At 53.5% G+C, this 69,778-nt stretch overlaps 5 protein-coding genes and 1 pseudogene across 6 annotated transcripts in view; 2 read left to right on the forward strand and 4 right to left on the reverse strand.

Moving 5' to 3' along the window:
- Positions 1 to 1,621, reverse strand: part of LOC119112475 (methyltransferase-like protein 7B) — a 6,049-nt gene extending 4,428 nt beyond the window's left edge. The window contains exon 1 of the mRNA XM_037236677.1: positions 1,559 to 1,621. The gene's annotated coding sequence lies outside the window, so the exon portion shown is untranslated. The remainder of the gene's footprint in view (positions 1 to 1,558) is intronic.
- A 9,320-nt stretch (positions 1,622 to 10,941) lies between these two features.
- LOC119112483 (alpha-1,3/1,6-mannosyltransferase ALG2-like) lies at positions 10,942 to 14,070 on the reverse strand (annotated as a pseudogene).
- A 3,304-nt stretch (positions 14,071 to 17,374) lies between these two features.
- LOC119112381 (twinfilin-1) lies at positions 17,375 to 24,293 on the forward strand. Its single transcript, XM_037236545.1, has 7 exons — positions 17,375 to 17,438; positions 18,336 to 18,498; positions 19,608 to 19,712; positions 20,151 to 20,283; positions 21,008 to 21,151; positions 22,140 to 22,261; positions 22,618 to 24,293. The coding sequence occupies exons 2-7, from the start codon at positions 18,355 to 18,357 to the stop codon at positions 22,771 to 22,773; spliced, it is 804 nt and encodes a 267-aa protein (XP_037092440.1). The 5' UTR covers positions 17,375 to 17,438; positions 18,336 to 18,354; the 3' UTR covers positions 22,774 to 24,293.
- Positions 24,294 to 24,963: 670 nt separating this feature from the next.
- Positions 24,964 to 27,340, reverse strand: LOC119112382 (transmembrane protein 230). Of its 2 annotated transcripts, none has more exons than XM_037236547.1 (4): positions 27,217 to 27,340; positions 25,929 to 26,024; positions 25,456 to 25,578; positions 24,964 to 25,186 (listed from the first exon to the last, which is right to left on the reverse strand). In XM_037236547.1, the coding sequence occupies exons 2-4, from the start codon at positions 26,022 to 26,024 to the stop codon at positions 25,049 to 25,051; spliced, it is 357 nt and encodes a 118-aa protein (XP_037092442.1). In that variant the 5' UTR covers positions 27,217 to 27,340; the 3' UTR covers positions 24,964 to 25,048. The 2 variants fall into 2 exon arrangements, with proteins under 2 accessions (XP_037092442.1, XP_037092443.1); XM_037236548.1 differs by having other exon boundaries at positions 25,929 to 26,056.
- Positions 27,341 to 52,828: 25,488 nt separating this feature from the next.
- Positions 52,829 to 55,787, forward strand: LOC119112486 (radical S-adenosyl methionine domain-containing protein 1, mitochondrial). The gene is made up of 4 exons (XM_037236683.1): positions 52,829 to 52,849; positions 53,965 to 54,138; positions 54,383 to 54,520; positions 55,515 to 55,787. Exons 1-4 carry the CDS (start codon positions 52,829 to 52,831, stop codon positions 55,785 to 55,787), a joined length of 606 nt encoding a protein of 201 aa, XP_037092578.1.
- A 4,447-nt stretch (positions 55,788 to 60,234) lies between these two features.
- On the reverse strand, positions 60,235 to 63,049 carry LOC119113072 (uncharacterized). The gene is made up of 5 exons (XM_037237393.1): positions 62,927 to 63,049; positions 62,101 to 62,156; positions 61,641 to 61,719; positions 61,089 to 61,217; positions 60,235 to 60,810 (listed from the first exon to the last, which is right to left on the reverse strand). Exons 1-5 carry the CDS (start codon positions 63,044 to 63,046, stop codon positions 60,601 to 60,603), a joined length of 594 nt encoding a protein of 197 aa, XP_037093288.1. The 5' UTR covers positions 63,047 to 63,049; the 3' UTR covers positions 60,235 to 60,600.
- Between the last annotated feature and the right edge of the window lie 6,729 nt (positions 63,050 to 69,778).

Below are 69,778 nucleotides of genomic sequence, written 5' to 3' on the forward strand. Positions count from 1 at the left end.
CGCTTTGGCGAAGCGATGACAAACCTCTTGCGGTTGCAGGCCGATGGTGGCGCTGCGTTAAAAAGCACGAAGATCACGAGGAAAAAATGAGCCAACGGGAATGCCTGTCTGTCAATAATGTGCTGACTGCGGATAAACGGAATGTACATTGAAAAGCACTGGATATTTACGGGATGGATTCATGCATTCTGTCATGCTTTCCTCATGGTTTCTGATTCCATGTCTTCTCAAGACGTCTTTAGACACGACTCACAGTTGTGCTGCGTTTACACGTGCATCTGTCATCCTCAGCACGTGCGCTTGTAGTAAGTAAAGCAAAGCAATCACGTAGGTATGTTCTCGAAGCATCTGAAATGCAAATCTTGAAAGATACATTCGCAGCACCGATATCCAAAAATCAGTTTTCGTTTGATTCGCGAAAGGTGATGGGCTTAGCTGCATACAATAACTTCGACGCGCGAAACCCTTTCTTGGCTGGAATTCAGCGTTTTGCACCTTAAAGTAGCCAAAAGATATAATGCTGTAATTGTTACAGCACCCATTCTACATCAAGCGGAACGAGGCGACATGTTTCCGCCGCATCGCCGCAGCCTGGACACGGTCTAAATGATAGCCGGGCGAAGCTCAAAAACCGCCCGCTTAATGGTAACTGCACGCTCCGGACCGGCTTCCCAGCTTACTCAATGGTAACTGCACGCTCCAGACCGGCTTCCCAGCTTACTCAATGGTAACTGCACGCTCCAGACCCGGCTTCCCAGCTTACTCAATGGTAACTTGCACGCTCCGGACGGCTTCCCAGTTTACATCTCCAATGCAAGCTCGACGGGTTGCGGTGGTGCATAAAAACCATTAATGCTAGGAACATCAGCTACCTCTGCCAACTATGGAACCACTATCAATATTTTGCCTCCTCTCCACCCCTTTCCACTCTTTCCTGCTCTCTCTAACTTCCACTCCCCTCTCTCTACAGCTGTTTCACCCTCACTCCCACTCTCACTCTCACCCTTACCCTCACTCTCACCCCAAGTCTCAGTCTTCACTCTCACTCTATAGGTTTTACTCGCATGACATACCCGCTCGCTTGCATACTCTCTCTCCTCTCTCTCTCTCTCTCTCTCTCTTTCTCTCTCTCTCTCTCTCTCTTCTCTCTCTCTCTCTCTCTCTCTTCTCTCTCTCTCTCTCTCTCTCTCTCTCTCTCTCTCTCTTCTCTCTTCTCTCCCTCTGTCTTCTCTTCTCTCTCTCTCCCTTCCTCTCTCTCCTTTCTTTCCTCTCTCTCTCTCTGTCTCTCTCTCTCTCTCTCTCTCTCTGTCTTTCCCTCTCTCTCTGTCTCCCTCTCTATTTCTATCTGTTCCCCTCTTCCCTTTCTCCCTCTGTCTTCTCTCTCCTCCCTCTCTCTCTTTCTCTCTACCTCTCTCTCTCTCTCTCTATCTCTCTCTCTCTTTCTCTCCCACCCGCTGTTTTTCTTTTCTGGTTCGCTTCCCCTCCCTTGCTCTCTCCTTCCTCCCTTCCTTCTTTCTCCCCTATTCCTCTGTTCTGTTCCTTCTTCCCTTCTTCTCACCTCGCTAGCAACGCTATCACTAGTTCCACTTGATCTCTCTTGCTCAGCTTAACACTTCCTCTTCCTTCAATGTTCTTGTTGTTCTCTGTCTTCTCTTTTTTCTCGTTCCTTTATCTGAATGAGGGACATGCCTACATGCAACGCATTTCTTTATGTGGAATCTTGCAAAAACACTCCGTTAGTGGAATTACGGCCAAGTTAAGCTGTCCTCCGAACAGAGGCTTGCGGCTGAAAGGCACTGCGCGCAGCTAATCCGATCAAGGGCGCCATGCACCCGCACTGCACGCTGATCCACCGCGCGCGCGCCGCACCCCAGGGACGGACAGCTCACCCGCTCAATCGATCGGCTGAGGGACCGGACGGCGGCCCGCCTCGGACAACGGCACACTGGCGCTATCACCTGAGCCGGCAAGGTTCAGCCCGCCGGCACGGGGCGCAGTCAGGCATGGCGGCCGGGGGGGCCGCGGCGGACGGCGAGCTGGGACACGCCTCCACAGGGCCGGCCGCGGCGGACGGTGGGCTGGGACACGCCTCCACAGGGCCAGCCGCGGTGGACGGTGGGCTGGGACACGCCTCCACAGGGCCAGCTGCGCCTCGTCCCAGACAGCCCCGTGCAGCTCACAAAGAGGCCCGCAGCCTGTATACTGGCACCGCTGACATGGTATGCAGGGCCGCACTGTGCATAGCAGAAGGGAGGGTCGGAGGGGAGGGGGGGGGGGGGGGCATGGGGGCACTCGGCGCGGTATACGCGGGCGCGCTAATCGCAGTATGTAAGGGGCACTTTTATCGCGATGGGACTGGACGCGCTCAAGCAAGCCTCAAGTCTTCGTGGACAATTACCAGAGCAAACAGGGGCAGTAGCCGGGCAAGGCATGCATGAGTTGCGTTCAGCAGAGTATGCAGCGAGCGGCAGGCACTTTAAGTGGCATACAGAAGCGTTGTCAGACATGGTATACAACGGAGCGACACAGCAATTGGAGTGGCTTACAGCAGCCCTGTCAGACGTGGTATACCGGGGCGCAGCCAGGCACCCATTCAAGCCAATGCGAGACAGTCAACTTCGTGTGTATGTAACTTATATCTCCCCTTCTCCCCCCCCCCCCGCCCTATCTCTGTAGCTTTCTTTTCTTGGTCTCAGTCTCAGTCTTAGTTTCAGTCTAGTTCTCAGTGTGCCTCCGCTCCTGCCTACTCACTGTTCCTCTGTCCCAGCCGCTGACCGCTGGCGTCGAGGGTGCGGCGCCAGGACATTTCGGCTATGACTGGGCCGGCGCCTTACTCTGAGCCGCGCACGCATCGACTCCAGTCACCAGTTGGTGTGGTTGTGGTGCAGTTCTTAAGACACCTCTTGTCGTTTAAATACGATACCAAATAAGAAACTTAACTCTCGTGGTTCACCTGGTATACAGGAGCAGGCGTGCGACACATTTTGTCGGTGCATATATGTTAACCTCTTGATACTGATCCTGGCTGCCCCAGAGCCACATGCAGCGCACTATGGGCCAAGCCGATAACCCAGCCGCGGCCGCCGCCTCTGACGGCCTGGCGCCGGCTGAGCTGCAGTCGGACCGCGCCCACCGTCTGCATCAGGCCGCGGCCTAAGCTGCTGGCTAAGCTGCATGGCCTCTCCCGATAACTCGGTGGGTTAGAGCGTCTGACTTCCGATTCCCGTCGGTCTTCCGAGTCTGCGGCCGGTAGTGACGATCACGATAAAGGTCAGATGACGTTTGAGGATAGGACGGACCGTGACGAACATTGTGACACGTTCATCTTCGCTCCCAAAATATGCCGCTCACCCGAAGGTTCGCTATCGGTCGGCGGAGACCAGGCTATCGGTCAGAGGAGACCGGGCTATCGGTCGGAGGAGACCGGGCTATCGGTCAGAGGAGACCGGGCTATCGGTCGGAGGAGACCGGGCTATCGGTCGGAGGAGACCGGGCTATCAGTCGGAGGAGACCAGGCTATCGGTCGGAGGAGACCGGGCTATCGGTCGGAGGAGACCGGGCTATCAGTCGGAGGAGACCAGGCTATCGGTCGGCGGAGACCAGGCTATCGGTCAGAGGAGACCGAGTTATCGGTCGGAGGAGACCGGGCTATCGGTCGGAGGAGACCGGGCTATCGGTCGGAGGAGACCGGGCTATCGGTCGGAGGAGACCGGGCATCGGCGGAGACCAGGCTAATCGGTCAGAGCGAGACCGGGCTCTCGGTCGGAGGAGGACCGGGCTATCGGTCGGAGGAGAACGGGCTATCAGTCGGAGGAGACCAGGCTATCGGTCGGAGGAGACCGGGCTATCGGTCGGAGGAGACCAGGCTATCGGAGACCAGGTATCGGTCGGAGGAGACCGGGCTATCGGTCGGAGGAGACCAGGCTATCGGTCGGAGAAGACCGGGCATCGGTCGGAGGAGACCAGGCTATCGGTCAGAGGAGACCGGGCCATCGGTCGGAGGAGACCAGGCTATCGGTCGGAGGAGACCGGGCTATCGGTCGGAGGAGACCGGGATATCGGTCAGAGGAGACCGGGCTATCGGTCGAAGGAGAACGGGCTATCGGTCGAGGAGACCGGGCTATCGGTCGGAGGAGACCGGGCTATCGGTCGGAGGAGACCGGGCTCACGCAACAAACGCTGCTCAGGGTGGACGCTGATTCCAAAAATGAATTCAATCAAAAGCTCGGATAAGGCCGTAAAACTGATAAGCATCGGGTGGGGGGGGGGGGGGGGGGCTGCAAACCCGGCGGCTGGCTGCATGACAAATGAACAGTGCAGTCACCACTTCCCCGATGCGTACACAGATCGGACGGATTGGGACGACGACCAGCTGTACCCGGTGTCTGGCACCGCGTTCCTAACGCCAGGGCTCAGCGGGTGGAACAGCGCCGTCGGAGCACAGCCCACTCAGCAGTGGGCTGTGCTCTAATCACCCCTACTATCGTTGTGCTGTATCTGCCATGGCAACGTCACAGTCTGTTGTTAGGCCGAGGGCGTCGAGCCTTTGTTCCATTACGTATGCACTATACCAGAGTGCCGCCGCCGGGTGGTCCGCACTGGCCGGCAGTGGAGAGCAGAAGACCTGACCTGAGACTCTCGGCACGAGCTGACACTCTCGGAACCCCCGCGGGAGGGTTTCCGCGGGACCTGACCTGAGACTCTCGGCACGAGCTGACACTCTCGGAAACCCCCGCGGGGAGGGTTCCGCGGGACCTGACCTGAGACTCTCGGCACGAGCTGACACTCTCGGAACCCCCGCGGGAGGATAGCTGCACACAGGGCAGCAGCATATGTGCCGATACTAATGCATTCACTTGTCCCTGACGAAATCTTTTGGTTCCCTACGACCACAGGTTGCCGAATGCCCAGCCCACAGCATATACAGATATAAGTACAGACTTATGCTAAGGCTATCCGCCAATGACCTGCGGCCATTACACCTGCCCTTGTCGCAGAACACACCAGGCAAAATACACCCCAGCCGCAGAACACACCAGCAAAATACACCCACCGCAGTCACTCTGTAGCATACAACTCCAAATCACCCGCTATTCAGCACGGTGAGAAAGAGCCCACGTCAGTCCGGCGCAGACGCCTCACCGGGCCCGTGTCGCCTCATCGGAGAGGTGTCCGCTCATCGGAGCGGCGCCTCATGTAGCGACAAAACAGGGGCGCAGGAAGCCACGGCAGCTCAGGCGGCAGCCAGTTGTATCGCTCAGGCGGCAGCCAGATGTTACATCTCAGGCGGCAAGTCAGATGTGCAGCTCAGGCGGCAGCCAAGGATGTACAGCTTCAGGCGGCAGCCAGATGTATAGCTTCAGGAGGCAGCCAGATATACAGCTCAGGCGGACGCCAGCTGTACAGCTCAGGCGGCAGCCAGATGTACAGCATTTCGATGCCGACAGCGGAATAGCCTCCCACCCATCTGTTGCGGCAACTGTCGGAACTCCCCTACATCTGTTGGAAAAGTTGGCCAAGGCGCTAAACTGAGCAAGGAACATGACCAACAAAAACTGGACTAGGCTTACAAGCGTAAGAACGGGTGCCTTGAACACTAAGTAAAGTGCCGTTGCCAGCGTCAGGCGTTGCCATTTCTGACGGTGACGCGCCGTTGCAACCTTGGCATTGCACCAGGCCAACCCACCGTGCGGGGAAGCGGCGATAGTCACGACACTGTGGACAGTGGCGAGTCCAAGAAATCGCCAAGGGGCGACGTTCAAATTGATGGGGTATCTGGCCCGGTGGCGGGTTATGCTGCTCCACCTGGCTACACCTGTCTTACTAGAAAATAAGAACGAGATTTCAGGCACCTTATCTGCGAAAAACCCTTTCGCTTCAAAATCATACGGAAATGGTGAGAATATTAAGGGATTTTTTTCACTGCAAACAAGAAAGGTATGACCCACCAGCAGTTGCCCACATCACTTGCTGTCGGTAGCAATCGATTCATATTTGATATGCGGGCAATATAAGACGCACACACGTGATCGCGCGAGTATTTGTCCATGCGATTCAATAATGCCCGGTGTCATGTCATCAAGCGCTGTATGACGTGTTGCTTGAAAACTTTGCCATAAAAACAGCTAGTATCTGCGGTGTGTATGACACAGCTGCTTGTGTCCCGCTCAAACTGGGTGTTAATTTAAACTTAGAGCCAAATTAAAGGTTTGGGCAACATGGCCAAATTACTCATGACTGATTTGTTTGCCAGACGGCATTAGACATGGGGTAGCACACATGCAAACAAGCCAACACAAATGTCAGCATGTTCACTGTGCCACTGTGCGTAACATCAGCTTGTTTTAGCAGAACATGACTGTCGAGGCTGTAGCCAAAGGTGATGAGCACCTAGCCTGTTAGGTTGCGCAAAACAACGCGATTTTCGCGCAGCCCGACATTACGCCCGTGGCCATGATAGCGGACAGAAGGTGGCGCGGGAACAGGCGGCGGACAGCGTTCAGTTAGGAAACGAGCCTTATGTAACATTCGTGCCTTGGTATTCCAGAGCTGCACTGGGAGGCGTGGGAAGCACTGGGAGGCCTTCCCTGACATGATCACGTGGACAGGACAAACCACTGAGCCGTGAGTGACGGAACACATCAGACTGCGCTGAAGGATGCGCCCGACATCAGCCCATGACAGCCTGACTTCCCATGCTGCTCCCAGATCAGCGAAAAGCGCGTGAAGCGCGTCACGGAGGCGTCACGATTCGTGTTCGGTGAGGAGCAACTCAACACTGGCACCGTCTCGCACCAGGCAGCATGCGAAACCCAACAGGCCCATCGCTGGAGGAGCTTCCTGTCGGACAAACTCGTGCGTTGTTTGGGTACCGAACATCCGGAAACCAGTCGTGGTCAACGCGACCGTGAGTGTATCACGGGAGACAGCGAGGGCAAAACTGCTTCACTGCAACCAATATTTCGCTCTTCAGAGGCACACTACTTACCACAGACACTCGGAATTAAAACCATCTGAAAATGATGCCGGCGGAGTTTGAGGTTTTTTGTTTTGTGTTATAGTATACAGCAGATCATAGCCCATAGACCTATTGTGGTTGTGATGTGGCTTTGTCGCGCCCATATAGCCCTTTATTGAGCTAGATCATGCAGGACTTTGAGCTCCCCTTTCTGGTGGTTTCCTGGATTCGCCGCTGCTTACAGCACCGTCACTATGGCCCCTTCCCACGCGGCAGGTTTCACCTGGCGTTAAGCACGGATTACAAGGCGCGGCACCGCGGGAGACTGCGGCGTCTAACATAAGGAGCAGTGGTTCGTTTAGCTCCAAAGCGCCCTTCCTACGTTGGTCAAATTTACCTCAAATTCGCGCTATGTCCATTACCAGGTATTAAGCAAACTGTGTAACGAAGGTACTTTGCACTTTCCAAAAATGGTTGAGCTTCACTGCAATACATAGATACGACGGGGCTGAAAGCGGGCTTAGACGGGACTAGCACAGCTGCGGTGCGTAAGTGGTGGAGGAAAATAGCTGATCAGTTGGAAAAACAGGGCTGAGAGGGGGGGGGGGGGGAGAGGGAGTTGAGAATATGGTCGAGTGCGGATGATTTCCCCCAACATGACACGTTTCAAAATATCCTGGAGGCGTGACACACATCAGTGATAGGCCGCCCGTCAAGACCGGCCCTGGACTTCTGCAACGGTGGTGAGACACGCAGCCAGCTGCTCTGACCGCCCGTGACAATCGGCCAGGTTCTCGTGACCACCCCAGGCCAGGTTCTCGTGACACTCCAGGCCAGGTTCTCGTGACACTCCAGGCCAGGTTCTCGTGACACTCCAGGCCAGGTTCTCGTGACACTCCAGGCCAGGTTCTCGTGACACTCCAGGCCAGGTTCTCGTGACACTCCAGGCCAGGTTCTCGTGACACTTCAGGCCAGGTTCTCGTGACACTCCAGGCCAGGTTCTCGTGACACTCCAGGCCAGGTTCTCGGGACACTCCAGGTCAGGTTCTCGTGACACTCCAGGCCAGGTTCTCGTGACACTCCAGGCCAGGTTCTCGTGACACTCCAGGCCAGGTTCTCGTGACACTCCAGGCCAGGTTCTCGTGACACTCCAGGCCAGGTTCTCGTGACACTCCAGGCCAGGTTCTCGTGACACTTCAGGCCAGGTTCTCGTGACACTTCAGGCCAGGTTCTCGTGACACTCCAGGCCAGGTTCTCGTGACACTCCAGGCCAGGTTCTCGGGACACTCCAGGTCAGGTTCTCGTGACACTCCAGGCCAGGTTCTCGTGACACTCCAGGCGAGGTTCTCGTGACACTCCAGGCGAGGTTCTCGTGACACTCCAGGCCAGGTTCTCGTGACACTGCAGGCGAGGTTCTCGCGACACTCCAGGCCAGGTTCTCGGGACCGAGCCGCCGCCGACTCCTGACCAGACCTGATAGTTACAACTTTGCGGCCGAGCATAACTTTCACCGAGTTGTTGATTTATCTTTAATGAGTGATGGGCTCTTTCCCGTACTGTTACCATATATATTGAAATATAATGACACACCTGCGAAATGTCCAAGGCATTGTCCAGTACGGGGATGATGGCGGGTGATAGGTGCCCCTTCCATGCGACAGGACACTCAGTATCCGAGAACAGCTCCGCGTTGTCATGGAAACGTGCAAGACCCAACTTAGTCAAAGTTGAGCTCCAGATTAACGGTTTTCCAAATGAGGAGTACATCAAGATCACGGAACGGCGGGCCAGTTCTGAGGGCTACCCCAACACGTCAGTTTGGTACTGGCAGCGTTTCCTTCAGTACGTTTGCCCAGAATTAAATGTCGAGGGAGGCCGGTACTTTCCCATGTGAACGGTAACGTTTCGAATTTCAGACTTCTTGCCGCTGACCAAAATTTAAGTGTTGTCGGCGCACCGAACAACTGGCTGAAGTCGTTGGCAAACATGCAGTAGAATAAATGTTTGAGAGATGATCCTTCAAGGACGCCGGTGTTGCTGGATAAAGGGGTGCATCTTTTAACAGCAATCAGACTGCCAGTAAAGCCTTTGGCGTGATTTTAAAAGTACGCAGGTACCAAGATTGTGCCGAGGTCAAGGAGACTACTTTGACAAACGCTTTGAATGGTCAATCACATCAAAGCAGCTGTCCCCCCTCCCCCCCGCCACAGGGAAGCCATGTGGTCCAATGTGGTGATCAGTCCGGTTTCCGTCGAACGGAAACTGCTAGTTAGGAGAGGGAAGGTGATGTGGTATGTCATTGTAGAGCTGCTGATGGATGGTGCGCTCTGCACATACCACGATGGCTGGAACGATGGAGATATGACGGCCAGTGTAAGGATCAGAAGGATCGCAGAATTTGTAGATAGGGTGGACGAGGGAGTCTATTATAGGGTTAGCAGTAACGCGCTGGAATATGCTGGAGTTGACCAAATGCCACCAGTCAGTCCACCGCGCCGGCGCAGTGCACGTGCCTGCGAGTGCGGTTGCAGGCAAACATCTGACTGGGCCGCAGAAATGTGTCGGCAATGCTGAAGTGCTTGAAAACCGCCAAATCCGGGGTCTTGGAGCGAGCGTGCTCGAAAGTGCGAACGTGCTCGCTCGGCTCCGCGCATCGATTTACACCATTGCCAGTGCGATGGCCCGTTCCTTTCTTACTCGTTTGGTAGTTCATGATTTACAAACTTAACTGCATGGTGATAGGTGCGGTAATTTGGACTCACTGTGATATCCCTTGCCGAGATGGAGGCCTGGAGTCCGGCCCGCTGTTTAATGACTGAAACTGTGAATTTCATATTTTCCTTGCGAAACTAGCGCCCCACGTCTGCACTTACCACGGGCGTGCATTAGTTGCACATGCTCAACAATTTAACGCGTCTGAGTGACGCACCGTTTCCAAACGCTGACGATCCCTCGGCACCCGACTTCGAACGATGACACCATAGCAGCCGCTACAAAACGCTACGCCGACGGCAACGTGTTCATTCCTTCTTTTATACAGGATGCACATTGGCTCGGCTATGACATGATCCTGATCAGCCAGTGCAAAAACACTTACACTTAAAGACGGTACACCATGCTAACACTTATAACGGTATAGTGACTTGGTGGCCCCGGACCTCCAACAGCACCCATTTAGCTCCCGTGACTTAAAACAAACAAAGTAATCAAATTGTGCAGCGTCTAGTGATGCCCCAAACAAATCTTCTGGCGCCAAACCGCTAGTCTCCGGCGATGCGGCCTCGGCCTCTGGGCGTTGGCGCCGCAGCCAACGCTCAGAGGCCAGACAGTGATGGCCGAAAACCACTACCAAAAGACCTAACTGCACTGGTGGGTAGTCTGCTGCAGGACACGGCCGGCGGCCGGCGGCCCGGCTCGAGGCCGAGCACTGCAACCGGGGCTGAGCCGCGCCCGGCAGCCGCCGCAGGGCAGCCAACGAGACGCACAATCCCCTCAGAAACGAACACGCATAATGGGAGAACAGCCCCAAGACTGAACGGATTGAGCACGAACAGTGGAAATTAAGCCGAAATCCTAACGCGCCTGACCGCATTCAACCAGCTCGCTTGCGCCTCGGGGCTCACTCCTGACGCCTGGCGGCGGCGGCCGCGCTACAGCGGCGTCACCTCCGCCCCGACCGCCGCCGGCCCACCCCCAGACGGCTCCCCTGGCGCCAGCGCGGCGCACTCGCACCTCAGAAACCCGGACTGGCTGTGATGATGCTCGAGTTCATCCGTTCCATCATTCCGAAAATCGCACGCAGTTTGCGGCCTAGACTTCCCGTAGTTCCGACATCCTCTATTTCCATTAGTCTGTGATGGTGAAACTTGAAACCACTGATGACAGCGGTAACCATGGCGCAAAACGCCCAACTCTTCACCTTTAATGTTTTTTCACACGGTTTCCGTGTTTAGGAAATAGAAATAAAAACAAAAGTTTGACCATTTATATTAGCTTTCAAAGATAATGTATGTAGTGTGAGCCCCTTCTGTGGGCTATGAATCCCCCATCACTTCTTCACGAACTGAAGCCCCGTTCAACATGGCTCGAATGTTACCCTGTCAGTCTGACACACAACCTTGCGACGTGTCAACAAATGACACGTCAAACAAACAACACGCTGTATATCACCGCAGCCCCAGTGTCATTCCGTCAGCATGACACGCAAACTTGCCCGCCACAACGAGTGATGTGTCCACCGGAATCCTGATGCTGTGTATCACTTCAAACGTCTTGACCAACTCAGGATAAATGCCGGATATCACCTTAACATGAAAAAACATGACAACACGTAGAGCGTGTGATTGCGGTATCTCAGAACTCGAAGCGATAGCTCAGATGATGTGCGCTTGGGCCCTCGTCATTAGCCACATCCTGATGTAACATTCATGGTGTACCGGATCATCTCAGGCACAGTGCCGATATCACCTTTTGGGTGCAGCCGAGAGCCTGCTCATACTGTGCACCTTACATAACAGCCCTGCAGCGAACAGCCCCACCCACGTGTGCAGCCCCGTATCACCCGCCTTCGATCGCGAACGCAACGCGCGCCCTCAGCCGCCCGCCTCGTGCACCACCTCGGTCACGACCTTCTCAAGCCGGTCACCGAACGCCTGAAAGGAGAAGCTCTCAACGACACGGCGCCGACCGGCCTCACCCATGGCGCGTGCCAGCTCAGGCTCGAGGAGCACGCGCAGCAGCGCCGCAGCGAACGGCTCGGCGGCCGGCGGGCACAGGAAGCCGGTGACGCCGCTCAGCACCGTCTCGAGCGGGCCGCCGCTGGCCACAGCCACCACCGGTGCGCCGCAGTACATGGCCTCCAGCGGCACGATGCCAAAGTGCTCGCGGTCCGGCGTGTACAGCACGGCCGCGCAGCCACGCAGCAGCGCCCGCTTGGCCGCGTCGCTGGGCGAGCGCAGGAAGGTGACGCGCTCGGTCAGGTCAGCAGACGCCACGTGCCGCTGCAGCTCGGCCAGGTGCTGGCCGTTCTCCTCGTTGCGCGGGTCGTAGCCACCGGCCAGCACGAGGTGGCATGCGCGGCCGACCGGCGCGTCCGCCAGCTCCAGCAGCCGGGCTAGCGCGTCCACTGCCAGCCTCAGGTTCTTCTTGCGCTCGAACCGGTTGAGCGAGAGCAAAATGTGCGGCGGCGGCGGCGCGCCGAGCACCTCAGCCAGCGAGAGGTCCGACGGCGCGTCGAACGCGGCCAGGTCCAGCGACGGTACAGCACGTCCGGCCGGCGGGTGGCGCAGGCGCGGGAACGTCTCGGCGAACACCTGGCCGGTGAAGCGGCTGTTGACCAGGACGCGGTGAGCGGCGCCTGTCGAGCGCTCTTCCAGCCAGTCGAGCGGCGCGCGGTACAGCCGCTTAAGCGGCGAACGCCGCTGCGTCAGCAGCTGGTCCGGGAAGTGGCAGTAAAAGAGCACGCGCAGGCCAGCCCAGCGCAGCAGCGGCACACACGCCGACACCTGGTCGCAGAAGACAAGGTCGGGCGGCGGCCCCGGGCGCCAGCAGCAGGCACAGCGCCGCGTACACCATGCGCAGGTAGACGCAGAAGGCGCGCAGACGGCCCGCACACGCTGCCAGGCAGCCAGCCGCCGCACACGCGCACCGGCAGCCTGTCCAGTGTCTCGGGGAAGCAGTGGCGCCGGTCGTGGTGCGCCGTGACGTAGGAGACGTGGTGGCCGCGGCGCTGCAGCGCCAGGCCGGCGTCCACTACCAGACGCTCGGCGCCGCCGATGCCCAGATCCGGGTGCAGGAACACCACCCGCATCGCAGCTGCCTGCCTGCGGACGACAGCAGCCATCAGTGTGCTCCAGAGTGAGGTCTGGGTGGTCGAGGCCTGCATTAACCACACAACTTTGATACTTGCACATGCTGGGTGCATGCTGCAGTACATAAGACTGCTGAGGCATGCACAGCTTGAAATGTTAATCCTCATTCTGCCAAGCCTCCTTTCACAACTTGGATAGTGGGATGTGACCACCTGTTATTTCCATACTAAGAACTATTGGGCCTTTGAAAAAAAACAACAGGAATGAACTGGGCCCAATGAGATCTTGCTGATATGGGTAAGTGCCTAGGCCAGTATTTTGTATTACATGTTTTATTTCATCCCTCTGAACCAATAATTGAAACCTCTGCCATTTCCAAAGACAATCCTTCAAACATCAAATGTTTTCAGTTTGCATGCTTGCATTTGCCAAACTATCCCACAGTGACATGAAACTTACACAGACATGTTACTTAATTTTGAGCACACTGATGCCTAATTTTGTGCCTTTCAAGCATACACTTTAATGCAGAACATGGCCTTTTTGCCTTTTCTATACTGTGATGCCTGCCAACCTGCAGGTTATTCAGGAAGTAGCACACCATCAAACTAGACACCCATTCTGCAACACATGCAAGGGACTCACCAGATGGCAACTGGCCATACACCACATGCAGCCCTGGGAGCTAGCACAAGGGCATGCAGCCTGCGGCAACAAGATCATCCACGACCACATGCACCAAGCAACCACTATGCGAGCCACTACCACATGTGACACCAACAGTACATGCACAATCACAAAGGCATGCACATGCAACACATCACAATATATAACTCTTGATTATTTTGGAGCATCACATTTATCGCATAAATGATGCTGCCAACAGCTCACCAAGTGATTTTCAAGCAGACTAGTATGGTCAAAATAGAATAGGCAGGTACTTAAAAAATATACAGAAGTTTTGCACATCCCTGGGTACAAATTAGACAGGCAATTTGTTAATGACTTGGACTGGAACATTCAGCAACCCCTACAGCATCCGCGATCTGAAGTGGCAGTAATGGCACTTGTATTGTACGTTCAGGATCATATCTATTTTATTGAGTGGGGGCCGCGTGAACAGGAAAGGTCAGTAATGCCTGAAGCTGAATGGATCACAACATTCCTACATGGACCAGGAAGAGCACGACATTAAGGGAGAGCAGGGCAAGAACTTAAATGATCGTTTGTTTAAACAGACCCTGCTTGCTCGATTGATGGCCGGGCAGCTTCTTGCCTGCTCGCTGGGCCACGCACTTGACGAACTCAGCGCAATGACAGAATTTGGGAACACGAAATGGATATGGAAGCTCCTGTGCGCCGGCCAAGCGGTGACGTTTCCAGCGCATTAGGGCGTGAGGCCCGTAACACGCTGTAACAAGGCGATACAACAAATAATAGCATATCATTGCTTCAAACGTTGGAGCGGTTCGGCAGTGGGTGGTACTTCGTGAAACCTGAACACATAGGCAAGTGGAAAACAACGCGAGGAGTGCAATTTATGCCCCAGGCGTTGTTGGCATGCTGTTTAAAACCTTCATGCTTCCGATGTGGTTTGCGAGATCCAGCGTCCAGGGGTGATTGACGAGCTGGCGATCAGTCTGGGCGGGGATGGGCTGCCCTGGAGGCTTAAATTAACCATGGCTATCCACGGTCACTCAATTTGTTTTGCTGTAAAGATCCTTTGTTCAGAGTATTGACAGTGTTTCCTGGTTTAATGGTCCTCTGTGTGACATATATTTTTGTAGGTGTTAACTGACACTGACAAGTAAAGTAAAGTCTTCTAAAATGAGGTATTTCACTGGAATGTAGCCAGTCTAATCCTTCATGAAATGCCAGCATGAAACATGAACTTAGTGCCATTGTCTTTTCTATAACCTTCATCTGTCCTTTTTCATTGTGACATTGCTGCTATTAAGTTGTGTCTGCTAGGCTCTGCTACTTTTATGTGGTTTTTGCTATACCAGCAGTCATGGTGTATTCTACATATTGACATACATGTGCAGTTACAGATCCAGACAACTATAAGGCCTATGATGAGAGACAGGCAATGCCATATAGCCTGAGCAGAGGAGTGTCTTAAAGCCCTAATGACATTACATGATGATATGGTGTATGGAGTTTGATTTTTTGGCATATGATAGTTTCAATATTCAAGAGGGATTTCAAACCATTCCTCAACTGTCTGCTATGTGTGTTCTCAAAAATGCCAGTGAATAAAATGCAACATATGATTAAGTGTAGGTCTGTTTTTGGACATGTTTATGAGGAAACCATGAAAATTGATCAACAGTTGAATGCTGGTCACCCTAAAGGTCCAGGAAATATATTTCTGGCAAGTTAGAAGGGCACCAGTCCTTGCTCCTGAACTCCCATGTCCCTTTAAGCTAATCTACACTAACCCAACATGCAATAACCTGACTGCCACTGGCCCAGCCCAATTAATCTCAGATCAGCTCAGGGCAATCCAACACAGTATAGTTGATCTCAGTTCAGCTCAGGCCGATCCAACCTGGTCCAATTCCATCAGGAAGCAGTAAATACCATACTACTTAATAGGGGCTTTGGATGTCTTGCCAAAACTGTGCTGGATGTGCCCTTTCAGTTCAATGACTACAAAATAACAAACTAAAGAACTGGGACTGCAATAAAAGATATCCTTACAGCAGTTGCCAACATTATGTGACTTTAATATTTTTGCTGGGTCCACAGGTAACAGAAGAATCAATGGTGAATGCCCATTCAAACTTGCATAATACATTAAACTTATGTTGCATGACAAGATTTTCAATTGCTAGATTTCTGGGGTCATAGCCCATGCTAAGTAGTGTGGTGCTGCCTAAGCCCAGACCTATCCAATAATAATACATTTCCTGGTCATCAGCAAAGTTTTGTGAAAAGAGCTAAATGTGCTGCAATATTTGGTGCCTTGTCCTGCCCTCTGAATTCTCCTGACTTCTAGCTCAGCTGCTGCCACTGACTGATCACCATCTCAGTCTGATTGACAATGATGAGTACACTCAGTATGTTGAGTATATATGTAACTGTACTCAGATCTACCCTGCTCATAAGGATTGGCACAGTGGCTTTTAAGTGAATATATAACTGACCTGCTTTCTTCTGGACATATGGAGCCATGTAGCAGGGGAGGGGTGTATAGAGAGTTGGAGATATACAGCAATACACAGAAGGGGATTTGCCGCCCTCTGACATCATCTGAACTCCAGTGTGGCTGAAGTCACCAGTTAAAGGGCTGTCACAGTCAAGGGCAACTAGCAAGCAGCCAGAGGGCCTGAAATTGAAGAGAAAGCACATAAATATCAGGAGGCAGGCACTCTAACCACCTGGCTATTACAATGGAGCCACTGGAATGACTAATGGGGTGAAAGTGGGTGATAATTGAAACTACAGTAATGATGACAATGTTTAATTTCAATATATGGTTTCCAAAACCTATGATCAATGACTACCAGCCTAGGCTCCTGATTAGCATTTTAGGATTCCATGTTCAGAGACAGTAGCTGGCAGGGTATAGAAGTATTGACATCAAGGGATATTGTTATGGACTGATGTTCTTTGGTGTAGTCTGGAACAATGACAAGTTCAGAACTAAGGCAACATTGTCGACGGGGGTCGTTTCTCATGCATGCCAGTTGTCTTGCTGCATGATAGATGTTCTTAAAGACACCACTGCGTGCTGCAGTGCTGTCTGGCTCCACCATCAGCCAAACCAATATTTGTCATACAAAAATGTTCCGCCAGCATTCAAGGATAACACCATCAGCTGGGTGGCAGAGTGACCTGGGACCTGGCTATTCTCTGCAGCAGGTCTCGATGAAAAGATTATTAAGCTTTGTAAATTTGATGCTAGAAACCAACCATTGATAATTTTAGAACCATGCCATGCAGCAGGGAAGAGGAGGAGAACAAGGAAGGAGGGAGGTGTGATTGCCTCAATATGGTTTCAGGTTGGTGGCTGCTGCTGACTGCCAACAGAGAATGATGATGTAAGGAAATCCTCCTCATGACCACTTTCTTCATTCTTTACAGAGGAAAGATGTCCCACCAAACAGGGATTGTAGCCAACCAGGAGTTGATGACATTTTTTGGCAGCTGCAGAAATGGAAGTGTCAGGGGCCATCAAAATATCCATTGAAGATGGTAAGCAAAAGAAACATGGATGCATTAAATGTTCATGGATCAGGTGATTCCTGTAAGTGGATGAACATTGGATGACTTCTTGCACAACTCTCCTACACCACCAAGTAATCACAACAACCATGTACAACTTGTGTGCTGAGTTTTGTGTAAAGACCACACTCATCACTAGCATTTTCACAGCCACTGGCATCTTGATGCTTGAGAGGCATAAAGCTACTTTGGAAAGCAGTCTCATCATCAGACACAAGGATAATGTCTTGAGACACATTGCACCATTGTGCAAAAAAGTGAGCTGCTGTTTGCATTTTCATGTGTGTATGCTGAAGTGGTGTAACTCCATCATTGTTCTTGCAGAGCAGTTAAGCCTCCACACCCATGTGCCCTGCTGAGTCTATCTACCTGGGAACTGACTGGGACAGCACAGTTCCAGATCTCACAGATGACAAGCAGCCGACATACATCCTGTATAGGTCTGTTTATCAATGGCTAGACCTGCAAAAGTGTTTTGTAGATAACAGGAGTTGCCGGCCAAACAACACTATCCATGAAATGTTCAATTCAAATGCTATATTGTAACAAGTCAGCACAGGGGCATGCTTTCACAACATGAGTGGGGGGGGGGGGGGGGGGGGGGGGGGGGGGGGGGGGGGGGGGGGGGGGGGGGGGGGGGGGGGGGTGGGAGGGGGGGGGGGGGGGCGGGGGGGGGGGGGGGGGGGGGGGGGGGGGGGGGGGGTGGGAGGGGGGGGGGGGGGGAGAGACAAGCAAAAAAATAATAAAACCCTGGCCCTCAAAATATGCCCAAAAATGGCTTTTTCCTGATTTGCTCCATTGGCCATTTTCTTCCTGAAGTGCAGGGAAAGCTGGAGCATAAATATAGCCTCCACCCCACTTTGAACCCTGACTGAAAAGTAAATGACACCCCTGAATCATCATTTCAAGTGGCGTTTGTGTTGCATAAATAGCTTGACACATTGAACATTGGCATGGCAGGTTGAGTGTTGCTATGATGCATGGGCATAGCCTGAAACTTGTGGAATGGGTAGTGTTACCCATGTTTGCTAGTTGTTAAACCAGAACCTCCCAGCTTTTTGAAACTGGATATATGGAGCTGTCATTGTCAGAATTTGTAACTCATGATACTGCAAAATGAGAAGCTCAAGTCCATTCATTGCCATTTCTATTCAACCTTGTTAACCATGCATCTTGTCATGGGGACAGTATTGCCCATTACAGGGCTGTGATGGTGGGCTGTGATGTTACAGCACTCACTGATGTGCAAAAGCATTAACATATGGTTGTAGCTGAAGTGACTTCAAGTGTACATAGCACATGCCCACATAAAGGTAACATAAATGGCACTGTTGCAGGCTAGACTCCAAGAATTCAATGGGCTTTGAGTGGCTGCTGATCACATGGTCACCGGATGACTCGCCAGTCAGGCAGAAGATGCTGTATGCCTCTACAAAGGCCACACTCAAGAAGGAATTTGGTGGGGCCCAGATCAAGGATGAAGTCTTCGGCACAACAAAGGTGATTTTTGCCTTTAGTTGTTAACACGCGCTCGCGGCGTCAGTTTAGCCTCCCTCGAAGGCTTTTGCCTTAAGTTGTTAACACTCGCTCGCGGCGTCAGTTTAGCCTCCCTCGAAGGTTTTTGCCTTTAATTGTTAACACGCGCTCGCGGCGTCAGTTTAGCCTCCTTCGAAGGTTTTTGCCTTTAGTTGTTAACACGTGCTCGCGGCGTCAGTTTAGCCTCCCTCGAAGGTTTTTGCCTTTAGTTAACACGCGCTCGCGGCGTCAGTTTAGCCTCCCTCGAAGGTTTTTGCCTTTAGTTGTTAGCACGCGCTCGCGGCGTTAGTTTAGCCTCCCTCGGAGGTTTTTCCGGCGTGATTTCCGAACAGCGCGGCGCGGTCGCGCCATATTCCTGAAGATAATTGAATAATGGATCGTTTGATATCCAAAATTCACATGTACCTCGTAAGGTTGCTGACCTATGGCAGGCCAAGGTCAGGCCATGAATGCAGTGAAGACGATTTCTAGGGAATTCTTCAAGCTGATGCAACAACAGAGTGTTAGATGAAGCCATACATCTGTGAGATAGTTTCTTAGGGAACACACAAATTGCATGAACAAGTTCCATTGACATAGGATCAGGTATGAAGTTCAGACCAAGGGTCAAAACCAACCTGTTTTGTTACTCTAGGGCGTGCTGTGCGGAATGGTTTCCGACTTAGTTTCTGGTACTCATTTCAAATGTGATTGATAACAGGAACCATATCATACATCTTCCATAGACTTCTTAAATCTCAGGATAGGTCACTGACCTAAAATGACTCAGGTAAACCTTTTTGTTTTTGTGAACGTAGGCTTCAAACTTTGATGCTTCTGTTCAAATGCAAGACTCAAAGAAGCCTTGTAGGATTCTGATTGCCATGACCTCTGACAGGTCAAAAAGATCCCTGACCTTAAATAAGCACCAATAATCTTTTGCTTAAAACAGGTGTCTAGGTTCTGGGACACTTCTGGGTTCTGGGGCACTTTGGACGCCAATCTGAAGTTTGGCCTCGCTATTGTGACACGCTGTTGTAACACGGTGTTGTGACACGCTGTTGTGACACGGTGTTGTGACATGGTGCTGTCAGGAGGACGTGACGCTGACCGGCTACCGGCGCCATCTGCGTGCCCAGAAGGCGCCCGCCCCTCGCTCCATGGCCGAGGAGGAGAGGGATGAGATCAAGAGGGCAGAGGTGAGGTTCGAAACTGAGCGCCGGCAGCCTGGAAGGAGCGCCCTAGTTAGGATAGCGAGTCCACAGGTGTTCTGATGCTGTCCTGTCATTTGCAACAGGTTTTCCCGCCCATGAATGGGCGCAGGAATGACTCAACGTTACGTTCAAACGTCCAGATGCTTCGAAAATCAGTATGGCTAAAGGAGGGGCTGAGGTGCTGCGGGTCTGCCTGGCCGTGTACCCTGCGCGCCTGGCCGCCAGAAGGCGTATACTGAGACGGCGGGATGTCGCTCCGTTCTTTGTCTCGTTGCTCCGTTCTCCGCCCCTTGCCGTGTACCCTGCGCGCCTGGCCGCCAGAAGGCGTACACTGAGACGGCGGGATGTCGCTCCGTTCTTTGTCTCGTTGCTCCGTTCTCCGCCCGTGCACCGTGTCCACATACGGTGCCACCTTGCGGACAGGTGGGGGTGGACGTGTCGGTGGACACCAAGCAGCAGACGATGGGCAGCGTGTCCTTCCCGATCAGCCGCGAGGCGCTGGACGAGGTGGCCGGTCTGTCCCAGGGCAGGGTGAACTACGTACAGCTGAGCATAGGTCAGTTCCGGGGCGCCGGGTCACGGGCGCTCCCTTCGACATGAGCCTGGCTCCCATTATGGTGGTGCAGCCTAGTGCCAGCACCTAACTTCAGCAAGTCTTTTGTGCTGAGATATCATCCTTTTGTTGAACTGACCAAACCTTCGCCAAGAAACAACGATGAATTGAATTCTGTAGCAGAATACACATGAAGGACCCCATTTCCAATTCGCAGTGTCATTGCAACATCACAGTACAACTCCCATCAATATTGGATGCGTGTCGCTTCCGGCGGACGCCTCCGGCTGAAACGAGCGCGGCCAAGTGGCCCGTTGGGACAGGCACTGTGCAGATTTTGCCCACCGGATGTACCGCTGTGTAGCAGGCAGTCTGTCCCCGGCCATCTGACCGCCCTCCCCCCCCCCCCTCCCCCGGATGAAGGAAACGCGCTCTGGTGGTGGGCGGGGCGTGTTGTGGAGCGCGGCCCACTCCGTATGACGCCGTCCGTCGTCTTCGGCGCCGGCCAGCGACCTGTGACCGGGCTGACGACCCCTCGTGTGAGCCGCCTGGTGACCTGTGACCGGGCTGACGACCCCTCGTGTGAGCCGCCTGGTGACCTGTGACCGGGCTGACGACCCCCCCCCCCCGTGTGGGCCGCCTGGCTGTCAGCCCCTGTCGAGAGCGGTTCACCGCAGTCCCGACAGGGCCGGGCGCGTGTGACCGGGCTCCGGCGCGCTTGCCGCAGACTTGGACAAGGAGACCATTAACCTGGCGGCGGCCGACACCACGCCGGCGGCGGCGCTCGCACGGCACGTGCCCACCGACCACGCGCGCTATCACCTGTACGTGTTCAGCCACCAGTACGAGGGTGACCAGTTCCACAGTCTCGGTGAGTGGGTGCTGGCCACTGTGCGGGACCGGCGTCGTCATGGAGTTGCCAGGTTTGAACACAGAACTCGCCGGCGATACGAGCCGGCCGCATAGGCTCTGAGGCCATACATGCTATCCTATTTGCACAACGGTGCAAGCTGCGGCGGTGTAGATCACCCCGAGTTGCCGTCTATGCTGATCGATTCGTCTCAGCTTAAAGAGCAAGGTATGCCTTGTTAAATCTGATGTCGAGACATCTGAGTGGAAATTTATACTTTTAAAGCGATGTTGTGAAAGTAAATCTTGCTCACTGAAAAAATGTCATTTAGTTTTAGTGGCGGAGACGCGACATCTCCTGCTTTTTCGTGTTCGTCTCGTGGTCTTTACGTTGCGATGCTTTTGAAATCTTAAGCTTGCGTATGGGCACTATGGGGCTTTGGTACCCGCGTTGTAGCCGGACATAAAGCCACCGTGTGATGTGACGTTTGGACAAAAGTGCTGGGGTTTGCCGCATTCTTCATTGAAATTTTCTGAAAAAGCCGTCATTCGTGATTTTTCCCTCAAGTTGACAAGCACAAAGCTAGAAATATGTTTGGTAGGCTCAACCTGCTGCCCGCGAGAGCTGCGCTTGAACTGCGCGGAATTTTAGAGGACGCGGGCGCCGGTGCCTGACGCAGTGTGTATTGGACTGGCGCCTGTAAGGCCCGCTATATGCCAAAGGAAGACCACCACAGCTCTGTCGTGGGCGCCGAGCAGCCACTCCGTACGCGAGGGGGTGGGGGAGGAATGCCGACTGTGTGCTGGACGGACGGCGGTGGTCGGCCTGAGGCGGACGGCGGCGGTCGGCCTGAGGCGGACGGCCGCGGTCGGCCTGAGGCGGACGGCCGCGGTCGGCCTGAGGCGGACGGCGGCGGTCGGCCTGAGGCGGACGGCCGCCGTCGGCCTGAGGCGGACGGCCGCGGTCGGCCTGAGACGGACGCGTGCCGACCTGTGTGCCGCCCCGCCAGTGTTCATCTACTCCATGCCCGGCTACAACTGCTCCATCCGGGAGCGCATGCTGTACTCCAGCTGCAAGTCCTCAGTCATCGACGTCATAGAGAACCAGTGCCAGCTGAGCATCACCAAAAAGGTGGGCGGGATCGGTCCACCTGGACGTTGCCATGGTCTCCCTGTAAGTGACCAGAGCTGTGAACCGGCCGCCGTGATGTCATGTGCCTGTCCTGTGTTCGGCTGGTGGGCGCTGTCTTCGGCTCACGCGCCCTGTCCAGGCTGGACAGTGTGAGGTAGACACGGCTGACCAGTCCGGATCGGTAGGCTCCCAAGTACTGTGTCCCCCCACGCAGCGGGGTAACAGCCACGCCAGCGCCTCCTGAAATAGACAGTGGCGCGTTTATGGCCGCATTGGGACGACCCGCCGCCGGCGCACCTGCTGGCCGTATGCCTTAGTCTGGCGTCTGCGACTGGACCCTTCCGTTTGATCGGCAGATCGAGGTGGATGACCCCAGCGAGCTGACCGAGCAGTTCCTGATGGACGAGATCCACCCCAAAAAGATGCTGCATCGGCCCAAGTTCGCCAAGCCCAAGGGCCCGGCCAGCCGCGGCGCCAAGCGGCTGACCAAGCCCGGTCCGGCCGACTCGTAGCCGCCTGACGGCCAGGCCCGTCAGCGTCAGGTGCGTGCCGTCCGGCGGGCGCCGGGTGAGGCCGCCTCCGCCGACGGCGGCCGCAGCGCATTGTTTTGTATTTGTACGGCGGCGGGCGCCGGAGGCTGCGCGCGCTCGCATTATGTCGGTCCGCTTCAAGCGTGACTTCCATGTACGGTCGATGCGTGCGACGCACGCCGCTGGGCGCCGCGCGTGACGCAGCGTCACCAGCGGCACGGAGGCCCGCGTGGCCGGCGGCGCGCTGACAGGTCGCGGCCACGCTTTCTAGACGAATTCAAACTGTGATTTTTCATAAACTGTGACCGGTAGGCCCTATTGTAGAACACGGTAGGCCCTATCGTGGAACACGTTAGGTTCTATTGTAGAACACGTGGATCCTAGATGTGGGGTCATCTGAGGCTTTTCTCGACGATCGACCAGGCATTTTCATGCACCGTTCCCGTAAGGACTTGGCTCGGGTTGGAGGGCTCGGTGAATACGACAAAATGTCAGGAAAATTACCACAAGCCCGGCAAGCGGTGGTGACACGACTATGGCGTGGCAGCCGTTTTTTGCACCTGGTGATGTATTTTAGGGAGTAGGAACTGTATCATGTGTTAAGCTTAACCGAAAGGGAAGAGGCGGTGGTGGCGATAAAATGGCCTCAAAATTGTAATCCTTATTCGTTTGCAGTCAGAGAAACCGTGTGGCGACAAAGTATATGCCGAATACATGTGTTTATATTGTTCTAATTCGGTGAAATGAGGAAGTTTGGCCCCCTTACAGCATATATTAATCCGCTTTGTGGATGTATATTACCCACTGTATGTGCACCAAAGATTACCGCCAGGAAATGAAACGGTGTTATGTACAAGAAAGACCCTGTAGCGCCCGTGTCCCCGAAAATTGATGCTTCATCCCTTGTCTGTTGGAGACTTAATATCGTGTGTTGTGCTAACGGGACTGTTCCAGGTTCATGATCGCTTCAGGTCACGGACACCCCTTATAAGATGACGTTAGACACGTCCGCCTCTCAAACTGCGTTCTTGGTCAGCTTGTTGTCTGATCCAATGCAAGACCGCTCATTCATTGTCAGGTCGTTTCGCCCAGATGCGACAGCGCACGTCCTTCACATCACGTGTGGAGGAGCTTGCGGACAATGGCAACGTGCAGTGTGATCACATATAGCTCCCAGTAATAACCATGAATCACGGTTTTGAAAACACCAATGTTTTTGTTAACAGAATGGCTGTGGCCAAACTTGATCATGTGCATAATTGGGCGGTGCTAGTGCCGTGTCCAACCGTTGCAAGCCTGCGATCAAACCGCTACCTTACATACTGCCAGTGTAAAACCCAATACACATTGTACGTTTCGCCGGCGTCTCGGACCACGTTCCACTGATTTGGGCAGCTCCGTTTGCCAGTCAGTGAAATGTGCGAACGGAGAAAGGGAAGAATGAACATGCAGTACTGTGTGGCCCCCGTCGAATGACAATACAAACGGTCTAGGAGGCACAATACGCATATTCATTACAGACAAGCACACTAAACAAAATAAGCACCGAGCATGACGTCGATAAAAAGGCCGTTAACTGCCGACCGCAAGCTCAGCAGCTGATGGCGCCATCACCAGGGCCACGAGAGACGGGCCTCGACGGGTAAGGCGGTGCGGGCGGCGTGAGTACCACATTGGACAGGAGCGCCGCCCGCCGATAACCGCTCCGCCCCGCTTCCGTCACTGGCCCGCGCCCACCTCACAACACGTGCCTGAGCGCACCTCACAACACGTGCCTGAGCGCACTTCACAACACGTGCCTGAGCGCACCTCACAACACGTGCCTTAGCGCACCTCACAACACGTGCCTGAGCGCACCTCACAACACGGGCCTGAGCGCGCACACTTCAGCACATCGTCCATGCCCGTCTGATGGAACAGAAACACGGAGACCATCATACCGTAGCCAGTTGTCAGCAGCCTCAGCAGCCTCAGCAGCAGCCTCGTGCACAAAACGGTACCTACAGAATGATTGGATGTCACTGGTGAGCTGCATCGCAGCTATATGCAGCCAGCGGTGACGTGCCCTCCGGCAGCCGGTCACCGGCCAGCGGTGGAGTGTCCTCCGGCAGCCGGCCACCGGCCAGCGGTGGCGTGCCCTCCGGCAGCCGGCCACCAGCCAGCGGTGGCGTGTCTTCCGGCAGCCGGCCACCGGCCAGCGGTGGCGTGCCCTCCGGCAGCCGGCCACCGGCCAGCGGAGCCGGCTACACCGGACGGCTCAGTCGAAGCTGGGAATGTCCTCGAATGAGTAGCCGTCGTAGCCGATGTAGGCCAGGTATGCCATACGCACGTGATAGGCGCCCGGCACGAACATGATGAGGCCCAGCACGATCAGGGGCCAGGTGCGGTCGGCGTACTGCGGAAACATATGGCGTCACTGTACCTGGGTGGCCCGCACACGTACGGAACACCGGCTGCGACAACCCCACAGGCCGCTAATATAAAAACACGCGGTGTTCGGCGCACATATGGACAGCACTAACAGTTCGCTGATCATCAGGGCGGGGGAAGCGGCGACCAACCGCAGCTGCGTGTCCGCGAACGGATGCTCACGGTCAGTGGACCGTGAACAGCCCGTCCGCCGACGTCACGGACGGGGTTGAGTCCCGACCCCCGCCCGCTTACCCGCTCGTCGAAAAAGCCGGATACAAGCAAGCTGCCCATGACGAGCAGTGTGGTGCCGCCGGCGAACAAGAATGACGCCAGGAAGATGCTTTTCCACGGGATCGGCTTCCGCACTGTCTGAAACTACGCCGGCCAGCGTCCGTGAGACGGACGACGCACAGCTCGAACGGCCAGCGGGACACGGCTCGAACGGCCAGCGGGACACGGCTCGAACGGCCAGCGGAACGCAGGTCGAATGGCCAGCAGGCCACAGCTCGAACGGCCAGCGGAGCACGACCGGTGGGCCTCCATGCCGAACAGTGGCTGAACGACCTCGACATAGCTGAGCCATAACTACCCATAGCAGACAGCACAGTGTTCTCACGCCGTTCCCGATGTGGTTCCATTTCTTATAGCCGCAACGAGTCTTTTTGGGACAAAGTGTACCGCAAACCAGACCGCTGGGCCAGCGGACCATAACTCGCTGTTCCAACCTGCTCGTCGCAGAACTGCCCGTCGCCGACGGCCGTCAGCCGGTGGTACTGGGCCGCGTGTTCAGGCGCTGGACCACTGGCATTCCGACGGCGCATCTGAGACGGACCAGCGTAAGGCGACCAGCTGTCTGCAGAGGGGCTCAATCACAATGACCTCATGGAAATGATTGTCATAAACACACACAGTATTGTTTGCTAGTAGCACAGTTCTTATGTGCATCATCACTTTTCTACTGGGTCATTGTCAGGGGAAAGGACTGCCAATTAATGACTGTGCTGCATAACTCCATGCCAGTGCTGGTGAAAAGGTCCTCATGTCAGTTATGGTTGGCACTGGCACTGAAGAAAAACAGAAGGGAGTCTCCTTAGCCTCCTTAAAGACTCATTAGGACTCTGAAGAATGTCATTTGCCCATCAGATCAGTTCACAGCTTGGGCATGAATTACCTAGTGCATGGAATTGTGGGTAGTCCATGGTTCAAGGTACTCAAGTTATCCTGACTGAAAAAAGGTCACTGATAAAGAACAGAAACCTATTTGTGAAAACAAAATATCCACTTACCATTCACCAGAAAGTTACTGGATTAATAGCATAGTTCATATCTCACCATAGCTATGCTCCTAAGCTGGACATGCATGGACAGAAGGCAAAATGTCACTCATTTTGTGTGGCTGTACTATAGAATTGATACTGGTTCCACCTTCAAATAAGAATCAAAACTGATCCTGCATAGATTTGCTGGCTGTCAAGCATAGCAATTTAGCATTTTCATGTGCATCACTTCTGATTCCTGGAAAGTGTACTTTTTCATGTTTTATCACCTGGCAAAAGTTTCAAAAAATGCTGATTACATGACAGTTATGAAAGAGTGCAGGGGCACAATTCCAATTAATAAATTTGGGTGCCTGGACAGTGAAAGATGACAAGCTGGCCATAAAATACATCAGGAAATATGTCTCCCTAAGTTTTGCCCACTTTCTTCACAAGTTTAGAGGTCTGGAGTTGTTGGAGCTTAAGTGAGGGGTGGAGGCTGGTAACATCAGGTACCAATGTGTACCGTAACCTCTCTCAGCATTTGCTGATGCTAACCACTGCCCTATGCCAAGTGCAGCGTAACTGAATATCACGTGGGCTATCACTTAACATCGGGCTCAGCCGGCCAATGCTTGTTTGCGGTCGCAATGTTGGGAATTTCGTGGTATTTGCAGTACTTTACTTGCACAGGTAATGGCTATTTATGAAACGGCAACTTCATACAGTTACGCTTCTATGCACGCCCAACACTTACAGTGGAATGAAGTTTGATGTATCTTACACCGCACTTCAATCCCACCGCCACCCCACCTTAATCATTGATCGCAACGAAATGTTAGGAGCAAGGCGAAGAACAGGCATGAAGTGCATGCGATTTCGAAGGCACTTTCAACACTACCATTATTTGTCGCTGTTGCGGCGACTTTATGGATATGGCAGCTTCTATTGCCCGCGACACCAGAGGAAAATGGTGGGCCAAAACTGCTACGAGTAAAGGGCTTCATTGTGCGACAATGAGCATCCATTTCACGCCGTGGTCATTTCATACCGTGGTCGCATGGGTGTAGGAACAGGGAGGGGGGAGCAGGTGGCCATGCCCCCACTTTTCAAGGTGGGGGGGGGGGGAAGTGTTAACTGGCTGGCCCACTTTTCAGATTAAAGCTGTCTTTGGCTTACTTTTGCACTACATCAGGGGCGGATCCGGAGGGGAAGGGGGCACGGGGTCATGGCCCCCTTTGGGCCCCGAAGGAGCCCATTGGTTCCGAGGGGGCCATCGCTGGCGGAACAGGTGCAGCTTTTTAAACACAAAACACAACAAAATTGGGTATCTCTGCACTTCCATGCGACCAAGAACAAATCTAAGCGAAAGTAAAGGCCGTATGAGAAGAAGGAAAATAGCTATTCACTGATTGGTAAAAGTTGTAAATTGGAAATCTTAAGCTTCATTACACTGTCTAGAGGCCCATGCCCTTTCCGGGAGACCCATATGCCCCCTTGTAGGATCATTTCAATCGTAAAGGAGCATTCCACATTGCCGTTCATTTCTTTGCATTTGCTCGGAGGGCACTGCGCTGTTGTTGGAGCCCTTCCTATGAACGTGCCGGGGCACTCTTGTCAATCGCGGGCCCTTCCACGGATTCTTTCCATTCGCCAGAAGGGCTCCGTGAGGTATAGCCGGGTCCCATATCTTAACCTGCCGGGGTATTCTCGGTTGCTCAGGGGTCCTTTTCGTGGATCTCGGTCAACCTGCCGACACACCTGCGATATTCTCATTGCTCGTCATTGGGACTTTTACGACGTAATTAGCTGCTGATGCTATATGGCATCGCCTGCCTCTCACCCTGGCAGGAAGGGCACGGCACCGGGAGGATTCGAACCCCGTACCTCTGGTCTCCCGGACGCGCAATGGTCAAAGCAGACGCTTTAACCACTAAACTTCCGGCACCCCTCCTATCGGGGTTCGTGTTGCTAACCTGCCCGTGCACTCTTGATCTCACAGGGGTACTCATTTATGGTCTTGACTGATTCCCCTTTGCTCGGAGGGTCTTGTGCTATGACCAGGGCCTTATGTGTCAGCCTGCCGGGATACTACCTATCGTTTAGGGGCCACCACGTTGGTCTTGCGTTCCTTTTGCTTGCTCTGAGGGCCCTATACTTGTTGACGAGAGCCACTTTGTTGGCATCCTGCGGCACCCATGATCGCTCAGGTTCCGTCCCTGTTAGCATTGGTGCCTTCGCCTTAGAGCAGCAGTCGAATATGCGCCGATAAATTATTTACGCGCGATTGCCGAACGTAGTTTTACATGCCGCCGACGTCGTATGTGTCATTTCCATTGGCTGTTTAGTGTGTGCCACTCACTTTACTAGCGCATCATGTTATTAACATATTTTAAATGTTTTAACACGTTGTACTCCTAAAAACAAGGGATAAATGCTGCATTAGTCATGAGCCATTAGCTGATTACATCACCCAGCCGGCTAGCCATAAAAACGTAAGCTAGAAATCAAGCCCATGCTTGGTTTTGATGGTTGTTAGCAGCCAACTCAAGTTTGTTTTGCCTGCTGTTCCGAAACACTTGCCTCAGAATCACAGCATTTGAAATAATCTGTAGAACATGAATGAGCTCTATGTGTATGCATGCGTGGCACGCCTACGCTTTATAGGGCTGTGCACAGTAAGACGGGTTTCCGTATTTAGTAAATAAATGGGGAAGTAAATATAAACTTATATCAGTATATATATATATATATATATATATATATATATATATATATATATATATACATATTGATGTGTATATTACATACGACTTGTCTTGAAATGTTATGACCGAAATGCAAGGCTATTTTTGGGAGTGGACACCAAACTCCAGTTGGCCCTCACAATGTCTCGTGCCCCCCCCCCCCCCTCCCCTCGTTGTCGAAGTCCTTGATCCTCCCGTGACCGTACAGGTAAAATATGCACCCGGACTATCTTCTGAACGTGCAGGTTGATGTTCTAAAGCGTTCAAACAAAGCGTTTTTGTCGGAAGCGTCATCATTTTCGTCTACCCACCGGCCGTCGCCTGGTGTAAGCTGCGGGGCCGGCGCCGCGCAGGCTGTCCGGCAGGGTGCAGCGCAGGGGGTCGGTTGATGTCTTAGAGTCGCCAGCGCGAAGTTCAAAACTATGTTATATAGATTTTGCCACTTGATTTGGAATGAGGCCCAGCATACCCAGACTAGCATGATTTGGCCATACTAACACAAACTGGTGGCCCCACTTCTGTCTACGATATACTTTCCCGAAGTCGTGAATAACTCAGCAGTCAAGAAAAAAATCATAGCAAAGTTCCTGAGCGTTATATGTTGGAAAATAGGTTACTGAACCATTGCAAATTCATAGCGCTGGCCGTGAATTCCATGACGTCATTTTGGCGCTGGTTGTAAGATCGTTTACTGATTGCAAGATAGGAACAGAATTGCAACTCGCGGTGGCCTCTGGCTTCTGCACCAGTTTAAAAAATTAAAGAAATTAAGACATAGAAAATAGTGCAGCCTCGAAATGAAGTGAGCCGCATCTAGCGATCCTCTCCTCTTTGGAGAGAAGGGAGGAGCTGTCATCATCAGGGGCCCTTTTGTCAATCCTCGCCTCTCCCACACTTTACCAAGGCTTTAGCTGTGCCCCTGGTCTGGGGGCAAGCGGTGGCTGCCTGTCAAGCTCAATCCAGTTGAACGTTTATGATAAGAAGATGAGGGCGATAAACCGCATCTCGGGGTGCTGGGTTCCTGTTTTCGCCATTCAGGCGTACCTATCTCGGTTGCTGTATGACTACCTGACCTTGAGGCACACAATGAATGTGCTTCAAAACAGCCAAACATATTCAATGTTTCGGCGCGGCAGTCACATTGATGTGGCCGTCGTTACGTTTGTGATTTCCCCACGGGAATATGCTTCAGGAACGCCTCTCGGCTGCTGGCGAAAACAAAGGATCCCCAGAGAAATGGACGTCTATGCCAAATATTTAGCCTTTTGCCGTACGCAAGTGGATGGGGCTCGGAACACGGCTGTTGTGCCATTTTCCGACGCATGTGTGCTTGCGTGGTAGTAAAACTCCCTCGGGATCTCAATAAATACTCGTTTTGCTGCTGTCCTCTTAGTCAATATTTAGAGGTCGGTAGCTTTACGCCCCCCCCCCTCCCCCCAACCCCCGAGGACCGCTGTTTGCCATTACCAAGCGCCGCCCCACACCCGGCCTTTAAGAAGGCGCCCCGGAGTCGCGTCGGAGGATTCAGGCTAGGCGGACACGTCCTGGAACGGTGGTGGTAATGCTGACCTTGCTCCGACTGCCGCTGCTGCTGCTGTTGCTGCTGCCGGACGCGGTGGAGCCAGGCGTCACCTCTCGGCTGTACCGCCGCCAGCCGGACGGTGGTGCCGCCGGGAGCGGTGAGCAGCGGCCGGGCCTGATGGCGTGCGCTGCCGCCTGCGGCCACCTGCCCAGCTGCACGGCGCTGAGCTGGCGGCCGGACGGCAGCTGCCAGCTCAGCGGCTGCAGCGGCCCGCTCGCCGCCGACCAGCCGGGCCAGCTCTGGTACAGCTGGTGGCCGGCCACCGTGCCGTCGCTGGCGCTCCGCGTCTGCTCGCGCTTTGTGGCCATCTCGGAGGAGAGCGGCGGCGGTGAGAGCGGTGACTACGGCCGCCGCCTGCCAGCGCCTCTTCAACCTGAGCGCCGCTGACGACAGCGCCTTCAGCGTGCAGGCGGAGGCGGACGCGGCACGCCAGCTGGCTTCGCAGCTGCTGGCAGACGGCGAGGTGGTCTGGACGCCCGTCAAGCGCGTCGAAACGTCGGTTATAACCAGTCTGGGCGCCTGCACCACGCACAGTCAGGCCGGTCTGGTGGGCGTTAGCTTCTGTTCCGCTAGCCACCGGTACACGTGCGTGTCGCCGCCGGCGGAGGCCTTCCTCCCCTAGCTGGGTGGTCGCCGCATGTGACACGTCCCTGCGCGCGCAGCGCACAGAGTCGGTCTGAATGGCTGGAGCACTGGCGACCCATACGCGGCGAGCGATCCGTCTCAAAAGTCACACGTCACGCTCACGCTGGTTTGTTGGGCTGCTGCTCTGCCTGCAAGTTGCTTTCTTTTCACAATGGGCGTGCCATGGAACATTCACACCTGTGCATACACTGCTCGCTGCAATACCATGGCTTCGTCTAGACGTTGAATACAATTACCGACACAGCACGTTGTGTCTGCCATCTCGCTGGCCGGTCGCGTCGTTGCGACGGGTTCCAAACGTCAGACACCGCCAAATTGATGACCGCGTGTCACGTGGTTGATGCGTGCCGCCCGGTTGGCTGTTCATTTGTACACTGTAGAGCGGCCTCGGCAACCGGCACGAAGGAACGGAAGATACGCCTGATTCTCACACGTACTTATTGTATACCTTTGGCGAGGCAAGGAATCACTTTGCCTCTCCCCCCCCCCCCCCTCCGGTGGTTTTCCGGAGTAACTCCCGAACAGTGCACCGCAGACACGCCAAACTTTACATAGCTGTGTGCAGTTGGATGAACGATATTTGACATAAAATTGGCATAACTCTTAAGATCGCTAACCTGCAGCAGGTTAAAGTCAGGCCATGGCTACGAGCCGACACACTTATCAGGGAAACTGTAAGCAGATGCGACAACGGCATTAGATAACTCAATATAAAATTTTGAGATGATTTGTTAGGCAATGGCAGCTTACTAACGATTGCAATTGATTATACTGACCTTGGGCGAGATATTGAAGTTAAAACTAAACAAATGCAAATCGAGGTCAAAACAAGACAGGCTTTCTTGACAAGTTGTCGTAAGAGGTAGCTTTTTGGAGCTCTGTCTGAATTTCTCGGTCACACGGGCGTGCTCATAATTCCTGAACAGTCTTTGTAAGCATTCTTACCAGCGGCGGTGCGGCGCTCGCGTGCCGTCCCGCGGTCCACATGGTGTAAACATTCTCACCGGCGGCGGTGCGGCGCTCGCGTGCCGTCCCGCGGTCCACATGGTGTAAACATTCTCACCGGCGGCGGTGCGGCGCTCGCGTGCCGTCCCGCGGTCCACATGGTGTAAACATTCTCACCGGCGGCGGCGCGGCGCTCGCGTGCCGTCCCGCGGTCCACATGGTGCGGCTGCTTGGTACGGCAGACGGGCGCCGCCCTTTGTGTATGGCTCGGGCCTCGGCTGTAAACGGCACTCAGGTTCAGCTGATTCGATGAACTCTCGCCAGATGGCAGGTGGCGGCCGCGCTGGCTCGGGAAGCCGAGGCTGGCCGTCAAGCGATGGAAGGCTCCGAATCAGGTGTTCCAGGTGCCATAGCGGGATGGTGCGCATGTGCAACGCAAAGGCTTGTATCAGCCCGGCGCAGACCCTTTGTAAGCCATGGGCCTCGGCCACTCGAAGCACTCCGCACCGTGGCCACTCCGGGGTAGGTTCCTGGGGATGGGCTATAGGGGCGCGACTCTGTGGCTTTTACAGGGAGCCCCTTCATGTGTTTGTAAATGACTGCACGCAGAAATCTGACTTGCATAAGACGTACGATTTATTTTAATTCATTGTTCGAGCCGTCTCCAAGGCGAGTGACGTGACTTGCAAGGCAATCAACGTGCCTTTCAGTTGTTCTTGACGCTAATTTTGATGAAAATACTAGAAAGTGATTTAAGGATTAAATTATTGGTCTTGGAAAGGTCAGATAAGCTAACTCACCTGAAATTTTTCCAAGTGGCATCTCGGTTAAGTAAAGAGAGATGCGCTTTAAGCACCTGGCCCAGGTTTAGCCTTGTTTGACTTTTTTGACCAGAAAGTCACGACCTAGAGATTTACAACTTCGACGCACATGAGTTTACATACAGGGCACCTGTGGCGCACGGCGTATCTGTCCGCCGCGGGCTACTATGTGCGTCAGGAGGAACAATAGGGGGCGGCCCTCTTAAGACAATGGCCTCGTCGGAGTAACACACGGTCAACCAGTACACGTTCAACGAGTGGAGTAGCAGTGAGAGGGACGTCGACACGGAGGCGATGATGGGAGAGCGTATCGGCCTGGCGCGCCGACGGCCGGGCGCTCGGCGCCTTCACCTCTCTACCATGTAGGCGCGGCGGAGGAATCGCCGACACGTTGGTAATAATGAGATCCCCGGCCCTTTTTCCCTTTTTAGATAATTCAGAATACGCGCTCTGTAGGTCTTTTTGAGGTAACGTGCCCACACCTAAATTCGACCCGTTTTATGTCGTAGTCCCTTTTAGTGGTTACATCGTATCGCAATAATTAACATGTCCAATGTATAAATATGTGGCTAATGTGTGTTGTTATATGACGTGCCGATTTCCCGCCTATTATTTTCCATGCGTTTCAGTGAACAGTCCATAAGAAAATAGCAGATTTATGAATAATGTGCAGCCTGAATTTTATGCCATGAGAGAGGACGCGCCGTCGTGAGGCCCATGTTTATATGTCAAATCAATTATCTTGCATAGCTCATATAATGCGTGCAGCTTGGGGCGACTGTGGGTTTTCCACGAGAGTAACGAAAGGATTTGTATCACAACGGCTGAATGCGTCACAGATGTTTTGCGTTACGACTCCTCAGAGCCGATGAGGGATTCCGGCGTGCCGAGGTGTGATTCCAACAACTGAGAATAATAAGCCGAGGGGATTCTGGCCTGCCGATGAGGGATTCCAGTATTACTCTGTGACGAGATAAAGTGGCGTTTGCGCCCATGTTAGAACAAAAGCATCTGTTTCGTGAAAGTCCAGGTAATGTCGGCGCATCAATGTTTTTGCCACTATTCGCAGTCATCCCCTGTTAGTCGGTTTAAAACCGGGATTTGCCTATTTAATCTGATAAATTGTTTAATTAATCTCGGCGAATAATGCTATTGCCTGTAGGCATACTACTCCCAATGAGACATTTTTTTCCTGTGGTTCCTTATTCGTGAGTGCGGCAATTATCTCTAGAAAGGTGTTCATAACATTACGCATTACACAACATGGTGTACGAGCACGTAACTTAAAAAAAAAACATGCAGGGACTTTACCTAAATTTAGTCAGTCACGGCGCTTGTTGCTTTTATGCAAGCTGGGCTTTGGGAATCACGTGATTGCCGTATGGTGTCGGTGAGAAATCCGTCGAGTGAGCAGGACAATATTACCGAAAAAATGAGGAACCAGTACTCCTAGTTACGAGGACGACAAAATAAAGTTGGCGGAAACGACGACGATATAAGTGGAAATATCACGCATAACACAATGGTGAACGGTAGGGATGCTGGACCAAAGAGCGAAGCGAGAAAAATCAAGAAGTCTAGCTAACGATATGTTATTGAAAAATCTGCGGGTAACTCATCCTTTCCTGTGAATTTGTGTATCTTTGCCACTAATTATATAAATATATGTGTGTTTACTTATAAAATTATTCGACACTCTATTTAGCTGAGAGCAAAGATTCCAGAACTCAACCTGGGCGCCAGCCTACCCCCCCCCCCCCCCGCTTCCATTGGGAGAGGAAAGCAGGCCAAATATGGAGATGAAACCGTTTGTTTGGTTTTTGTGGCTGTTGGGTGTCATTTTTCATTGCCCAGCCTCGGAAACTGGATGAAAGGCTCTTTTCAGGGACGTAGTTTCGCAAAAGGGCAGAGCTGAGCGGTGAAAAATGTCCCAAGCTTAATATGCAAACACATATAGGCAAAATGTTAGCAAATGTAGGCAAATGCAAATAATAATACGCAAGCAAACAGATCCCCCCCAGGTTTTAGCATTTTTTGCCTAAACGTGGGGTGCTGAGACCCAAGTTGGGGGCTGACTCCCCCCCAATGAAAAGGGAACTACACCCCTGGAGTTTCCCATTCCAATTGAATAGGGAACCCTACAAATCCTGCAAGCCCGTGAGGCTAGCTTTAAGGAGCGCCAATACATTTAACACAGCGAGAGGCCAGACCGGAAGATAGCTTGATGTCCGCACCAGACTCAGAGACCCGCTACACGGCTCGGCTCGGACTTAAAAGGCCGCGGTAGACGCAGTCCGTATTGGTCGCAGTCCGCTGCCCGCCAGGCGCAAAAGTACATTGGTATGATAGAGATTAAAGAGTACTGCCGAATCGAAGAGCCGTAGTTGGATCAAGCGCAGGTCCAGATCGGAGTACGGACGGGCTAGACCACCGTAGTGCTCAGGTGTTTTGGAAGTTTGCTTCCGTAGTTGACGTTAAACTGTAGATATTCCTTCGCCTAGCGCAAGCCACAGGGGCCTGTGTTTGGTCATGTCACTGCTGCGGAGTCTGCGTGTGGGGCGTCGGCCTGTTGTGCGCGTTTTTGTCTGTGTGGTGCAGCGCGGTTGGCTGTGTGACTGTTTTGGGCTGTGTGCTGGGCTTCTTGGGTTGACATTATTGCAAGTAATTGTTTGATTTAAGCGTACAGTAGTGAGCCTGCATTAGCGAATGGAACATTACAACCACAACTTGACCACGCATAGGCGTAGGAACGTTTCAGAAAATGGGGGGGGGGGGGGCAAGCTCAGGACGCACTTCAGGAACTTTTTCTGGATAGCAAGCCCGATGATCGGGGAGAGGGGTAGATATGGAGGGTGTTATCGTTCTTTATTCAAATGTCATGGCTGTTTTGCTAGATAAGCGCATAGAGCTGTTCCTCACTGGTGCACTATCTTGCATCTTCGACTCATCTAACTCATTTGGCAAATAAGGATGTCCAGCTTCCCGGAATTATCCGTCCATTTCAACATTGTCCTTCCTGGGGAGGCAAAATTCCACGAGCGGATAGGCATTTTAGGTTATTGAGAAAGCATCTGCCTCCACAGAGTAAATGCTAAAATATGGCCAGGACATAGGTTGGTGATAATTCTGAAAGCAAATTGATGGCCCACAGTACGGCCACTTTTCAAGCGTTTTCATTTTGCTGGCTGATTTTCAAGAGATAATACCTGTCGCAGCATTTTAGACGGAAACAAATTCGGAACTTTGAAACAGCCAACAACAGTGTGAAAAAGCCATACAACTGGAAATTCTCCTTTAAAAACCAAGCTACAGAATGAAGACGCTTCTGTCACCTATTCCTTATCTGAGCCCCGCTCCCGTCCGCCGTCGGTGGCCTCCGCCCAGGCCCGGCTGTCTCCCGCTTGACTGCAAACTGATCGTATTTCTGTTTTGTTGCATGTTTCTGGATCAGCATTACTGCTAATTGGTCTGTAAAACATATGTCAGACACCTGCAGCAGCATCTTTTCCCGAATTATCTTCACTTGCACCAGACCACCGCAGAAAAAACTGCGGGAAGCCGCCTGCCTTAGGTATCAGTTGGTCCAGCGGACATTTCATTGCCCATCATTCAACGTAGATGAGTTGATCTGCTTTTGTGCGTAGGCAGTGGCGTATGCAGAGCCTTACCAAGGCTCTGCATACGCCACCGCCAAGAACACGGGGTTGAAAAAGCCCCTCTTATGGTGACTTCCCCCCCCCCCCCGCCCCCACCCCTAACCTCGGACATAGCTTGTTTGTTAACAAGGGAAACGCTTTTCTTCGTTTTATTGCTGTTTTTATCTTGCAAACAGAACAGAAAACAGAAGCTACTGTGAGATCAATTCTGCTCGTATTTTAAAGTCAATAAACTGCAAAAATCAGGGGTTGAACGACCGCATGAAATAAATCAACGGGGCCCTTAATTTACAATGGGTTAGTGAACTTCTTCTAAAAGGATAGAATTCCGAAACTTTGTCGAAATTTTTCATCTGGGTTCTGCAGACATTAATGACGTTGCGAAGGTAGATTGTAGATCGATAGGTTTGATCCAAGTTTGAAGATGAAAATTTGATTGTTCATCGCGTGGTCAACATGTGTATTAACATGGCCAGGCCATGTTTGGCTGGAAATGTTCAACATCCAGCCAGAATCGATTAGTGGTACAGCTTACGTAACACAGTATTTTTAGCATGCGTTCTCGCAAATCTTAACAAAAACCTCGACACCAGGCGTTGCAGTCTCCATAATCCGCAGAGCATTAGTGCAGTGGCTAATTTATAGCTGTGGCCCACTAGTGGACGAAAATGATGACGCTTCTGATATAAATACTTTTAGACACTTGAATCTACCTGTGATATAAGTTCTGTGACATGATTTCTGAGTATGTGCACTCGCAAACCTTAGCAACAAAAACCTCGACGCCAGGCGTTGCAGCCTCCCCAGGCTGCGCAGCGTTGGCCCAACAGCCAATATTAAGCCGTGGCCAACGGGTGTTCGAAAATGGTGACGCTTCTGAGAGAGGTACCTTTGAACGCTTCAGGACACCAAATCTTGCATTTACAAGATAACGTGGGCGCATTTTCACGTGCACGATTTTTAGATCCATGATAAGAACGGATTGGCCCTTAAAGCACCACAAAGTGATGCTGGAATCTGGTGGTAAAATTGGAAAAGTTAAGGTAGAGTCTCTATTTTTCGTGTTTCCATAACTGTTTATCTATCCAGAAGACGGATTAACACGGCGCCCGCCTTGTGGTGGCACTTGCAGTGGCCGACGCCGTTCGGTTTTACGGAAGCTGCAACCTCGGCCATCCCCGTCCTTGCGCTCGAGGATTCGGGCGGGCATGTTCAAATCTTTCGATGTAATTTGCTTAACTAGTCCCTTCTGAAAAATGAACGTTCTCTGACAAACATGGGCTGGCCTTGTTCGCTCTTTTAAACTCATTTCAACCCATTCTATTCGACAATAATGAGACTTCCACTCTACTCAACAATATTGAGACCCCTTATTTCCTTCCAGGCAAGGGCCCATGGAGAAGGACACCCGACACACCTTAACGTTTTGGGTCGAGGGCTGAAGGGCCATTTCGCCCCATCGCAAAGTGTTTTCTGGCTGTCATTCTGGCGACACGGGATGGGATCTCCTGGTCGAACAGAAGGCCATTAAAAGGATACGTCATACCAAATTGTTCCTCTCCCTGACATGGGAGGCCTTCTGACCCGCGCAGTTGGTCCCGGATCAACACAGAAGCCCTCAATGGCGCAACAACTTACTGATCGCCGCAGGTGGTCCAATAATTGTTACGTAGACTCCGGTTCCATGTTTGTTTTTTATTGTTCAGAGATATTGAGGACTCCCTGAACGTAGATTGTAGATGAAATGGGGTCCCAAATTCGTATTAGCGTGGCGAATCCATGCTCGCCTTAGAATATTCAAAATTCAGTCAGAATTGAGTACTGAAAAAAGTGTGTAACATGGTTTGAACAAGCACGCCCGCAAGGCATAGCAACAGCCTCGATATCCCGTGTTGCAGTCTCCATAGGCCTCGCGGCGTCGGCTCTGCGGTTGTAATACTAAGTGGTGGCCGATAAGCGATCAAAAAAGATTACGCATCTTGAGGTAGATAGCTGGTGAACTAGGTAAGTCGGCATATATCTTTAGTGTAGTGCAGGGGCGGATCCAGGATTTTGTCAAGGGGGGGGGGGGCACGGGACATTGTGGGGCCCCTCCCAAGAATTGTCCTCGCATTTCGGTCATTACACTTTAAGACAGGTATATATGTATATATATATATATATATATATATATATATATGTATGTATTCATATATTCATATATTTATTCCTCCTTTATTTACTAAATATGGAGACCCGTCTTACTGTGCACAGCCCTATAAAGCGTAGGCGTGCCACGTATGCATACACATAGAGCTCACTCATGTTCTACAGATTATTTCAAATGTTGTGATTCTGAGGCAAGTGTTTCGGAACAGCAGGCAAAACAAACTTGAGTTGGCTGCTAACAACCATCAAAACCAAGCATGGACTTGATTCCTAGCTTATGTATTTCTGGCTAGCCGGCTGGGTGATGTAATCATCTGATGGCTGATGACTTAACAGTACAGCACAACAAAACATTCAACATATTTTAAGAACATGACATTACATGAACAAAGTAAGTGGCACACACTCAACAGCCGATGGAAATGACACATACGACGTCGGCGGCACGTAAAATTACCACCGGCATTCGCGCGTAAAAATTTATCGGCGCATACCCGACTGCTGCTCTAAGGCGAAGGCACCAAGACCAATAGGGACGGAACCTGAGCGATCATGGGTGCCGCAGGATGCCAACAAAGTGGCTCTCGTCAACAAGTATAGGGCGCTCAGAGCAAGCAAAAGGAACGCAAGACCAACGTGGTGGCCCCTAAACGATAGGTAGTACCCCGGCAGGCTGACACATGAAGCCCTGGTCATAGCACAAGACCCTCCGAGCAAAGTGCGATTAGCCAAGACCATGAATTAATACCCCGGTGAGGCCAAGAGCTCACGGGCAGGTTAGCAACACGAACCCCGATGGGAGGGGTGCCGGCAGTTTAGTGGTTAAAGCGTCTGTGTTAACCGTTGCACGCCCGGGAGACCAGAGGTACGGGGTTTGAAACCTCCCGGTGCCGTGCCCTTCCTGCCAGGGTGAGAGGCAGGCGATGCCATATAGCATCAGCAGCTAAGTACGTCGTAAAAGTCCCAATGACGAGCTTCGATAGGGGTGAAGAGTCCTCCCCAAATGAGACAAAAGGGAGAGAGCCCTCGATCAAAGTAGAGGGCCCGTGAGCATCGGGTGTCTCCGTGCCTTAACTTATAAAAGCCCTAGCAACAGCACAAGGCACTCCAAGCAAGTGGAAAGAACCCGAGACTTATATGAAGTGCCCCTGAACAAGTGAGTGTACCCTGGCATATGGGACCCCGGAAAAAGTGTATGGAGCCTTTCGGGCGAATGGGAAGAATCCGTGGAGGAAAACCCGATCAATCAACAGTGCTCAGGCATAGAGGCGGATGGTGTACCAACAGCACATTGAGTCCCACGAGAAAATGCAAAGAGGTCAAGAACAACGTGAAAAGTTCCTCAGCGATCAGATTGACCCGGCAAGTGGACATGGAGGGCCAAGCAACCAACAGCGTGATGCCTCTTGGCAGCGTAATGAGCCCCAACGTTTTCCCCAAGCAACACTTTCTCAATAAGCGTAGAATGAACTTCGTTTACTTATGAACTCTTTACTTTTGCTAACGATGGTCCTTGGTAGTCTGTCAGCCCAAAAACATTAAATTTTGTTGTGTTTTTTATTGTTGTAAGAAAACTGCGTCCGCACGGCCGGTTATGGGCCCGTTCGGAGCCATTAGGCACCCTCGGCATGGTCTATGGGGGCCGGTCCCGTGCTTCCTACTCCCCCTCCCCCCATCCTCCCACCTTCTGCGTCTTCCACCGGCCCGGGCAGCCGAATAAATCCGGCCCGCCAAGAACACAAGACCATCCATTCAAATAAGGCATACTCAAATGTGTAGGGCTCTGAACGATCGAGTGCGCCCGAGCGGGTTAACATAGACGACCTCGGCAAGAACATGGGGCCCTCCATTCAAATAGGAAGAACCCAAGACCCAACGAAGAGGGCCTGAATGATCAAGTGTGCCCGAGCAGGCTAACAAATAGGGCTGCTAACAAGAGCGTAGGGCCCTCCATTGAAATAAGAAGTAGCCAAAACCCAGTGTGGAGGGCCCCCTAAAGACAGAGCATACCCGAGCAGATTATCAAGTGGCCCAGACAGGAGAGTAGGGCCCCAACCTCAAACACCAAAACCCAATAAAAGGGCCCCGAACAATCCAGTGCGGCTGCAGCGGCGAACAGATGTAGTCTCCGACAACTGCGTGGGGCCCTCCATTCAGATCGGAAGTGCCCAAGACAAAATGTGGAGGGCCCCCGAATAATCGAGTGTGTCCGAGCAGGTTAGCAAGTAGGGCCCGCCACAAGAGCATAGGGCCGCCCGATTCAGAAAAGAAGCCCCCAAGATCCAGTGTGGAGGGTTCCCGAACGACTGGGTGTGCCCAAGCAGGCCATCAGATGGCCCCCCGACAGGAGTGTAGGGCCCTAGGCCAGTGACAGAGAATGGGAAATGCCCTAGACCAATGTAGAGGGCCTATGAGCATGTCGCAAGTGTGTCGGCAGGTTGACCGAGATCCACGAAAAGGACCCCTGAGCAACCGAGAATACCCCGGCAGGTTAAGATATGGGACCCGGCTATACCTCACGGAGCCCTTCTGGCGAATGGAAAGAATCCGTGGAAGGGCCCGCGATTGACAAGAGTGCCCCGGCACGTTCATAGGAAGGGCTCCAACAACAGCGCAGTGCCCTCCGAGCAAATGCAAAGAAATGAACGGCAATGTGGAATGCTCCTTTACGATTGAAATGATCCTACAAGGGGGCATATGGGTCTCCCGGAAAGGGCATGGGCCTCTAGACAGTGTAATGAAGCTTAAGATTTCCAATTTACAACTTTTACCAATCAGTGAATAGCTATTTTCCTTCTTCTCATACGGCCTTTACTTTCGCTTAGATTTGTTCTTGGTCGCATGGAAGTGCAGAGATACCCAATTTTGTTGTGTTTGTGTTTAAAAAGCTGCACCTGTTCCGCCAGCGATGGCCCCCTCGGAACCAATGGGCTCCTTCGGGGCCCAAAGGGGGCCATGACCCCGTGCCCCCTTCCCCTCCGGATCCGCCCCTGATGTAGTGCAAAAGTAAGCCAAAGACAGCTTTAATCTGAAAAGTGGGCCAGCCAGTTAACACTTCCCCCCCCCCACCTTGAAAAGTGGGGGCATGGCCACCTGCTCCCCCTCCCTGTTCCTACACCCATGCGACCACGGTATGAAATGACCACGGCGTGAAATGGATGCTCATTGTCGCACAATGAAGCCCTTTACTCGTAGCAGTTTTGGCCCACCATTTTCCTCTGGTGTCGCGGGCAATAGAAGCTGCCATATCCATAAAGTCGCCGCAACAGCGACAAATAATGGTAGTGTTGAAAGTGCCTTCGAAATCGCATGCACTTCATGCCTGTTCTTCGCCTTGCTCCTAACATTTCGTTGCGATCAATGATTAAGGTGGGGTGGCGGTGGGATTGAAGTGCGGTGTAAGATACATCAAACTTCATTCCACTGTAAGTGTTGGGCGTGCATAGAAGCGTAACTGTATGAAGTTGCCGTTTCATAAATAGCCATTACCTGTGCAAGTAAAGTACTGCAAATACCACGAAATTCCCAACATTGCGACCGCAAACAAGCATTGGCCGGCTGAGCCCGATGTTAAGTGATAGCCCACGTGATATTCAGTTACGCTGCACTTGGCATAGGGCAGTGGTTAGCATCAGCAAATGCTGAGAGAGGTTACGGTACACATTGGTACCTGATGTTACCAGCCTCCACCCCTCACTTAAGCTCCAACAACTCCAGACCTCTAAACTTGTGAAGAAAGTGGGCAAAACTTAGGGAGACATATTTCCTGATGTATTTTATGGCCAGCTTGTCATCTTTCACTGTCCAGGCACCCAAATTTATTAATTGGAATTGTGCCCCTGCTACTCTTTCATAACTGTCATGTAATCAGCATTTTTTGAAACTTTTGCCAGGTGATAAAACATGAAAAAGTACACTTTCCAGGAATCAGAAGTGATGCACATGAAAATGCTAAATTGCTATGCTTGACAGCCAGCAAATCTATGCAGGATCAGTTTTGATTCTTATTTGAAGGTGGAACCAGTATCAATTCTATAGTACAGCCACACAAAATGAGTGACATTTTGCCTTCTGTCCATGTCAGTGTCCAGCTTAGGAGCATAGCTATGGTGAGATATGAACTATGCTATTAATCCAGTAACTTTCTGGTGAATGGTAAGTGGATATTGTGTTTTCACAAATAGGTTTCTGTTCTTTATCAGTGACCTTTTTTCAGTCAGGATAACTTGAGTACCTTGAACCATGGACTACCCACAATTCCATGCACTAGGTAATTCATGCCCAAGCTGTGAACTGATCTGATGGGCAAATGACATTCTTCAGAGTCCTAATGAGTCTTTAAGGAGGCTAAGGAGACTCCCTTCTGTTTTTCTTCAGTGCCAGTGCCAACCATAACTGACATGAGGACCTTTTCACCAGCACTGGCATGGAGTCATGCACTGGCATGGAGCCCTCCAGTCAGATCGGAAGTGCCCAAGACAAAATGTGGAGGGCCCCCGAATAATCGAGTATGTCAGAGCAGGTTAACAGATGGGGCCCCGGCAAGGGCATAGGGCCTTCCATTCAAATGTGAAACACCCACGACACGACGTAGCGGGCCCCGAATAATCGAGTGCACCAGAGCAGGTTGATGATGGGGCCCCGAAAAAAGCGGAAGGCCCTCCATTCAAAATGCAAGTACTCGAAACCAAATGTAGAGGTCCTCACCACCACATGTGCCCGAGCACCTATCAGAAGGGGCGCCGACAGGAGCGAAATGTCGTCCATTCAAATAAGGAGTACCCAAAGCTCTGTGCGGAGGACCCCCTGAAAGATGGAGTGTACCCGAACAGATGGTCAGATGACCCGCATGGGAGCACAGGGCCCTAAATTCAAACTCCAAAGAACCAATGTGCAGGTCCCTCCCCCCCCCCCCCGAGCAATCCAGTGTGATCCAGGAGGCGAACAGAGGAGGCCCCCAACAAGTGCGTACTGCCCGATTCAAATACCACGTGCCCAAGACCCAATGTAGAGGGCCCCCGAACGATCAGTGTGCCTGAGAAGGTCATCAGAAAGGCCCCCGACAAGAGCGTAGTCCCTCCCCCCATTCAAATGGCACGCATCCAAGACCCAATGTAAAGGGCCCACGATTGATCGAGTGTGCCCGAGCAAGTAAACAGATAAGGTTCCCGAAAAGAGCGCAGGACCCTCCATTCAAATAGAAAGTGTTCAAGACTTAACGCAGAGGGCACTCCAGCGATCCAGTGCATCAGAGCAGGTTAACATATAGGGCCTCCGTCAAGAGTGTAGGGCCCTCCATTGAAAAAGGAAGTACCTAAGACGCAATGAAGAGGGACCCCGAATAATCGAGTGTGCCCGAGCAGGTTAACAAATAAAGCCCCCCACAAGAGCATAGGGCCGCCCGATTCAGAAAAGACATACCCAAGATCCAGTGTAGAGGGTCCCCGAACGACTGGATGTGCCCAAGCAGGCCATCAGATGGCCCCCCGACAGGAGTGTAGGGCCCTAGGCCAGTGACGGAGAATGGGAAATGCCCTAGACCAACGTAGAGGGCCTATGAGCATATCGCAAGTGTGTTGGCAGGTTAACCGAGACCTACACACAGGGCCCCTGAACAACCGAGAATACCCCGGCAGGTTAACATATGGGACTCGGCTATACCTCACGGAGCTTTTCTGGCGAATGGAATGAACCCGTGGAAGGGTCCGTGATTGACAAGGGTGCCCCCGCACGTTAATAGGAAGGGCTCCAACAACAGCGCAGTGCCCTCCGAGCAAATGCAAAGAAGTGAAGGGCATCGTAAAATGCCCCTTGACGATCGAAATGATCCTGCAAGTGGATATATATATATATATATATATATATATATATATATATATATATATATATATATGTCTCCCGGAAAGGGCATGGGGTCCCTAGACAGTGCAATGAGGCTTAATATTTCCTGTTCAAACTTTTCCAATCAGCGAATAGTTTTTTGACTTCTCATAGGTCCCTCACTTTCGCTTATAACTGTTCTTGGTCGCCTGAAAGTACAGAGGTCCCAGTTTTGATGCGTTTTGTGTTGAAAAACTGCGACTGTTCGGCCAGCGATGACCCCCTCGGAGCCAAGGGCCCCTTCGAGGTCCAAGGAGGGCTATTGCCCTGTATCTCCCGCCCCTTTGTACGGTTGACAAGGAAGGAATTCGTGTCTACAGCAGGCACCGGAAACTGGTGCGGGACTTATAATACCATGAACGTACTCTTCACATGCTGAAAGTCTTTACAGACTGGAATCAGGTAACTGGAATATTAGCCTCCAATTAGTGAAACAATTGCGTCGAGTCGTCCATGTCGGACTTCTGACACTAAAGCTGTCGATAAGTCCAAGCATGGCCCTCTGGGTCTGTGTTATTTGAACACCAAGCAGCCCAAAGAACCTGCATCTGATGAGCTGCATGAAACCGCCAGAAACTCCGACCAGCGTTAGAGAAGATAGAGGTTAGCGGTACGCTCGCTGCTGCCGGCCCACCTGGTCAGCGGACCGGTCATGCTAGACCCCCACTCGCCATTGCTGATATCCCAGCGGGCGGCCGGTCAGCGGAACACCATTAATTACCGGGGGAGCTCCAAACGCGGGCGATCATCCATCCACCGGTGAAACACAAAAAGAGAGCTTACTCCATGCCCTTAGCGCACAAACTCCCGGCACGGAACACGCCAATCGCCTCGAGTGACATGACAGTGATTCGGTCAATGTTAACGTGAGCTAAGTTCGCCCACGCGCAGTCCGTGCGGATGAGGTCCATGCCGGCAACCCCTCTTATTGGTATGTGGCACGGTAAAACCGAACCAGGAAGCACACGGATCGAAAAGTATGACGCACATTGTCAATATGACAGCATATGGGCAGCCAACCTGGGTCCCAGATGGGCTAAACATTAGCCCGCTTGCACCCCATGCTGGTATGTGGCCAGCATGCCCACTTGCGGCCCGTTTGGATCTGAGTCTATGCCGCTCACCTTGTTGCAAACTAGCTTGTACACAGTAATAAAATATCCATATATGGAGAGCAAAGTCCGAAAACTAATTCACTTGCGTAAAAGATATTAGCATGTGGACAGCCCATCTGGGTCCGACATGAAGCCCGAAGGCCAGCCTCTTTGCGGCCTATGTTGACTTGAGCCCAGCTGACCCACATACATCCCATATGAGCCCCAACCCGTGCTGTTCTCCCTTGTTATGTACCCATTTGTACATAATAAGGAAAAATACAGCGCGGAAGCACAAGGTAACAAGCGTAAGGCACCTGCACCAAGTATACTAGTGTATGGGCAGCCCATGTGGGTACCAGATGGAGCCCACATGCCAGCCCGCCCGCGACCTACATGGACATGAGCCCAGCTAGCCCGTGCTCAGCCCATGTGGACCCCAGTCCAGGCGGCAGTTCCCATTTTTAGAATAGCTGTACACGATATGGTAAACCAAGACAATAAAAACGATTGGCGTACACATCAGCATTGTGCATGTGGAAACCTGATTGAGCATGTAGCATATGGGCAGTCCATATGGCCCCATATCAAGCCTGGATATCAGCCCACCGGCACCCCATGTTGACATGAGCCCAGTTTGCCCACGTATGCCCCACATGGATCCCACCAATGCCAGCATTCCCTCCTGGTGAGTTATTTCTTCTTGGCGTGATAAATTCCGACGGAACAGTACACGGCACGAACAGTTCTGGTGCATATAAAAATATGAAACGATGCGAGCGCCCCATGTGGGACCCAGCTAAAGCCCAGTTAAAAGCCCACCTGTAGCCCATGCCAAAATTAACACAGTTGCCCCACGTTTAGTCCATGTGGGTCCCATCTGAGAATGCTGGCTTGGACGTGACTTCGATAGGTCCGGGCTTTTCGACCGACGCTATTTCTTTCTGTGGTGAATATTTTGATGTTTGCGAGCCTAAATCGGCCGGAAATTTTTGGGTGATCTGAGTTTCCCCGTCCTCTGAGCCCACGTTTGACCTTGACTACGTTGTTGATAGGTCAGGACTTTGCGACGGGCGCTGTCTTTCTGTGGTGAATATTATTGATGTTTGTAAGTTTTAAAATAGGCCGGTTAATTTTTGGGGTGATATCCGAGTTCCCCGCCGGTTGACCCAACATTTGGCCTCGAAGGTCACTGCAAATATGCAAATAAAGGTCATTTTCCATGTTCTCGTGTATAATGATCTTGATATCTTTATCAGATAAATTTGAATTCGTCGATGATAAAATCGCTGATAAATCGCTAACTATCACCGGAATATGTGGAGAGGACACATCCTTGAGCGTTCAATGTGAGAGAGAGGAGAGAGAGAAGATGAGAGAGAGAGAGAGTAGAGAGAGAGAGAGAGAGAGAGAGAGAAGAGAAGAGAGAGAGAGCGAGGAGAGAGAGGAGGAGAGGAGATGAGAGAGAGTAGATGGAGATGGAGGAGAGGGAGAGGAGAGAGGGAGAGAGGTGAGAGAGAGAGAGAGAGAGAGAGAGAGAGAGAGAGAGAGAGAAGAGAGAGAGAGAGAGAGAGAGAGAGAAGAGAGATCAGAGGAGATACAGAGAGACAGAGAGCAGAGAGACAGAGAGACAGAGAGGAGGACGAGAGACAGAGAGAGGACGAGACAGAGAGACGAGAGAGAGAGAGAGAGACCATTTTCACCATCGGAAGGAACAAGAATGCAAAGAAAAGGGTGGCACGTACCTATCGTGGCCATGGCTTTTGCTGTCATTCCTGTCATCTGTCATTTTTACCGAAGACTTGCCAGGGCAAATGCGCGGGAACGTTTTCCTCTGCGTCTGAGCATGACAGGGTTTATAGCTACCAAAAAATGTCGTAAAATACGCACCCGCTACAGTCATCGTAGTGGATCGTGCAGCTGCCAGGGTGCTACATGCTATTGGGCGGGAGGTGCAAATCAAAAGCTTTAATGTTAAGGATTTTAGACTTGCTAATTGTCTGTTTTCTGTCACGTACATGAGTTGCCTCTTAGTTCACACCTGTTGACGGTAGCTATTGATCATGACTTAGTTCGGAGATGATGACATCAATTAGACATGCTGCTATGGCACATCTGTTGCCTATTCTTGGGAGGCAACTGCTGACAAGTTTAATTAGTGTTTGTGCAGATTTGCCAATCACAGCACACTCAGTAATTTGAACTTTGCTGATATGAATCTTTGCTTGGCACTAAGAAAGATCTATGTTTATTTTGGAAGAGCCGTGATTTAGGATGGGGACATCTTATGCCAAGGAATGTCATGTGAATGCTATATGGGTTGAATGGTGGCATAACAGACAAAGGCAGTCATTATCTTTTGAGTGGGTACCATAACCCTTAGCCATGCTGTAACGTAACTCCCTTGCTAAAACATTATTAAAATTCTGGATAAATTCTTATTCTGAGATCCCACATTCTTGCACAGTTCCAAATAGTGCAGATGGAGTACTATTTATTGTTTTATGCAGTACAGTGCATATAAGAAGAAGCATTAAAAAAGCATTGTGTTTGCTTTGTGCCGTAAAAGAATATTGCAACGATGCAACAGCATATGCATAAAAGCATTTCAAAAAGTGTGGGGGGGGGGGCGGCAAGCTTGGGGCATACTTCACAATCTCTTTTCTGGAAAACAAGCTGGATGACTGGAAGAGAGTAGAGATGGCGGTTATTGCTATTTATTCAGGTGTAATGACTACTATGCTAGAAATCCATCTGGAGCTATTTCTCACTGGTGCACACTATTGCCTATGTGAATCATTATGTCATTTGGCAAATAAGGCTATCAAGCTTCCCAATATTGTTCATTCATTTCAACATCGTCTTTCCTGGGTAGCCAAAATTCCATGAGGGGGTAGATATTTTGGGACATTGAGGAAGCATCTGTCTCCAAAGGGTAGATGCTAAAATATGGCGAGCATAGGCTGGTGAAAATTTTGGAAGTGAATCAATATCTCACAGACAACAAATTTTGCTCACACCTTAATTTCACTGGCTGTGTTTCGAGGGATAAGAGTTGTCTCGGCAATTTAAGAGGAAGCAAATTTGGACATTTGAAACTGTCAAAAACTGTGTAACCTAAGCCATAGAACTGAGCATTCTTCTTTGAAAACCAAGAATGAAAGTCCTTCTATAGTCCTAAGTTCTCTGTATAAGTTCTATAAAGTCCTATATTCCTTGTCTGAGCCTTGCTCCCATCTGACGTCGGTAGCCACTGCCCTGGCCGGGCTGTCATGGCTGTTTTGTGGCACATTTCTTGGTCAACATTGCTACTTATTGGAATGTAAAACATGTGTTGGACACCTGCAAAAGTACCTTTTTCCTAATTATCTTCCCTTACACCACACCACCCCAGAAAAATGCCGCCGGAAGGCTGCCTACTCTAGGTATGAATTGGCCCAACAAACATTTAATTGCCTGTCATTCAACGTAGATGACTTGATCTGCTTTTGTGCGAAGGAAGGGGATAGCCAGAGCCTTGCTAAGACGAACAAAGGGTTGACAAAACGGTGATCCCCTACAAAAAATATCCCCGGATATAGTTTACATGTTAACAAGGGATACAGTGTTCTTCTTTCTTTGTTACTTTTACATTGTAACCAGAACAGAAACCAGAAGCTACCGTGAAATCAATTCTGGTTACATTTTTATCACGCGCCCGGGTGGCCGGCTAGATACCCTTCGCTCGGGTGAGGAATCAATTTGAACCCCTGAGACCTCGGGAACTAAAAGAGCTAGACACCAACTTGACAGAGTGTGTTGGTCTGTATGTGAACTCACTTAGGTGAAAGTTTGAGATCTCTAGATCATGACTTTTGGGTCAAATAAGGTCAAACAAGGTCAAATGCCAGGTTGGTCTTTTAAGTGCCCCAGAACTTAGATAACTGTTTCTTAACAAGAGGTCACATGTTCAGTTAAGGTCAGTGACCTTGTCTGACCTTTTGAAGGTCATGGTGACCAAAATCATACGAGACTGCTCTGAGTTTTGGATTTGAATGAGCGAGAAGGTAATGCTAGGCAGAATGTTTCTGAAAACAAAATGTTGACCTAGGTCATTTTAGGTCAATGACCTATTCTGACCTCTAAGAAGTCCATGGACAATGTATAATGCGGTTCCTGCTATCAACAAATTCAAAATGAGCGCGAGAAACTGCCTCATATAGCAAGCCCTATAGTAATATAACAGGTTTGTTTTGACCTTGGTCTGACCTTTATGCCTGACCTTGGGTCAACGTAATTTGCTCATTCAATATTTGTGTTGCCTAAGAAAGCATCTCAGAGATGTATGCCTTCGTCTAACACTCCATTGCTGCATCAGATTGGACGATTCCCTGGAAGTTTACTTCGCTTAAACCATGGCTTGACTTTGACCTGCCATAGTTCAGCGACCTTACAGGTCAGTGCATCTGAATTTGTCATGCCAAGCGATCCGCTATTCTATTTTCTACAGCTATGCAAAACATGGCGTGACTGTGCCGCGCCGTTCGGAAACCATTCCGGAAAAACCTTCGGGGAGCGAGTCAATTTGATCCCCCACCCGAGCGCATGTTAAGGTCAATGAACCGCAGAAATAAGACGTTTGACGACTGCATGGAATGAATCACCGGTGTCCTTAATTTGCAATGGCTTAGTAGACTCTTTCTAATTCGAAATAACTCAGAAGGTCTTTGGTAATGTCTCATCTGCGTTCTACAGACATTAAGGACGTCGCGAAGTTAGATTGTAGATCAATATGTTTGATCGAAATTTGAGGGTGAAAATTTTGATTGTAGATCGAGTGGTCAACAATGTGTATTAACATCGACAAACCATGTTTGTCTGGAAATATTTAACATTCAGTCAGAATCGATAAGTGATGCAATTTATATAGCGTGGTTTTTAACATGCACGCTCGCAAATCTTAGCAACAAAAACCTCGATACCAGGCGTTGCAGCCTCCATAGTCAGCGGAGCGTTAAGTGGTTAACTTTTCGTCATGGTCCACCGGTGGACGAAAATGAAAGCGGTTCTAAAATAATTACCTTTAAAAACTTGAATCGGTTAGTAATAAAAGTTAGGTGACATAATTTCGAGCATGCGTGATCGCAAATCTTAGTTTAAAAACACTTCGACTCCAGGCGTTGCAGTCTCCGTAGGCCACGCAGCGTTGGCTCCATAGCTAATACTGAGCCGTGGCCAACGGGTGGACGGAAATGATGACCCTTCCGAAAGAAGTACGTTTGAACGCTTCAGGACATCAAATCTTACATCTACAAGGCAGTCTGGCCACATATTTCACGTGTGCGATTCTTAGACTGATGATGAGACAGGGTTGGCTCTTAAAGCACCGCGAGGTGGTGCCGGAATCTAGTGGTGGAACTGGAAGAGTAAACGTAGATTCTTTGTTTTTTCGTGGTTCTTTAACTATTAATTTGTCCAGAGGATAGACTAGCACGGCGCGCGCCGTCTGATTGTACTTGCAGTAGCCGAAGCCGTTGGGTTTTACGGAAGCTGCAATCTAGACCATCGCTGTCCTTGCTCTTGAGGTTGCGGGCGGCCATGTTCAGCCTTTTGATGCACTTTTTCACAAATCCATTCTGAAAAATGAGCGTTCTTAGGCCAACATGGGATGTCCTTGTTTTTTTAAACATTCATTTCGACGTACTTTGTTCAGCAATAATGGGACCCCCACTCTACTCAACAATAATGAGGCCCCTTATTTCCCTTCGGGCAAGTGGCCCTTCGAGTAGAACACCAAGGGCACATTACCGCTTGCGGTCAAGGACTGGAGGTTCACTCCGTCCCATCGAGAAGCGTCTTCTGGCTGCCATTCTAGCGAGACGGGGCGGGATCTCCTGGTCGATCCGGTGGCCATTGGAAGGATATATCATGCCACATTGTTCCCCTCCCTCACACGGGAGGCCTTCTGATCCACACGGTTGGCCCCGGATCAGCACAGGAACCCCCATTGACACAAGAACATCGCTGATCGCCAAAGGTGGTCCAATAATTGTAACACAGGTTCCAGTTCCGTGTTTTTTCCGTTTTCTTCAGAGATATTGAGGAATCCCTGAATGTATATTGTAAATGAAATGGGGTCCTACGCTTGTATCAACAGTTAAAATGCTAATGATTCAGTCAAAATTGATTACCGATAAAAAACTAAACAATGTAGTTTTGAATACACGCGCTCGCAAGTCATAGTAACAACGGGCTGAACGCTGGGCGTTGCAGTCTCCATAGGCCGCGTGGCGTCGGCCTGGAGCTGTAATACTAAGCGATGGTCAGTAAGCAAACGAAAAAGATGACGCGTCTTGAAGAAGATGGCCAGTGAACTAGGTAAATCGTCATGTATATTTAAATGTGGTGCAAAAGTAAGCAAAACACAACCTTAATGTGAAAAGTGGAGGGGCCGCTTAACACTGCTACCCCCCACACCTTGAATAGTGGGTGGGGAGGGGGGGGCATGGCCCACCTGCCCCCCCCCCCCCTACCCCCCCCCCCCCTGTTCCCGCGCCCATGTGCGACAGTGGGCTCATCCAAAATGAAATGTGCCTCAAAGCCTGTCCAGTTGTTGCATCATTCTCTCCAGAATCCCATTTATTTTATTTCAGTAATTATGTAGTAGGTGTCTGAGGGCATCCAGCACAACCAATACCAGGTTATTTGCTGGTCATCTCAGGGCATAAGGCTCACATCAGGTAGAGTTAGGTTATTTAGAATGCCTGGCCTGACCTTTGCAACTGTAGGGCGCTAATAGTGTAGTGGTTGACCTGTCTGTGTTAAGCACTTCATGCGTGGGAAACCAGAGGTACCAGGATCTTTTCCCTGCGATGCCCGCCCTTCCTGCAGGGGTGAGGGGTAGTTGATGCCAGATAGTCCCAGCAGCTGAATTAATGGCGACCTGTGCAATTGTAGCCATCCACCACCTGTCCCTTACCCCTCCCCCTCCCCCCGGTCAATGGCATATGGTGTCCCCCCAGTGAGCATCCATCCTGCACATGGGAACGAGAATACACAGCTGTATTCCAACGTTCAGTGCCCATCTGCATCCAAATTTTGTATGCTTACTGTCATGATACAAATGATATCCCTGACAAATATTTGACAAATTGTGTGGAGTTACATCAGATGTGGAACTTCGGGCCTGTGCTTGCGTTTTTTTTTTGTTGAAACAAACATGATCCTTGCCTAGCATTCACTCGAACAGTCAGAACAGAACAGCACAAACAGGTGCTTACGACCTTTGTCCATCCGAACTTTTGCGCATACAAACGGTTTCATTACGAACTCTCCTCAAACATTTTACCATTCAATCTCTATACCTGCATACTTTTGCCGTTACGAATTTCTGCCATTAAGGTACTTTCTACCCTCCGAACTTTATCCTGACGAATATTAAGCATACATGCTTTACCATACAAACGATCGCCACGCTGACTTTTTTACAACGCGTACGTTTGCCAAAGTGTACTTTTGTCTGCAAACCGCTTGTAATAACTGCTCCATCTACGCTCTCAAAACGGCGATGGCCTGACCTCAAACAATCGCCACTAGCAACTTTATTATTGCCTCCTTGTCATGAGCTGTGTCCTTTGTATGATTATTCGAGCCTGCACGTATACTTTTGTGAGATGACTCGCTCACACAGTTACTCGCCATCACATGCCTGCTGCTTCATGGTAAGCAGTGTCCCGGCGCCCGTCCCGCGTTTGTCTCAGTATACGCCTTATATGCCGCCTGTTTGTTCTAGAAGCCCTGGGAGAGAAGCACGAATTTGTCCCGGGCCCAGTCGTTTAGTATTTAGAGCAATCACACAATGCAATGCTGTAGAGTTTTTGTGAGAGGCCGTTTGTGGCCACCTTTTTGGAACGTGTGTAAGCCCGTGACGTGCAACAGACGCACATTTTCAACGGAATACCTGAAGACCGGATCTGTGTACGTGCACTGGCCGTACTGTGCCAAGAAGTGCACGTACTGCGACTTCAACAAGTACGTGTCGGCTGAGGTGGATCACGAGCGAATGAAGCGGTGCCTGGTGGCCGAGCTCCGCCGCCAGCTGGACAGCTCCTACATAGAGCGGGTGACGTCCGTCTTCTTCGGCGGCGGAACGCCCTCCATGGCTCTGCCCTCCACGGTCGAGGTAGCCATAGCCTGTCGTCTCGTTGCGCGGGCGCTGCTTGGCTTTGCGCTATGCTTTGATCCGACGCGTTACAATAAAGTAAGTAAAGCCATTTGGCCGAAGGTCGATTGCCGTGCTTGCCGTACAGCCCTGTAGCCGAATAATGTGCTGGGATGTCCGTTCGCCCGGCGCGGCCCGATATGTCCATGTTGGAGGTTGATATGCGGCGGCCAGCTGCTGATGGCCGACTGCGCCTGTTTGGAAGGCGGTCGTGTCGTCGCTGCGAAGCCGCTTGACTCCAGGCGCCGAGGTCACCCTGGAGGCCAACCCCACCAGCGCCACCTGCGACGCCCTGGAGGCGTTTCGACAAGCCGGTGTCAACCGACTCTCGCTGGGCGTGCAGGTGTGGAGGGAAGGGAACTACTGCTCAGGGGGGACTGGAGACAGGCGCAGGTCACGGACGCTGGTCACAGCCGTGTCGCCCCAACACTGGCACTGGCCAGGCGACTCGCGAAGGTGACGTACCAACATGGAGCCACCCGCTGCATATCATGGAAGGCTTTACCCCACCAGCCGCCCTCCCCCTCTCCTCCCCCCCCCCCCCCCCGTCGCCGTCATTACTCTGCGCTGCGGTCATGCTCACCTCTGCCGTGACTGAGCACTGCTGACCGATGCCGCCGGCGCCGTTCGCCTCTCCCCGGCGATCGTCGGCGGCACCGGTGACCTCCCCGCCCGCTGGCAGGCTCTGGACGACGCCGAGCTGCGCTGGCTGGGCCGGGACCACACGGCTGCCGAGGCGGAGGAGTGCCTGTGGCGGGCGGCGCCGCTCTTCCCGGGCCGGCTGACAGCCGATCTGCTGATCGGCCGGCCCGACCAGACCGCCGCGCGGCTGCGCGCCGAGCTGCGCCGCCTGCTGCGCCTCTGCCGTCACCACGTGGCGCTGTACCAGCTGACGGCCCCGCGCGGCACGCCGCTGCGCCGCCAGCTGGAGCGCGGCGAGGCACGCCTGCCGGCGGCCGACCGCCAGGCGGCGCTGTACCGGCTGGCCGTCGGCGAGCTGGCCGCCGCCGGCCTCCAGCGCTACGAGGTGGCCAACTTCGCGCGGCCTGGCCACACCGGCCGCCACAACGTGGCCGTGTGGCGCGGCCGGCAGTACGCCGGCGTCGGACCCGGCGCACACGGCCGCCTGGTGGTGCGGCTGCACGGCGCGCGCGTGGCGCACGTACAGACGCCGGCGCCAGAGCGCTGGATGCGCACGGTCGAGGCGGGCGCCGCCGGGTCGGCGCTGGCGCGCCGCCAGACAGCTGGCGAGCTGCGTGCTGAGCTGCTCTGCACGGCGCTGCGCACGCGCCGCGGTCTCACGCGCGCTGATTGGCTGAGCGCCGGCGGCGGCGAAGGACAGGTGGCGCCACCTGCGCGGACACGCTGAGCTGCGCCGTCTGAGCACGCTGCTGGAGGTGTCAGACGAGCGCCTGGCGCCAACCGAGCGCGGCATGGACGTGCTGGATGCACTGTTGCCCGATCTGCTGAACGCGCTCGAGTCGCGCGACGAGCAAGTCACTGAGGACTTGGGCAGGACATCGGTGGCCCTGTCGGGGGAGGCCGCGCGGGGTCTCTGTGACTTGTCGCCGCCCCCGGTCACCAGACAGACTGGTCTCGAGTCACTGTGACGAGCAATGCGTCTTGGAGCCTGATCAGCAACAGTTGCGGTGGCTGGCTATGCGCCGATCCGTGCAGGTACTAGTGTGCAATACACCTCATAGATGGCGGAACACGCCAAACGCTGTCGACACCACCAGGCTGATTGAGATTGCCAAAAGTGAATTATTGGCCGCATAGGAACCAGGGGTATGTGAGGGCTGAGAGCGCTACAGCTGGTTGATGTTGCACTTTTTTGCCGGCCCTCGGGCCGTTTTGTCATCAGCACATACCGGCGGCACCAACCTGCCTAAAGACGTGCAACGGTGAAACTTTGTACGTGGTATGGGAGTCCCTGTCGGGAAGAATGAACTGGTTCGCGACGTCGCTCGTCATACAGTTAAAGTACAGTCATCCGTCCTGTTTCGCATGGATTTGGCGGCAGAAGTGCCGTGGGATATCCACTGAATCGGAGTCCAATAGGGCTACCGCGCACAGACTACTGACGATACTCTGGTACGGTGTCAGCTACCGGAAACCTCACGGAACATATCTGGTTAATTGGTGAGTAGATGCCGTTGTGAGCTGTGTGTGACGTCACGAGCGGTACGTGGCACCACGTTGCGAACTTGCCAGTGTTTGTGTGTGACGTGACTACCGGCTGTGGCGTCGCGGGCATGTTTCTCGGGGTGGTGTTTCCCAATGAAGAGAGGCATATCTTTCGAGGCGTTTGCCACTGGTACCAGGCAAACCGACAAACGCCGCCCAACAGCAAACGGCACCCTGCGCACCCGCGTCTGCGCTGTCTCCGCCTGTCTCCGCGCTCTCGCCGAGCCGTATCTGCTGCTGGCGCTGGTGTTGCCATGACCTTTGCGGTGTGGGGGCCGGCCGACCCACCAGATAGCCCCCACACACAGCGCCGGCGGCAGGGCGGTCGATACGGCCCGGGGTCGGCCGGGCTCTAGCACAGCCCGACGGCGCCGGTCAGCTATTGGTCTGAGCACTCAGAATGACCGCGGCTGGTACTGCTACCAGCCAGAGTGCTCCAATAACGATCCACTGTGACTCGTACCCAAGGCTTTTTGAGAGCCACTGACGTCATGGACCTTGCACTGTTACTATTATCGAAATTGGGCGGTCATAATGACCGCGCCTTAAGATAGCCTCAGAAAACAATTAAGGTCAAAAAATGAAACATGACGTGGCCGGAAGTCGCTGATCTGTCGTGGAATTCACCATAAATGAAATGAGCCCTCGTCAAACTTGTCTTTAATAAGTGACTCATGCTTGGTTGCTCTTCGCCAAACCTGATGAAGTGTTGGGTCTCATTTGGACTGACGAAGCATACACCCCTCATCTGTGCACTCGCTAGGTCCAACCTAGCCTCAGCAAGATTCGACGGGCTCTAGGAAAGGCGGGCTTCAGAGTGCAGCATCCGTACAAAAATGGACGTAATGGTCCTGACGGTGGGCGGTACAGGCGACACGACACCACTCCCCGAGCGGCAGGGGGGCCCACCGTCGGCGGTCCCCACTTCCCACATAACACTCGCGGTGATGGGGACGTGGAAATGGCAGCTGGTCAGCTGGTAGGAGCGTGGGAGGGGGTGCAATTACCCTGAACCTTAACCCGGTGGTGGTGTCGGGGAAAGGAACACCAATAGACAGCGTTTCGAAAGCATTCCGCCGCTGAGCAAATCGACGCTGCTGTACAGCTCAACAAGCATAACCCCTCCAAGCATATGTCTGTAACAGCTGGTGACCTGTTCGAGACAAACCGCGCCAGAGACCCACAGATGCACCTGTCATGGCCGCGCCGACAACGCGCCGTTCATTGCCCCCCAGTACCTGATATGTCCGTGTTTCTCGCTCATGTGCCCGTGTGTGGGGAGGCGCTGCAGACCGCCATCGGAGCCGGGTCTGAGAGGTCATGCACTTTGCCGCTAAGCTCGTGGCCAGCGTCCGCCGCTGCGACCACATTACGCCAGCATTGGAGACGCTGGGACGGTGCAGCGTGGCGGAGATGGTGCACCGACGTGCCTGTGTCGGTGTGTACCGTTCATTGCATGTCGGCGGGGCGCCCACCGATCTTCGCTCGTTTGTCTGTAGGCGTGTGGAGGCCTCCCACTGTCATACAGGAGCCGCGGACCGTGGCAACCGTTCACTGCATCGAGAACGTGTCCGACTGCCTGCCAATCAGCGGCGGTATCCGTACCCGGGTGGCTGCCGCACGGAACTGCTTGCCTCCTGTGGCGGCCCACGCTCCATTACGGCGTGCCTTCTCGCCTGTTTTAAAACTCTGAATTTGTCTTGTAACTTCTGACCTTAGGAATGTCTCTCGCACACCTTTATGTTGTAACGTTCTTGTTAGCCGACTGGGGGCAGAGCAGCCACCGCATGTGGCATTAATAATCGAACATCGCCAGCAACCAGGCATCAACAAGACATTCGAAGAGACACAAGGCTTGGTTGCCGCAGTTTGCCAAGCTCAGCCGGCTGCGCGCGCGCTCGGCGGCCTGCCGCCCGTGGCAAAGTCGCCGGTCGCGACAGACGCGGCTTCCGAGACCCTCCCGACTGTGGCCAAGGTCGGCCGTCCCACCGAACCCCATGTCGGGCAAACCAGCACCCCGTGGCTGCTATCGTCGTCACGCATCGAGGCATTGCATAGAGATTCAACTCACCTTCTCACCAAACACTGACGTGGATTGTCGGGTGTGGGTGCAGCGCAACACCTTCCGTCTTTTTTAAAGGGTAGATGAGTTGCAAACAAGATAGCTCGCGAAACAACCCATGCAAAAATGTGAAGGATGAGGGTACTCACATCCGTCGACTCCTTGTGGAACCGTCCATAAGTTGAATATGGAACACTCGTTATTCTCAGCGCATAGTGACGCGCCACGCTTGGCTGACCCTTGGCCAGCACCGGGGGAGGAGCGCTGTGGCGCGTCTAGGCCGAAGCGTCGTACGATATACGAGATCCTCGCTGGGTGTTGGCTGGGCTGGGCCAGGCTGGGCCTCACTCAGGCTCGGCACGACTCAGACATGCAGCCTCGCCGAACAACAGAGACGGTCCGCTCCCGCATCCCTTGGCGTGTATTAGGCGAAGCGGACGTCACACCGGTGTCACAATGGTACACGACTAGCGGCACAAGTCAGCCCAGACGCAACAGTGACCTGGTCTGCTGCACCGGGGGTGGCGACGGCAGCGGGCAAACCGGTCCCGCTCTCTCAGAGCCGGCGCAGGCCTCACCACCCGCCCGCATCGCATGAGAACGTCTCGACGTGATGGGCACGATGGGGGAGCGACTGCTGCCGAGCCGGAGGGCAGCCACACCCGCACCACCGCTCGCCAGAGACAGAGCATGCACACTGCACAGGCAACGGAAGTCACCGATAAGTAGCAGTCAGTAAGGCAAGATAGGCTGACACCGTTAAAAATACACGGACTTCTAAACCAAAGGGCAATATTTAAGAACACGAGATACAAGGCATTACTGCAAAAATAAGCTACCAGTCACCATTGAATCCTCACTCTCTCACAACGAGAACAATCCCGTAGGGCCGGCATGGCGAGACCCCACGGCTTTGGTCACGTCGGCGTCATGTACCCTGGCTGCGGGCTGTGGCTGTCAATCTGGTTCCCAGAAACATGTAAAAGCACTCCCGCAAAAAAATGAGGTTATTTCGCAGGCGATACCACTGGCCAATCATCATCGGACGACGGCCGCCAATGTCTCGTCAACATAAGTACCACGGCGCGTGCGCGGTGGCCACCACGGCAGCGACGCGCGCAATGTGTGCGGCTCTGGCGCCGCTGCATCGTAACCATTCTGAGCACCGCGCTGAGAGATCGGGAAGGTATTCCAGAAACGAATGAGGTTTCACTGACGCCAGTGAACCGATCAGGACGAAACAGCGCCCGTCTTCGGTAAGATATCGGGCGGCATGACGCATCTCCCGGTCACGACAGTCGCAGCGCTCTCAGAAGCGCCTCCGCAGGCTGCCGGCTGAAAGGGCCGGCTAGCTGCAGCTTCACCGGACCCAGCTCCGGACCCACACTTACTGTCATCGCCGGTTGTTTAAAGCTGCTGCACGGTTTGCAGTGATTGCGCTCCAATTCTAGCTAAATATGAACACCACGCGCTGTGCCCTCGGCGTGCGAGGTCAAATCCTCTGCCTTGCTAAAATACCACCATCTCAAAGAGCCAAGCACCAAGTGCTAGTGTGAGGAATGACGGGTTGCCCTCAATAGAGGCACGATAGAAGAGACTAGACGCGTTGATCCCGGCTTGGACGGTAGACAGATCGACAGTGGAACAGCAGCGTCATCACAGGTCAGCCGGTCACGACGGACCGGGTGCATAACAGGTGACCGCACCACAACCAGCCGCCTGCGGGTAGGTCAGACCGGCGCTCATCACGCCGCCGTACCGGGGCCCGGCTACAGACGCCCGACTCCCCTCGGCCGTGAACGGGGTAACGGCGCAGCAACACATACCGCCAGCATCACGGGCCCGGAGCGTGCGCACAGATGGCTCATCTCAGACCGCTGTAGACAAGCGATCTGGTCATTTGCAGCCTGACCGCCGACCTCCTCAGATCGTAGCACTGTGACCTGAGCCCGGGTCGTCTCCAGATTACAGCTGCCGTGACCCGCCCCAGTGTGCCCCCAGCCTCGCCCTCGGTGCTCCACTCACAGCTATCTTCAGCCGCAAGCTCGTGACCTAATCCGATGACCCCGGGTCATCACAAACGGTGACCACAGTGGCCCGACACCGTGCCATGGCGGCGGTGTCCTGCCTCCGGCTCCGGGCGCCGCCAGCCTGCGGCCCCAGCCGGGACCAGCTCAGGCCGTCGTCGGACAGAGGACCGTGTCGTTGATGCTGGAGCCGAGCGGCGGCTCCGCCGGCCGCAGCAGCTTGAAGTCGTATTGGCCCTGCTTGGGGTAGTCTCCCTCGGGCCCGTGCAGCGCTCTCTGGCGGATGAACTGGCGCACGGCAGCCGCGTCCACGTGCGCCATCTCCATCCGGCAGCCCCAGGCCACCAGCGCCAGCGGCTGCCGACGCCACACGGACACGGTCAGTTGTGCGGCGGGTGGCGGTGCGGCGCCAGGCACGGCCGTCATGGAAAGCCACCGGGCCCTCCAGACCCGCCCGCCCCGGCTACGTGCAGCAAAACATATCCCGACCTGGTCAATGGCAGCATGACTTATTCAGCATCTGTGTTTTCACGCGTCAGCCGGTGTTTTCTGGCGGGCTTTGTACCCTGGCATGATGAAACAGAGGGCGCGCGATGAGTGCGAGCCGGTCGGTCGGGCCGCAGTGAGCTACCCACGCGCGCTGCCGAGAGGGCCGGGTACGGCGTGATGACATGCTTCCGGATGCAGCCGCGCACCAGCTGGCGCAGCTCCGCCACGGCCTCGTAGTCGGCGCACGGATGGTACAGCATGATCACCGAGCCGTGCTGCAGGGCACAGCCGCCGGTCACGGTACGGGCCGCGACACTGGCAGCACACGCCTCACTTCAGCCACGGCACCGGGATGGCGCGAAACAGGATAGCAAGTTGTCCCTGCAAACCACAGCTGGCAGTCCAACACGGCGCCCGATCGTTCAGGACTCACATCGGGAGATAGCAGGGAAAAGCATGACAATGCAATGTACGCATCCATAAGAACAGCGAGTGATACAAGTTGCGAATATCATGCAAACTATGCCGGCCCGGAGCAGGCCATCTATGGATGAACAGATCGGCCGTCCGCGACAGAAGGGGCCCTCTGACGCCGGCCGGGGGGGGGGGGGGGGCCTGATGAGGACATGGCCCTCTGACACCGGCCGGGGAGATGGCCTGATGAGGACACGCCCCAGCCGGCCCCTACTGCCGCTCACCTCGACGTTGTGCAGCCAGCGCTGAGGTGGCACGTACAGGTACTCCCCGAACACGGCCCAAAGCGGTCGGTGGGGCCCGCTGCAACACGGCGTCCGTCACCGGCGCAGCTGGCGACAGCTGAGCTCGGCCCTGCCCGCCCGCCCACACACGGCCAGGCCAGGTCCACAGCCCGTGCGACGGGCCACGCCGCGCACGCGCAGAGATCGCGGCACAGGCCGCCAGTGCGCCGGTGGCGGTGACACGTGACTGGCGTGTGGCGCCACGCAGAGCTGTCAAACGTTCGGAGGCAACGGACAAGCTGCCGTGTGACCTGTGCCAGGCCAACTACCACGCCTGAGCCATGCACGGGTAAATGGCGGGCCTTGCAAATGCTCACGCAAGAACCGTGGACATGAGTCACCTTTGTAGACTTACTCATTACTCACAAGGCATCAAGTAAACTCTCCTTCAAATACTTACTACGTAGGAATGGTTTCGTTATAGACGATCTTTTGCTTCATACAGATGTGGCGCGGCTGCCAAAGAATACAATAGAATCAGTACATCAGTTCTAGTTGAAGTGCAACGGCTCCACCTCCTGACTTCAAGGTACAAGAAGACTCTCTGAACTTCAAGGCACAAGAAGACTCTGAAGAACCCAGCTACAAAGCGGTGCCAGTTTGTTCGCGATGCGATTATACAAGAACACGGTAAGTGCCGTCGTATCACGCCAATGCAACAACCCTTTTCCAATATTTCGGTACCACGAAGGCGTCATGCGCGATACCCTACGTCATGGCTTCGATATCGCCAGGCGATGCCCTGCGTTCTCTTAATACGGTACTGAGGTCACGTGGCATGGCAGCCAGAGATGACCGGTGTCCACACAAGTACAGCCTTCCAACGACACCCCACCAATGGGCTATGTTGTGCCAACAAAAAACTTGTCAGCAATGACATCAACACCAGCTCAGAACCACTGACCACCTGAACACCCTTGACGGCAGCCGTGGCACGGCGGCCGAGGTACCCACCGGTGCACCGCTGAGGTGGCCCGGTCCGACCCGGCCCACAGCCCGCGCCCGGCCCGCCCCGGCCCACAGCCCGCCCCGGCCCCGCCCGATTCGGCCCACAGCCCGCCCCCGGCCCGACTCTGCCTACAGCCCGCCCCCGGCCCACAGCCCGCCCCAGGCCCGGCCCATAGCCCATAACCCGTGGCACATATCCCACGCTGTCGGCCGGTCCGCACGGCACGGTCCGGCCCCGGCGCGGCGGAGTGCGGCCACAGCCGCGGCCGTATACGCACGTAGTACGTGGAGGCCAGGTGGACGCAGCTGTTCACGGGCGGCAGGTCATAGCGCACGGCCAGCCGCCGCTTGTACGGCAGAAAGCAGGTGTGGGGCACGGGCGAGCCGGCCCAGTCCATCGCCAGGGCCGTCTGTCGGCCGCGAGGCAGGCGGTCACGTGACGGCTGACCGGGCACCACTGGACAGGCGTGGCAGGCGGGGCCGGGAAGGCTGACCGGGCACCACTGGACAGGCGTGGCAGGCGGGGCCGGGAAGGCTGACCGGGCACTACTGGACAGGCGTGGCAGGCGGGGCCGGGAAGGCTGACCGGGCACCACTGGACAGGCGTGGCAGGCGGGGCCGGAAGGCTGACCGGTCACCACTGGACAGGCGTGGCAGGCGGGGCCGGGAAGGCTGACCGGGCACCACTGGACGGCGTGGCAGGCGGGGCCGGGAAGGCTGACCGGGCACCACTGGACAGGCGTGGCAGGGGGGCCGGGAAGGGTGACCGGGCACCACTGGACAGGCGTGGCAGGCGGGGCCGGGAAGGCTGACCGGGCACACTGGACAGGCGTGGCAGGCGGGGCCGGGAAGGCTGACCGGGCACCACTGGACAGGCGTGGCAGGCGGGGCCGGGAAGGCTGACCGGGCACCACTGGACAGGCGTGGCAGGCGGGGCCGGGAAGGCCTGACGCGGCCGAACCGGTCACACAGTACACCAGCACAGGCCCGCGGCTGGCCCGGTCACACAGTACACCAGCACCAGCCCGCGGCTGGCCCGGGTCACACAGTACACCAGCACCAGCCCGCGGCCGGGCGGAGGTGCACCTTCCGGATGGCGATTCGCACACGGCTCACACGGTCAGATAGACCATGGAAGCACCTAGATAACAAAACATGCCCTCAAAAACAGAATCGGCTCGAAAGAAGTGGTGGTGAATTAGAGGGGGCAAAGGAAAGAAGGGTCAACGATTGCCTTTGCTTTCCGTCCCCTGCCCGCCTAAATGAACGATTTTGCCGCCACTGCGCCGCACATTAAGCCTGTTTGGTTGGACGCCGCATTTTCGGCCACTACAGTACGCAGCTTAAGGTTGGGCAGCTCACGTTTGCCTCCCATCCTCTGCTCACTCACTAGATTTTTCACTGCTAAAGCATGTGCTTACTTGTAGCGCGCCAAGCTTACTTGTGTGCTCAATGGTGGAACGAGATAGTGACAAACGATTTTTGACAAACAGTGACAAACGACAACCTGCCTTCTGACGTCAACTGATCTTTAAAGCAGCCGCTGCCACCGTCCGTGGGCTATTCCAGGCGGGAGAAAATGACGAGTGTCTAAAGCGACTAGAACTTTGAAGACATGGGTGGTGAGGCAAGCGTTTTTCCTTTGTTTTCTTTCGCGCGGCTTCAATGCTAAATTCAGATTATTTTTATGAAATAGTGGGAAGAGGGATTCCCTGATCTGTCTGCCTGCATCCGGCGTCCCTGAACGGGAAGACACGTACGACGATCTGCTGCGAAACGCTGGCCACCCGTCCGCCGGGACGCTCGTGCCCCGTCGGGCCGGACTCACCCGGCCGTCTCCAAACACTCACCCGTCTACCGGCCTGTCCGCCGGGACGCTCCCCGTCGGGGCCGGACTCACCCGGCCCGTCTCCAACCACCGCCCGTCCACAGGGCCTTCGCCGGCGCTCGTGCCACGTCCGGCCAGGACTCACCGGCCGTCTCCAGACACTCACCCGTCTAACCGGTCTGTCCGCCGGGACGCTCGTGCCCCGTCGGGCCGGACTCACCCGGCCGTCTCCAGACACTCACCCGTCTACCGGCCTGTCCGGCCGGGACGCTCGTGCCCCCGTCGGGCCGGACTCACCCGGCCCGTCTCCAGACCACTCACCCGTCTACCGGCCTGTCCGCCGGGACGCTCGTGCCCCGTCGGGCCGGACTCACCCGGCCGTCTCCAGACACTCACCCGTCTACCGGCCCTGTCCGCCGGGACGCTCGTGCCCCGTCGGGCCGGACTCACCCGGCCGTCTCCAACACTCACCCGTCTACCGGCCTGTCCGCCGGGACGCTCGTGCCCCGCCGGACCGGACTCAACCGGCCGTCGTCGCAGCGGTCGGTGGCGACGCCCATCTTCACACCGTGCTTGCTGTCGTAGAGGTCGCGCGCGGCGGCGCCGGCGGCGGCACGGCAGCGCCAGCCGCGGCCAGCAGGGTCAGCGCCACGCTCGCCCAGCCCCACATCGCTCCAACGTCGGTGGCGCAGTGACAGCCGGCGAACCCCGCGGCAGCCGGCGACCGATGGGGGCGGGGCGGGGGCCGCCTGGCCGCGTCACGCCCACACGGGGGCAGCACACTCGGCCGCAGCAGGCAGCCAGGCCTCTAGACACAGCTGAAAATGGCAAAGTAACCACATATTGTGGATGCACACCAACACTGAAATGTGCAAAACAGCAAGTATTGTGTAAGGTACAACTAGCAGAATCAAGATAGAAGAAGATGGTAAAATGATTGATTTTGACAAGACCTGATTTTGATACCAAATGCAACATGGGTATCACGATGTCTCTGAAGATGTGGGGGAGGGTAACAAATCATGACTGAGAGGAGGGGGGGGGGGGGGGAAGGGGGCACACTGGAATCTGGAAGCTTCAATCTTATCTGAAAATGGTAAGTAGTATTACAATTTTTCAAATAGGTACTTACTAGGTACCTAATTGGAATTGGTGGACATCAGACATTGAAAGCATGCCATCTGAATACAAAATTGGAGGGTAAAAAACATTATTTAAAGCTTGAAGAAACATGCACTCCTGCATCTGTGGTTACACCAATGTCTACCCCCAGCAGTTACACCAATGTCTGCCCCCAGTGGTTATACCAATGTCTGCCCCCAGTGGTTTATGCCAATGTCTGCCCCCAGTGGTTACACCAATATCTGACACACAAAAATTCATGTGTGTTCTAAACTTAGAACCAATTTGCCCTTACACCTTACCATATATTCATCACACCACAGTGGGCATGCTGCGCTTTTAGTTACATGGTTCACTGAGAAAGGAAGTTTGGATGGAAGCTGATGGCAGTGTGGCTGTTGAGAATCTGGCCTAGGTGATGGCTAATAATCAGGGAATGGGAGACAGTATGTATGTGCTCTATTTGCTGCAAGCTGGGGATGTGTGTGCAAGACAGCAGGATGCTAGGCAATGCCTTTGGCATTAAGAGACAATAGGCCTTGTGATGTGACATGTGACAATTCCATTTAGGAAACACTGAAACTGGCAGTACTCAGGTCAGAAAAAAACACATTTCTGGCATAGTAGCAGTCATTTCAGGAAAATATGCCAGCCCACAAAAAATCGAGAAAAAATACAAAAATTTATATATTTTGGTCTGGTCTGAGCCTATGTATGCATGCATCAGGCTCCACATATCACTGCTACATAGACAGTCCTATGCATCAGATGTTTTTTAGTTGTTGGCTGCACTGGTACACAATCAGTAATTGAGAACAGTGACATCAAGGAAGTAAAAGCAACAAGGTTTTGAACATTGGATATGGCTAAGTTCAGTGTAAGAGAACATGCTGAATGAAATGGGCTTTTGATGATCATTGTAGAAGAAGGCATGATACTAGATCCCTACTGGATGAGGTGTCATGAGTAACCAATCAAATGTCATTTATCTTGAAAACACACAGCATGCCTACACATGAGTATAAACACACCAATGTAAAGAAACTGCTCCAACATGATGTTATATAACCAGCGTCTGAAACTTGGGTTTGTTTCTTTGGTATTTTGGCCGCAAGACATTTTGCTCTCCACAAATATACACTGGAAAGAATGTAAGGACATTGGTCTCCGTAAGGAACATCAGCTGAAGGCAAGCTGCTCCTGGAAACTTCGACAGCATCGCGTGCCACACTCACACGACTACACAAGAGGACACTGCTTGCGGGTTACAGCAGAACCTCTCTACCATATCACATACAATATTTCCTTGCAATGTACTCAGTGCCCAGGTCCGCAGCTCCTCAGCACCAGAGTACCGCCCAGCCCACTCCCCGTCCAAGCAACTCAACACGGTCTCGAGCCCAAGGCTACTAGAAAGGCCACGCCAGACGTGGACGTCACCATGGAACTAAAATTTGGTAGCCCGTATCATGTTTTTGGCTGATACTACATGAAGGCTAGTAGATAATAGTAATATGCTAACGACCGGAGATTTCGCCCCATAAACTGCGTATTCATCCAGTTCTAAATCCTAATTTTAATGCTATGTGAATAAATATTGTACATTTTGCATTCGTAACCTTCTAAAAATAAATCCGTTCTATGACCTGCCTCCAAAAATAAGATCCTACTAAGCCACATTTCATAGATTTAGTGCTCGCGCCACATTCGTCGTAGTCAACGTGCCAGGACATTTATATGTAACGCCTCTTTGTGAAATGTATATTTATTCATGAATATATGGATATGATTCGCATGCTTACATTACACCTATAAACGGGCAATGATTGTCTATTTACTCGTAGGTTAACTTCCAGACCCATAATGTCGGATGGGTTTGTTGAAAAGGGTATGCAGGGAATAATGCCCCGACTACCGTTATATATCCCCTAGACTATTTCCCAGCTGAAATATGGGCCACCATTCCTTAACCGGCGAAAGTTGTAAATCTTGCCAGCAATCGTCCCATTTTAAAGAAAATCTGTTATTTTGAGCTGAAATGGAGCACCGCATTAACGTCCCCCGGAGTCCTCTCACTGCCTCCACTACGGTAAGCCAACCCTGAATCCACCCCGGCAACGCTCCTCCTAAGGCTACAGGACGTGCGTCGCAACTTCTCAACGATGAATGATGCAGATGGTCAGGTTCGCAGGCCGACCCCGGCTCGCGACCCCCGCTGTCGGCAGTCGCCGTGAGGAGAACAGAGAGGGTAGGTGCACTGTCAGGAGCTGCTGTGGTGCGAGACTAAAATACAGAGAAGTTTTGGTGAATACTTGGCGTCTCATTACAGGCTATTTCGGCGAAATGGCGACCGGATTTGATGTGAGACTGATACCAGAGTTCAGCGGTGCGAGTGGTGCAGATGTGGTGGACTGGCTTGAGAAAGTGGAGCTGATTTGTGGGCTGCAAAAGCCCCAGCGTTGCGAGGCCGTCAGTGATGCCTTGCGGCTGACGGGCGGCGCCTCAGCCGTGTACAGGCAGATGCCAACTGAGGACCGGCAGGACGCGAAGAAGGTCAAGGACGCCCTGAGGACGGCATTCGGCGCCGACAAGTTCGTGGCCTACGGGCTGTTCACCTCGCGCCGGCTAAGGGCAGATGAGACGGTCGACGTCCACCAGGCCGACCTGCAGCGGTTGGCGTCGGTGTTCGGCGGCCTCAGCGACGAGGGTTATGAGTTGTGCCTTTGTTGCTGGGCTGCCCGACGCTACCAGGCGCACCGCTGCGCGCCGGTTGCTCGCCTCGAAGGCCTGTCGTTGCCGAACCCGGTGGATGGAGAGGGCGCGGGCCGTCCTCAGGGAGGACGGCGCGCAGCAGAGGGTCTCGGCAGCGGCAGTTCAGCGAGAGCGATCGACGGCAACACGCTTCACCTGTTTCACCTGTGGACAGGCCAACCACCTGGCCAGGGACTGCTCTCAGCGGTCTGGGTCGAGGGCCGTGGGCGTGGACGACGCGGTGCTGATGGGCGCCAGGGAGGAGGAAGACGCTGCTTCCGGTGTGACCTGATAGGTCACGTGGCCTCATGCTGTCCGGGAAAGGACGCCGGAGAGGCGGCGTGATCGCCAGCCTCCTTCCAGTCTCTGCAGTAGACGGCGCTCTACCACCGCGCGGGCTGACAGTGGACGGCACCCAGTGTCGGGCGCTGGTGGACACCGGCTGCTCCGTGTCCATTGCTCACGTCTCTGTTTGCCACCGCTGTAGGAATGCAGCCAGTTTATGTGATGACCCTGGGTGGAGACAGATACACGTGCCGAGGGTACCGGACAAGTAACTGTGAGAACAGTGTCGGGTGCGGCCCGAATAGAGGTGCCTGTAACTGTCAGTAGGCCGCTGAACTTCGGGTTCATTCTGGGAATGAACGGCGTGAGGGCGCTTCGGGGCGTGTCCGTCAGTGCGTCGAATGCAGTGCAGTTCGGGGACGCACTGCCGGCAGGGTCGGCGTCTCCGGTAATGGCAGCGGCTTGTGATGTGAGCGCAGCCGCCGCCGTGTCATCCGAGCCGGCCGGCCATGGCCGGGGCAGAGAGAGCGAGTGACGTGGGCGCGGCGGGCGGCGTGTCACCGGTGCTGAGAATCGTGCCGACGTGCTGAGCCGTGTGCCGAGAGACTGGTTGCGTGACGATTCAACCTTTGAGCGTACGACGCCGGTCGGAGGTGTGCGGTCGTAGCAGATCGGTGACGACCGATGGTCACGGAGTCGGCATGGGACCCACGGACGGTTCCACCGAGCAGGGGACAGACGGCCGCGCCGACCTTGAGATGGCGATCGCTGACATCCACGCTCGTGCCGGTCATCCAGGGATCCGACGGACGCAGTTTATGCTCGTCGCGACGTTTCGTCGACAGTGACGCGGTCACAGGTGAGAGTGTGGTGAATCGCTGCGACACCTGTCGCTCTATCCCCAGCGCCGGTGACTTGGTCACACGATCGCTGGACGTGCAGGATGTGTGGTCACGGCTGGCGATCGACGTGACTCACTTCGGGGGCAGTGCTACCTCTCTGTAGTTAGACTGTGGACCATCTCGGTTCAGTTTGTGCGGCTGGCTGCTTCGCCGGATGCCAGCTGTGCTGTGACCTGCTGGAACATTATGTTCCTGGAGAGAGGTGCACGTGTGGAATTGTTGTGCGACAATGACACCGTCTT

Source organism: Pollicipes pollicipes, unplaced genomic scaffold (genome assembly GCF_011947565.3).
Source record: "Pollicipes pollicipes isolate AB1234 unplaced genomic scaffold, Ppol_2.1 Scaffold_7261;HRSCAF=8764_pilon_pilon_pilon, whole genome shotgun sequence".
NCBI lineage: Eukaryota > Metazoa > Arthropoda > Thecostraca > Pollicipedomorpha > Pollicipedidae > Pollicipes > Pollicipes pollicipes.

Coding starts and splice junctions, on each gene's coding strand:
- LOC119112381 (XM_037236545.1), top strand. CDS start 18,355: ATGGGCTTTGAGTGGCTGCTGATCACATGGTCACCGGATGACTCGCCA. Junction 19,713..20,150: donor ATGAGATCAAGAGGGCAGAG/GTGAGGTTCGAA, acceptor CCTTGCGGACAG/GTGGGGGTGGACGTGTCGGT. Junction 22,262..22,617: donor AGCTGAGCATCACCAAAAAG/GTGGGCGGGATC, acceptor TTTGATCGGCAG/ATCGAGGTGGATGACCCCAG.
- LOC119112382 (XM_037236547.1), bottom strand. CDS start 26,024: ATGCGCCGTCGGAATGCCAGTGGTCCAGCGCCTGAACACGCGGCCCAG. Junction 25,579..25,928: donor GGCAGTTCTGCGACGAGCAG/GTTGGAACAGCG, acceptor TGGCCGGCGTAG/TTTCAGACAGTGCGGAAGCC. Junction 25,187..25,455: donor CCGGCTTTTTCGACGAGCGG/GTAAGCGGGCGG, acceptor ATGTTTCCGCAG/TACGCCGACCGCACCTGGCC.
- LOC119112486 (XM_037236683.1), top strand. CDS start 52,829: ATGCCCGCCCTTCCTGCAGGG. Junction 52,850..53,964: donor TGCCCGCCCTTCCTGCAGGG/GTGAGGGGTAGT, acceptor TGTGCCAAGAAG/TGCACGTACTGCGACTTCAA. Junction 54,139..54,382: donor CTCTGCCCTCCACGGTCGAG/GTAGCCATAGCC, acceptor CCTGTTTGGAAG/GCGGTCGTGTCGTCGCTGCG.
- LOC119113072 (XM_037237393.1), bottom strand. CDS start 63,046: ATGGACTGGGCCGGCTCGCCCGTGCCCCACACCTGCTTTCTGCCGTAC. Junction 61,720..62,100: donor AACGAAACCATTCCTACGTA/GTAAGTATTTGA, acceptor GCCGTGTTGCAG/CGGGCCCCACCGACCGCTTT. Junction 61,218..61,640: donor GCTGGCTGCACAACGTCGAG/GTGAGCGGCAGT, acceptor TGTGCCCTGCAG/CACGGCTCGGTGATCATGCT.